This window comes from Capra hircus, chromosome 13, assembly GCF_001704415.2.
Source record: "Capra hircus breed San Clemente chromosome 13, ASM170441v1, whole genome shotgun sequence".
Classification (NCBI taxonomy): Eukaryota; Metazoa; Chordata; class Mammalia; order Artiodactyla; family Bovidae; genus Capra; species Capra hircus.
Window position 1 is genome coordinate 52,839,754 of NC_030820.1, and position 65,079 is coordinate 52,904,832.

A 65,079-nucleotide genomic window follows, 5' to 3' on the forward strand; every position below is an offset into this window, starting at 1 on the left:
GATTGGGGAGATCGCCTGGAATGGCATGGCAACCCACTCCAGTATTCTTGCCTGGAGAATCCTTATGGACAGAGGAACCTGGCGGGCTACAGTCGATAGGGTCACAAAGAACTGGACACAACTGAGTGACAAAGCACAGCACAGCACGGCAAAGACTACACAGGATGTTCATAGAAGCAGGTAGAACATATGAAGTCATAACATTCATTCAAAAAAAGTAAAAATGGCTTCCACTGAACAGTAGCTAGTAGAGATAAGAGAAAGAGGTCAGATACTGGATGCACACTATGTGTGAATGTGATGTATGAAGTCGCTTAGTCGTGTCCGACTCTTTGCGACCCCGTGGACTGTAGCCTCCAGGCTCCTCTCTCCATGGATTCTCCAGGCTAGAATACTGGAGTGGATTACCATTTCCTTCTCCAGGGGATCTTCCCAACCCAGGGGTTGAACCCAGGTTTCCTGCATTTCAGGCAGACGCTTTATCCTCTGAGCCACCAGGGAAGCTCACTAATGAGGAGGCAATAGGATTTTCTGATGCATGGGACTAGGGATGGGAGAGAAAAACTTCAAGGTTTTGATAACTGGGCATCTGAAAGAAGAACTGTGGCTCAGCTGAAATATAAAGAGTGTGGGGGAAATTCACCTCAGTGTTAGATGTGTTAACTGTGAGATGTTTATTTCTGTCCAAAAAGTATGACAAGTTGATAGTTGAATATACAAGTTCAGAGTTCTGGAAAAATGCCTGGACCAGAGACGTAATTGGAGAGTTACTGCTATATGGTTGGCAGAATTTTTGCAGTCTCCTGGCTCCTCTCACCCCTCTGATCCCTAGTCTCTTCTCCCTCTTCCTGTCCCTCCATTTCTTCCTCCAAAGTTTTCTCACATTTCTTCCCATTTTTGTCCTAGCAGTTCAACTTCCCCAACCTCACTTTTTCTCTCCAGACTTAACAATCTAAGCCATCTGAAGCTGTTGGCACATCATAAGGCCTGCCCTGTAATAGTATGTCCCCTCCTTGGGAGGTGTGACTGGTTACAAGTAGTGCTGAGTGCAGGGGTTTATTGGCTCACACTCGGCAAAGTTGAACTACAAAGGAGTAGGGAAGAAATAGAAAAGAACCCAGGGTTTGCTTGGGGGCCAAGCAGCCTGCTCCTCTTATTTACATCCCTGGAATGAAACCCATGCTTGTTTAACGGAACATTTCAGATAAGAAGGATTCTGTTTGTATTTCTCTGTAACTTCAGAAACTGAATTGTCAATGAGGCAGTGAAATCAAGTGGATAGCTTGAACCCGTAGTGAAATAATTGGCACAATGGTGACTCCTGGCTATTCAACTCATAACTTGCTGTCCAATCATAATCAATCACCCAGATTCTTTTTACAAATGTTTTGTTTTGTATTGGAATATACTCAATTAACAATACTAAGATAGTTTCAGGTAGACAGTATAGGGACTTAACCTAATGTACATTTATATCCATTCTCACCCTAATTCTCCTCCCATCCAGACTGCTACATAACATTGACCAGAGTTCCTTGTGCTATACACTTGCATATATACAATGCAATACATTGCATTAACTCCTTAGATTATTTTGGGTCAGTCAGTCAGTTCAGTTACTCAGTCATGTCCGACTCTCCAGCCCCAAAGATTGCAGCATGTGAGGCTTCCCTGTCCATCACCAATTCCCGGAGCTTGCACAAACTCATATCCATTGAGTTGGTGATGCCATCCATTTTATCCTCTGTCATCTCCTTCTCCTCCTGCTTTCAATCTTACCCAGCATCAGGGTCTTTCCAGTGAGTGAGTTCTTTGCATCAGGTGGCCAAAGTATTGAGTTTCAGCTTCAGTATCAGTCCTTCCAATGAATATTCAGGACTGATTTCCTTTAAGATTGACTGCTTGGATCTCCTTGCAGTCCAAGGGACTCTCAAGAGTCTTCTCTAACATCACAGTTCAAAAGCATCAATTCTTCGGCGCTCAGCTTTCTTTTTAGTCCAACTCTCACATCCATACATGACTACTGGAAAAACCATAGCTTTGACTAGACAGACCTTTGCTGGTAAAGTAATGTCTCTGCTTTTCAATATGCTGTCTAGGCTTGTCATAGCTTTTCTTCCAAGGAGCAAGCATCTTTTAATTTCATGGCTGCAGTCACCATCTGAAGTGATTTTGGAGCCCAAGAAAGTAAAGTCTGTCACTGTTTCCATTGTTTCCCTGTCTATCTGCCTAAAGTGATGGAACCAGTAGCCATGATCTTAGCTTTTTGAATATTAAGTTTTAAGCCAACTTTTTCACTGTCCACTTTCACTTTCATCAAGAGGTTCTTTAGCTCTTCTTCACTTCTTGCCATAAGTGTGGTGTCATCTGTGTATCTGAGGTTACTGATATTTCTCCCAGCCATTTTGACTTCAGCTTGTGCTTCATCCAGCCTGGCATTTGCATGATGTGCTCTACGCATAAGTTAAATAAGCAGGGTGACAATATACAGCCTTGACATACTCCTTTCTCAATTTGGAACCAGTCTGTCTTTCCATGTTCAGGTCTAACTGTTGCTTCTTGACCTGCACACAGATTTCTCAAGAGGCAGGGAAGATGGTCTGGTATTCCTATCTGTTTCAGAATTTTCCACAGTTTGTTGTGATCCACTCAGTCAAAAGGCTTGGCATAGTCAATAAAGCAGAAGTAGATGTTTTTCTGGAACTCTCTTCCTTTTTGATGATCCAACAGATGTTGGCAATTGGATCTCTGGTTCCACTGCCTTTTCTAAATCCAACTTGAACATCTATAAGTTCACAGTTCATGTACCATTGAAGCCTGGCTTGGAGAATTTTGCGTATTACTTTGCTAGCGTGTGAGATGAGTGCAACTGTGTAGTAGTTTGAACATTCTTTGGCATTGCCTTTCTTTGGGATTGGAATGAAAACTGTCCTTTTCCAGTCCTGTGGCCACTGCCAATTTTTCCAAATTTGCTGGCATATGGAGTGCAGCACTTTCACAGCATCATCTTTCAGGATTTGAAATAGCTCAACTGGAATTCCATCACCTCCACTAGCTTTGTTCGTAGTGATGCTTCCTAAGGCCTTCTTGACTTCACATTCCAAGATGTCTGGCTCTAGATGAGTGATCACACCATCGTGCTTATCTTGGTCATGAAGATCTTTTTTGTATAGTTCTTCTCTGTATTCTTGCCACCTCTTCTTAATATCTTCTGCTTCTGTTAGGTCCATACCATTTCTGTCCTTTATTGAGCCCATCTTTGCATGAAATGTTCCCTTGGTATCTCTAATGCTCTTGAAGAGATCTCTATAGTCTTTCCCATTTTATTCTTGTCCTCTATTTCTTTGCATTGATCACTAAGGAAGGTTTTCTTATCTCTCCTTGATATTCTTTGGAACTCTGCATTCAAATGGGTATATCTTTCCTGTTCTCCTTTGCCTTTAGCTTCTCTTCTTTTCTTCACTGCTTCCTGTACAATGTCATGAACCTCTGTCTGTAATTCTTCAGGCACTCTGCCTATCAGTTCTTTTCCTTGGAATCTATTTGCCACTTCCACTGTATAATTGTAAGGGATTTGATTTAGGTCATACCCGAGTGGTCTAGTGGTTTTCCCTATTTTCTTCCATTTAAGTCTGAATTTAAGCCACAGTCAGCTCCCAGTCTTATTTTTGCTGACTGTATAGAGCTTCTCCATCTTTGGCTGCAAAGAATATAATCAATCTGATTTTGATATTGACCATCTGGTGATGTCCATGTGTAGAGTCTTCTCTTGTGTTGTTGGAAGAGGGTATTTGCTATGACCAGTGCATTCTCTTGGGAAAATTTTGTTAGCCGTTGCCCTCTTCATTTTGTACTCCAAGCCAAATTTGCCTGTTACTCCAGGTATCTCTTGACTTCCTACTTTTGCATTCCAGTCTCCTATGATGAAAAGGACATCTTTTTTGGGTGTTAGTTCTAGAAAGTCTTGTATTCAGACCTTAGTGGTTTTGTACTCAGACCTTCAGCATTAGTGTTTGGGACATAGACTTGGATTACTGTGATACTGAATGGCTTGCCCTGAGAATGAACAGAGACCATTCTGTCATTTTTGAGATTACACCCAAGCACTGCGTTTATGACTCTTTTGTTTACTCCGAGGGCTACTCCATTTCTTCTAAGGGATTCTTGCCCACAGTAGTAGATATAATGGTCATCTGAATTAGATTCACTTATTCCAGTCCATTTTAGTTCACTGGTTCCTCAAATGTTAATGTTCACTCTTGCCATCTCCTGTTCGACCACTTCCAATTTACCTTGATCCATGGACCTAACATACCAGGTTCCTATGCAATATTGTTCAGTATAGCATCACGCTTTACTTCCATCACCAGTCATATCCACAACTGGTCATTGTTTTTGCTTTGGCTCTGTCCTTTCTTTCTGGAATTATTTCTCCACTCTTCTCTAGTAGCAATATTGGGCACCTACCAACTGGGGGAGTTCCAGCTTTCAGTGTCATACCTTTTTGCCTTTTCATACTGTTCATGGAGTTCTCAAGGGATGAATACTGAAGCGGTTTGTCATTCCCCTCTCCAGTGGACCACATTTTGTCAGAACTCTCCACTATGACTCAACCACCTTGGATGGCCCTACATGCCATGGCTCATAGTTTCATTGAGTTAGACAAAGCTGTGGTACATGTGATCAGTTTGATTAGTTTTCTGTGATTGTGGTTTTCATTCTGTCTTCCCTCTGAAGGATAAAGATAAGAAGCTTATGGAAGCTTCCTGATGGGAGAACTGACTGTGGGGAAAAACTGGGTCTTCTTCTGATGGGTGGGGCCATGCTCAGTAAATCTTTAATCAAATTTTCTATTGTTGTCCCTTCCCTGTTATTTGGCCTGAAACCAAACGATGGTGGGAGTAATGAAAATATTGGTGACCTCCTTCAAAAGGCCTTTTGCAGGCCCTGTTGTATTCAGTGCCCCTGACTCTGCAGCATGCCACTGTCAACCCACACCTCTGCTGGAAACTCTTCTACACTCACAGGCAAGTCTGCATCAGTCTCTTGTGGGGTCACTGCTCCTTTCTTCTGGGTTCTGGTGCACACAAGGCTTTGTTTGTGCCTTCCAAGAGTTTGTTTCCCCAGTCCTGTGGAAGTTCTGTAATCAAATCCCTCTGGCCTCCAAAGTCAAATTCCCTAGGGATTCTCTGTCCCTTTGCCAGATCCCCAGGTTGGGAAATCTGTTGTGTGTCCTAGAACTTAACAGTGTGAGAATTTATTTGGCATAATTGTTCTGCAGTTTGTGGTTTGTCTGCTCAATGGCTCTATGGTGGTGTTAAGAATAGTATAGTCACTTTAACAATATTCATTCTTCCAACCTGAGAATGTGGTATATCTTTCCTTATGTGAAGAACCAGAGATCAAATTGCTAGCATTCATTGGATCATAAAGAAAGCAAGGAAATTCCAGAAAAACATCTACTTCTGTTTCATTGACTAGCCTAAAGCCATTGACTGTGTGGATCACAACAAACTGTGGGAAATTCTTAAAGGGATGGGAATACCATAACAACTTATCTGTCTTCTGAGAAACCTGTATGTGTCTACAGAAGCAACAGTTAGAACAGAACATGGAACAACAGACTGGTTACAAATCGGTAAAGGAGTACATCAAGGCTGTATATTGTCACCCTGCTTATTTAACTTATATGCAGGGTACATCATGTGAAATGCCGGGCTGGATGAATCACAAGATGGAATCAAGATTGTTGCTAGAAATATCAACAACCTCAGATATGCAGTTAATAGCACTCTAACAGCAGAAAATGAAGAGGAAATAAAGAGCCTCTTGATGAGGGTAAAAGAGGAGAGTGAAAAAGCTGACTTGAAACTCTAAATTCAAAAAACTAAGATCATGACATCTGATCCCATCACTTCATGGCAAACACAATGGGAGAAAAGTGGAAGCAGCGATAGATTTTATTTTCTTGGGCTCCAAACTCACCATGGTTGGTGACAGCAACCATGAAATTAAAATATGCTCCTTGGAAGAAAAGACAGCATATTAAAAGCCAAAAGCATCATTTTGCTGACAAAGATCTGTATAGTCGAAGCTGTGACTTTTCCAGTAGTCATGCACAGATGTGAGAGTTGGATCATAAAGAAGGCTGAGCACTGAAGAACTGATGCTTTGAACTGTGGTGCTGGAGAAGACTCTTAAGAGTCCCTTGGACTACAAGGAGATCAAAGCAGTCAATCCTTAAGGAAATCAACTCTGAATGTTCATTAAAAAGACTGATGCTGAAGCTGAAACTCCAGTCCTAGATCCTGATGCTAGGAAAGATTGAAGGCAAAAGAAGAAGGGGGCAGCAGAGGATGAGATAGTTACCATCACCGACTCAATGGACATGAATTTGAGCAAAATCTGGGAGATAGTGAAGGACAGGGGAGCCTGGCATGCTGCAGTCCATGGGTTTGCAAAGAATTGGACACAAATTAGCAACTCAATGACATGTGCCTTCTTTGGTTTCTTTCAACAGCATCTTATAGTTTTCAGAGTACATGTCTTATATTTCCTTAAGAATGTTGATTTTTTGGTATTGTATTTTTTCTGGTGTGATGGTAAATGGGATGGTTTTTTCATTTTTCTTTCTGATCTTTTGTTGTTCTATAGAGATGTAACAGATTTCTATGTATTACTTTTATATCCTGCAACTTTACAAAATTCATTGATGAGTTCTATTAGTTTTCTGGTGGCATCTTTTTGTTTGTTTGTTTGTTATTTTTTCACTTTAATGAAGACAATTTATTACAGGGAGTTCATTAAAGAGTTATTGAATGACAAAGTGCAAACAAAACAAAGCAGTAATGGGTCAATCATGAGTGAGGAAAGAAGCTAGTACTCCAAGGGCTTGAGGAGTATAAATGGAACAGCTGAGCATTTAAAGCAAAGAGAATTTTACTGACCAGTATTGAGTCAGATGGACTACACATGGACATCACCAGATGGTCAACACCGAAATCAGATTGATTCTATTCTTTGCAGCCAAAGATGGAGAAGCTCTATACAGTCAACAAAAACAAGACCAGGAGCTGACTGTGGCTCAGATCATGAACTCCTTATTGCCAAATTCAGACTTAAATTGAAGAAAGTAGGGAAAACCGCTAGACCATTCAGGTATGACCTAAATCCAATCCCTTATGATTATACAGTGGAAGTGAGAAATAGATTTAAGAGCCTAGATCTGATAGATAGAGTGCCTGATGAACTATGGAATGAGGTTCATGACATTGTACAGGAGACAGAGATCAAGACCATCCCCACGGAAAAGAAAGCAAAAAAGCAAAATGGCTTTCTGAGGAGGCCTTACAAATAGCTGTGAAAAGAAGAGAAGCGAAAAGCAAAGGAGGAAAGGAAAGATATAGGCATCTGAATGCAGAGTTCCAAAGAAAAGCAAGAAGAGATAAGAAAGCCTTCCTCAGCGATCAATGCAAAGCAATAGAGGCAAACAACAGAATGGGAAAGACTAGAGATCTCTTCAAGAAAATTAGAGATACCAAGGGAACATTTCATGCAAAGATGGGCTCGATAAAGGACAGAAATGGTAAGGACCTAACAGAAGCAGAAGATATTAAGAAGAGGTGGCAAGAATACAGAGAAAAACTGTACAAAAAAATCTTCATGACCAAGAGAAGCACGATGGTGTGATCACTCATCTAGAGCCAGACATTCGGAAATGTGAAGTCAAGTGGGCCTTAGAAAACATCACTATGAACAAAGCTAGTGAAGGTGATGGAATTCCAGTGGAGCTATTTCAAATCCTGAAGTTGATGCTGTGAAAGTGCTGCACTCAATATGCCAGCAAATTTGGAAAACTCAGCAGTGGCCACAGGACTGGAAAAGGTCAGTTTTCATTCCAATCCCAAAGAAAGGCAATGCCAAAGAATGCTCAAACTACTGCACAATTGCACTCATCTCACATGCTAGTAAAGTAATGCTCAAAATTCTCCAAGCCAGGCTTCAGCAATACGTGAACCGTGAACTCCCTGATGTTCAAGCTGGTTTTAGAAAAGGCAGAGGAATCAGAGATCCAACTGCCAACATCTGCTGGATCATAGAAAAAGCAAGAGAGTTCCAGAAAAACATCTATTTCTGCTTTATTGACTATGCCAAAGCCTTTGACTGTGTGGATCACAAGAAACTGTGGAAAATTCTGAAAGAGATGGGAATACCAGACCACCTGACCTGCCTCTTGAGAAATCTGTATGCAGGTCAGGAAGCAACAGTTAGAATTGGACATGGAACAACAGACTGGTTCCAAATAGGAAAAGGAGTACATCAAGGCTGTATATTGTCACCCTGCTTATTTAACTTATATGCAGAGTACACCATGAGAAACGCTGGACTGGAAGAAACACAAGCTGGAATCAAGATTGCCGGAAGAAATCTCAATAACCTCAGATATGCAGCTGACACCACCCTTATGGCAGAAAGTGAAGAGGAGCTAAAAAGCCTCTTGATGAAAGTGAAAGTGGACAGTGAAAAAATTGGCTCAAAGCTCAACATTCAGAAAACGAAGATCATGGCATCTGGTCCAATCACTTCATGGGAAATAGATGGGGAAACAGTAGAAACAATGTCAGACTTTATTTTTTTGGGCTCCAAAACACTTCTGATGGTGAGTGCAGCCATGAAATTAAAAGACACTTACTCCTTGGAAGGAAAGTTATGACCAACCTAGATAGCATATTCAAAAGCAGAGCATTACTTTGCCAACAAATGTCCGTCTAGTCAAGGCTATGGTTTTTCCAGTGGTCATGTATGAATGTGAGAGTTGGACTGTGAAGAAAGCTGAGCACCGAAGAATTGAATCTTTTGATCTGTGGTGTTGGAGAAGACTCTTGAGAGTCCCTTGGACTGCAAGGAGATCCAACCAGTCCGTTCTGAAGGAGATCAGTCCTGGGATTTCTTTGGAAGGAATGATGCTAAAGCTGAAACTCCAGTACTTTGGCCACCTCATGCAAAGAGCTGACTTGGAAAAGACTCTGATGCTGGGAAGGATTGGGGGCAGGAGGAGAAGGGGACGACAGAGGATGAGATGGCTGGATGGCATCACTGACTCGATGGACGTGAGTCTGAGTGAACTCCAGAAGTTGAGACGGACAGGGAGGTCTGGCGTGCTGCGATTCATGAGGTTGCAAGGAGTCGGACATGACTGAGCGGCTGAACTGAACTGAATTGAGTCAGATGAGTATTGAATAAGATGAACAGAAGACAGAATATAGAGCAGTGATTTCACCCCAAAAGCAAAGTATACAAGTGTGAGTTTGGATCAGAAACAACATTTTAGTAGGCTAAGCTCTATAGTGAGGAGAGACTATATGTGAGGAATCATTATCAGAAATAATGGGGAAAACAAGTTGCCTATAGCTACAGTAGGCTTTTCATATCTTTACACCTCTGATCTCTTTAGGTTCTTTGGCATTTGTCCTTGATCATTTAGGGATCATGGCATACACACAGGTCACCTTTGAATGAAAGATCTGACTTAAATCAGAAGTTCTCAACCTTGCACACATCAGAACCAGCCTAAGTACTTTTAAAATCCTCATGCTGAGAATGAACATATCCAAATCTAATTAAATTGGAATCTTTGGTGGTGAGACTCAGTGGTCTATAAACCTTTTTTACTTAATTTATTTATTTTAATTGGAGGCTGATTACAATATTGTAGTGGGTTTTGCCATACATTGACATGAATCAGCCATGGGTATATATGTGTGGGTGTACATGTGTCCCCATCCTGTACCCCCTCCCACCTCCCTCCCCATCCCATCCCTAAGGGTTGGCCCAGTGCACTGGCTTTGAGTGCCCTGTTTCATGCATCGACCTTGGACTGGTCATCTATTTCACATATGGCAACATACATGTTTCAATGCTGTTCTCTCAAATCATCCCACCCTCACCTTCTCCCACAGAGTACAAAAGTGTGTTCTTTATGTCTCTGTCTTTTTTGCTGTCTCACCTAGGGTCATCATTACCATCTTTCTAAATTCCATATATATGTGCTAATATACTATATTGGTGTTTTTCTTTCTGACTTACTTTGTATAATAGTCTCCAGGTTCATCCTCTGGTGGCATCTTTAGGATTTCCTATGTACAATATCGTTTTTTGTACTTTGTGATGGGTAAGTCTTTCATTTCCATTATGAAATTGACTCCTAGGTATTTTATACTTAGCTAATATGTAGCTATTATAAGTGAAGTTGCTAGCTTAATTTCTTTTTTGGATTCATTGTCACTAGTATGTAGGAGAAGGCAATGGCAACCCACTCCAGTACTCTTGCCTGGAAAATCCCATGGACGGCAGAGCCTGGTAGGCTGTGGTCCATGGGGTCGCTAACAGTCGGAAACAGGACTGAGCGGCTTCACTTTCACTTTTCACTTTCATGCATTGGAGAAGGAAATGGCAACCCACTCCAGTATTCTTGCCTGGAGAATCCCAGGGACGGGGGAGCCTGGTGGGCTGCTGTCTATGGGGTCGCACAGAGTCGGACACGACTGAAGCGACTTAGCAGCAGTAGCAATAGCAGTATGTAGGAAAAAAAACTGATTTTTGTGTGTTGACTTTGTATCTCAAAACTTTGCCGAATTTATTTACTAGATTTACCAGTTTTTAATGTTGGAATCTTTAGAATTGCTACATGGAAATCATGTCACACACAAACAAGGTCATTTCACTTCTTACCAATTTGAATACCTTTTATACATATTACTTAATTAATCACTTTTCTCTGAACTTCCAGTATTGTGTTGACTAGAAGTGGCAAAAGTGGGCATGTCTTGTTCCTGATTTTAGGGGAAAAGCTTTCAGAATTTCACCATCAATGAGGCTGTTAATGTGGGTTTTTCATATACAACTTCATTTACTGGGCAATTTTCCACCTATTCCTAGTTTATTGATTTCTTATCACAGAAAATGTTAACTTTTGTTAAGTGCTTTTTCAGCATCAATGTTTTTTCTCTTATTATTCTATTAAAGTGGCAAAATATATGGTTTGATTTTCATATTGTTGTTTAGTTGCGTCATGCCCAATTCTTTGTGACTCCATGGACTACAAAACACCAGTACATATATTTTCATATGTTGAACTATTTTTATATTCCAACAATATATCCCAGTTTGTCCTGGTGCATAACTCTTTTAATATGTTATTGAATTGGATTTTCTAACATTTTATTGAGGATTGCTGCATCAACAGTTATGTGAGTTATTGGTCTGTGTCCATTCTTCTATCAATAGAGATTTAGATTACTTCCATGTCTTGGCTATTGTGGATAGTGCTACTATGAACTCTGGAGTGCATATATCCTTTTGGATTATGTTTTTCTGCAGATTTATGCCCAGAAGTGGATCATATGATAGCTCTATTTTTAGTTTTTCAAGGAACTTTCACACTATTCTCCACAGTGGCTGTACCAATTTACACTCCCACCAGCAGTATAGGAGAGTTCCCTTCTCTCCACAGCCTCTCCAGCATTTACTGTTTGTGGATTTTTTGATGATAGCCATTCTAACTGGTATGAGGTGATATTTAATTGTAGTTTTGATTTGCATTTCTCTAACATTTAGCAATGTTGAGCAGCCTTTTATGTGCTTTTCAGTCATCTGTATGTCTTCTTTGGAGAAATGTCCATTTTTTGTTTGGGTTGTTTGTTTGTTTTGGTTACTGAGTTGTATGACCTGTCTGTAAATTTTGGATTCTAATCCTTTACTGATCACATAACATGCCATTATTTTCTTCCAAAATGTGGTTATCTTTTCATTTGGTTTATTGTTTCTTTGCTGCACAAAAGCTTTTGAGGGTAATTATGTCTCATTTGTTTATCTTTGTTTTTACTTCTTGGAGATGGATGGGAAAAGATATTGCTGCTTTTAATTCAAGTAATGTTTTGTCTTTGTTTTGCTGTGTTTTATTGTGTCTGGTATTAAATTTATGTCTTTAAACTAGTTTGAGTTTATTTTTGTTTATGGTACTAGAGAATGTTCTAATTTCATTTTAACATGTAGCTATCCTGTTTTCCCTGCATCATTTACTGAAGAGACTGTCTATCCTCCATTGTACAGTCTTAGTACATATATCTAATGGATTATTTAGTTCAGTTCAGTTCAGTTCAGTTCAGTCGCTCAGTCGTGTCCGACTCTTTGCGACCCCATGAATCGCAGCACGCTAGGCCTCCCTGTCCATCACCATCTCCCGGAGTTCACTCAGACTCATGTCCATCGAGTCCGTGATGCCATCCAGCCATCTCATCCTCGGTCATCCCTTTCTCCTCCTGCCCCCAATCCCTCCCAGCATCAGAGTCTTTTCCAAAGAGTCAACTGTTCGCATGAGGTGGCCAAAGTACGTGAGTTTCAGCTTTAGCATCATTCCTTCCAAAGAAATCCCAGGGTTGATCTCCTTCAGAATGGACTGGTTGGATCTCCTTGCAGTCCAAGGGACTCTCAAGAGTCTTCTCCAACACCACAGTTCAAAAGCATCAATTACTCATCCATTAAAAAGAATGAAATAATGCCATTTGAAGCAATATGAGTGGCCCAAGAAATTGTCATACTGAATGAAGTGAGTCAGAGAGAGAAAGGGAAATAAAAGATAACACTAATACGTAGGATAAAATATGAGACAAATGAACTTATTTACAAAATATAAACCTTATGTTTCTTTCAGACTTAGAGAATAAATTTATGGTTATGAGGGCAGAATGGTTAGGGAGAGGGATAGATAGGGAGCTTGGGACTGACATATACAGACTGTTGTGTCTAAAATGGATAACTATCAAAGAACTACTGTATAGCACATGAAAGTCTGCTCAATATTATTTAGCAGCCTAAATGAGAAAAGAACTTGAAAAAGAGATATTGTCTGTATTTTCTTGTTATGCCTTTATGTCACTGTGATATCTGGATAATGCCAATAGAACTCTGAAAAAGTTGAGAAGTCCTCCCACCTCTTAAGACTTTTTTGAAGAGTTTGAAGAGGAATACTGCTATTTTTCTTTAAAAATTTGGAAGCATTCACTAGTGAAGACACGGAGAAGGCACTGGCACCCCACTCCAGTACTCTTGCCTGGAAAATCCCATGGACGGCAGAGCCTGGTAGGCTGCAGTCCATGGGGTCGTGAAGAGTCGGACATGACTGAGCGACTTCACTTTCACATTTCACTTTCATGCATTGGAGAAGGAAATGCAACCTACTCCAATCTTCTTGCCTGGAGAAGCCCAGGGATGGGGGAGCCTGGTGGGCTGCCGTCTATGGGGTCGCACAGAGTCGGACACGACTGAAGTGACTTAGCAGCAGTGAAGACAAGTAATTTTGGGCCTTTCTTTGTTGAGAGGTTTTTTATTATTAATTGAATCTGATTGCTAGTTACAGGTCTACTCTAATTTGTTATTTCTTCATAATTCAGCTTCAGTATTGTGTCCTTACAAGAATTTGTCCAATTTATCTATGTTATCCAACTTTTTTAGTGTTTAATCATTCATAGAACTGTTTTAAAATCCTTTTATTTCTTTGACATTATTAGTATGTTTTTTATTTCTGATTTAATTATTTGGGTTGCCACGCTCTGATTTTTTCCCTTAGGCAATCTAGCTAAATTTGCTTAATTCTGTTGATCTTTTTGAAGAACCCCTCCTGGCTTTGTTGATTTTCTCTGCTGTACTATTCACATTTTACTTTTCTCTTCAATAATCTCAGCTATTTCCTTTCATTTGCAAACTTTTGGTTTGGGGTTTATTTACTCTTCTTTCTCTAGTTTCTTGCAGTGTAAAGTTCTTCAATGTCTGCATTTTCAGCCATAAATTTCCCATTAGGGCTGCTTTCTGTTCATCTCATATATATTCGTAGTATGTGTTTATATTTTCATTTGTCTCCAAGTGTTTTTTAATTTCCCTTGTGATTTCTTCCTTGACATGTTGATTTTTGAAGAGCATGTTGTTTGATTTCTATGGACCTATGACTATTTTATTTCCTCTTTTGTCATTGATCTAGTTTAATTTTACAAACAGTGTGAAGAGCATTTCTTTCCATTTCAGTAAGTTGCCTTGTCATTCTTCGTGTATGACAATGACACATATGTAGATTTTTTGCTATGGCAACTGGTTTATGTAACTGTAGACACAAAATAGCCCCGTGACATAGGAGGAACATCAAAATTGCTGAGTGCTAGGATGTGAAGCTCACCTCCTCCCACAAATACGTCAAAAAAACATGTCTACATGTGGAATGATTCTCACAGAATGTCTACTGAATGCTGGCAGAGGATCTCAGACATCTGAAAGGGCAATAAAATCTCTTTGTATCTGAGTGAAACAAAAGAGAAGAAAAAAGAAAGAAAGGAATCAGGATGAGACCTGTACACTTGGGAGGGAGCTATGAGAGAAGAAAGTTTCCTGTAACCTGGGAAGTACCCCCAATGGCAAGGAGATCAGCTGGGATATAGGAACCTCAGAGACTTGAAGGAGAGTGTAGCAACCAGTTTGCAGCAGCTAGAACATAAAGAGATACGCACAGATGGTCAGTGCAACTGCCCTACACTTCCAACCTGTTTGTCTGCTGGTAAGCACAGGGGCAGGGTTTGAAGCTCACCCCCACTTTGGAGCATTTGTTTCGCCACTGTCATCCTGGACTCCAGGTGGAGTCATGAGCTGCTTCTACTCCCATTGAGTGCTCGGGGGGCACGCGTGAGCCACCACTGCCACCAAGAACTCCAAACTGGGTATCAGACACCACATGGGCACACCCCCATAAGGGAATAATGGCCAGCTCATGCTGAGGAAAGAGGTAACAGCCCTTGCACCAGAAATATTAAACCCACACAATCTACATGTGGATGCTCCCATGTATAAACAGCCCTCTAAGACCACAGGACATAATTGTTTCTCCTAAACTTCCAGAATAAGAGAAAGGTAAGTAAAATGAGAAGCAGAGGAACCATGCCCAGTTAAAAGACCAAGAAAATTCACCTGAGAAAGAAAATGAAATAGACCTCTTTAGTCTAATAGACAATAATTTGAAAAAGGAGATAATGAAAATGCTGAAGAAAACAAGAGAGAACCCAAATTTAAAAAATTAAGAAATGAAAAAGGAGACATAGACCAGTATTACACAAGTATAAGAGAAAATAAAGAAATCTATGAACAGTTAAATTTGAACAAATTCAACAACCTAAAAGAAATGGAAGTTTCTAGAAAAATGCAGTCCACAAGCTGCATGTTGTGGCCAAAGAGAGATAGAGAGACAGGTGTACCTACATATGAAACAGAAACAGATTCACAGACATAGAGAACAGAGTTTGAGTTGTCAAGGTAGGTGGGGTAGGGGTTAGGTAAGCTATTATACAAGGAAAGGATAAAAAACAAGATCCTGCTGTACAGCACAGAGAAGTATATTCAGTATCAGGTGATAAAAATAATGGAAGAGAATATATTAAAAATGTATATGTGTAACTGAGTCACTTTCTATACTGCAAAATTAACATAGCATTACAAATCTATACAATTAAATTAAACCAAGTTATAAATCAAGTAAACAAAACATAGACCACCAAAGAGATCTATGCCCTAATACTCACCAGTGAATGTTTTACTTTACGTGGCAAAAAAATTTTGTAAAAGTGGTTAAGAATCTTGCTATGGGAAGAATATTCTTGATTATCAATGTAAGCCTAATACAATCTTATAAGAAGGAGGCAGGAAAGCCACAGTTAGAGGACAAGTGACAAGGGAAGCCCAGTTGGAGTCATAAGAAGATAGAAACCTTGAGAAAAAGAATGCGGATAGTCTCAAGAATTTGGATAGGCAATGATCAGAGCCTCTAGCTGAAATGTAGCCCAACTGACTCCTTGACTTTAGTCCAGTAATTCTGTTTTTGACCCCTGAATATCCAGAATCATAAGATAATAAAACTGTCATTTTTAGCCACTAAATTTTCTATAATTTGTTACATCTCCCTTAGGTAACTAATATAACATGACTGTGTCATCAGAAAAAATCCCAGGGAGTTGAAACAAAGTTTTACTTTCTTCATAAAGTAAGTGTTCATTGTATGTTGGGAGCTCTGAACATCACTGTCACTCAAGTATCCAGGTTGTTGGAGCAATTCTATCGTGAGTATGTGGATCTCTGGGGAGGAGAGAGGCTGGCCCATAAAGGTACTTGCAGTTTAATGAATAACATACAAAATGCATGCATCACTTAGTCCTCACAACTCGGTGATCTAAGAGGTCTCGTGGTCCCACCTAACGCAAAGGATGGAATGCAGCACTCCCCGAGGACACACAGTGAACACTTAGGAATACTGGGTCGATCATGACACTTCCAGAGAGGGCTCACGTTCTCAGTCCCCGTCTCTACCACGTCACTGTCGTCTGTGCCTCGGTTCCTCTCCTGTATTAGCGTCTTACATTACAGGCTCGTTGTGCAAACTTCATGCAATGAACATGCAGTGGGCTGAGTGTAAGGCCCATTCATGGTGCAGTCAGACAATGAAAGCTGTTGTTGATTGTTGACAAACATGTGAGAAAACCTACAGGATCACATGAGGATGAACAAATAACTGCTTTGTGTCTTCCTCCAGGAGTGGCAGGTGAGGGGGAACTGCAGGTGATTCAGCCTGAGAGGTCAGTGTCAGTTGCAGCAGGAGAGACGGCCACTCTGCACTGCACCGTGACCTCCCTGAGCCCCGTGGGGCCCATCAATTGGTTCAGGGGAACTGGGCCAGATCGGGAGTTAATCCACAGTCAAAAAGGAAGTGTCTCCCCCCGAGTAACAAGAGTTACAGATTACACAAAGAGATACAACATGGACTTCTCCGTCCGCATCAGTAGCATCACCCCAGCAGACACTGGTGTTTACTACTGTGTGAAGTTCCGGAAAGGAGAACAGGGCGACGTGGAGTTTAAGTCTGGACCAGGCACTCATCTCACTGTGAGCGGTGAGTATGGCCTGGGTGTCCTTCATCCCCTGGTTTCTGACAAGTCAACAAGAATGCCCTTCACCCTTTGAGAAAAAAAGGAATCTGATACAACAGTGATCTGGACATGTTCTGATTTTACCCCCTTCTACAAATCAGAATATTTGAGGCCATGATGGTTGTGCTGTTTGCTCAGGGCCCCACAGCTGGTAAACGTGGGAAAAGTCTGGATCCCCGTCTATCTGGTTCCACAGTCCTTGTCTTTTCCATCTCATTCAGTTCTTTGATTCCAGGGATAAGGGAAATGAAAGTGAGTGACTTTCTCCTTGACAGGCCAGGCCTCACTTCTTACCTCTGGAGAGTGCACCCTCAGTGTGGCTGAGTCTTCTCTTTATTCAGCACTTATTGAGCACCTCCTGCGTGCCAGGCCCTGCCCTGGGCGCTGTGGAAGCAGCAGTGAGCAAAGCAGGCAAGGGCTCCTCTCCCGTGAAGCTTATGTCCTCTTCCTCCCAAAGAGAAGAAAGCCAGCCAGGGCAGGGAGGGGAGATGTGTTTCTTTATTTTCTACTCAGACTATCGCACTGAAAAGAGATTCTAAGAGACACAGTCTCAGTGTTATTCTGATGGCCCTGATTGGAGACTATGCCGAGAGGTTGGGTGTTTCCAGAGGATCTGTGGAAAAAATTCTTCGGACATTCATGCCTTGACTCATAATCACTGAAGTCTCCCAGCATCTTGGAATGTCCCTCCTCGGGGAACCTATTCTCCATGTGGGTGACTCAGGAGTTGGAGCAGCCCTACTGAGGCAGAAAAAGGTGTTTATTTAGATTTTTTCTGACAAAGACCCTGAATCCTGGACTCTCGGAACAGGATGGGTCTCTAGACACCATCCTCCCAAACCCCCATGTACAGATGGTGGCTGAGGCCAGATGACAGCGGTCCAGACCACAGTCACACAGACAATGAGAGGATCCATTAAGAACCCAAACTGACTCCAAGCCAGTCTATTTCCTGCACAGGCACTGGAACTCCTTTCATGAAAGAGACTTCACACACAAGTTGCAGAATAAAAGTTCCTCGAGTTACCCATGAAACAGGTTCTTTTCATTGCTTTCCCCAAGGTTCAGAAGGCCCCTCACATTCAGACCCTGAGCCTGAGATAACTGGAAAACTCTCCCTACTTTCACCCGCATGATCCCAAAACCCTCATTCCATATCAGCACCTAGAGCTGCCCTGTTTTTCAACAGCTACTTAACACTCAGCATATGGCAACACCATCATTCATCTTATAGTCTCTTGTTGATGGACATTAAGTTGTTCCTAACCTTGGGCTACTGAGACAGTGCTGAAGGGATAACCTTTCCATGTGTCACTCTCCTCAGAGGAGAAATAGCCACTGGAAATGGCACTGCTAATTTAGACAGTATGCGGGTTTTAATTTGTGTGACAGTATTGCCAAATTTCCCTTCTAGTCATGGTAGCAAATAAATCTCCCCAAACCTCCAGACATCAGCAGGGCAGGTGGCTCTATCGTGATTTTGCAGATATTACTAAACTTCCCAGTTGGTGGGTCCCCTGCTCAGTCTCAGTACAGCCAGTAAGTGGCTCCCCCACCCCTCAGATCTGCTGGCTCCCAGGGCTGCTCATCCTCTTCCGCAGGCCGCCCGCCCAGATGATTCCCTGGTGAGAAAGGAGGGATGGGAGGGGAGGAGGAGCCTGTCAGATGGTGAATCCTCCTTAGGCATTTCCTCATTATAAACAGTGTTCAGAAGGAAAGGTTGTCTGTTTTCCATTTTACAGATGAGGACCCTGAGGTTCAGAGAGGGGACTTGCTTTGTGAATAGCTAGAGGAGCCAAGATTGAACCCTAAACACTCACAGTAACATAGCACTGCTTTCTGCACACCCCACTGTGCTTGTCAAAGTATGGAGAAAGCTCCAACTCCAACCTCTTAAAATCTTACTTTGTCCTCTCCTTTAGAAATAAACACTTTAAAAAGTCCTGTAAGAGAGGCAAGTCCAGTTTTACAACCCAGATGACATGGATCATTCAGTGTTGTGTGATGTGCTGAAATGTTCTTCAATGACAGGGATCAACACTCTTAAAAGCATCAGGAGATTTTCTCCCCATTGTTGTGATGTTGCCCGTTCACTAGGCCTCCTGTGGTGCAGGTCTGGGAAGGGTGGTGTGGACAGAGTCCAGAGGGGCCACTGCAACCCCAGCAGCACCGGGCACGCCCATTCCTGGTTCTGCAGACTGAGGAAGAGGAGAGGGAGGTGTTTCCTAGAGGGAGTGGGGCCCCGTGTGAGCAAGAGTTCCTAGTCTAAACTCAGGTGTCAGGAGTCCATGTCTTCCCTTGTGGCTTCAGGGTCCCCAGCCTGGGCCCTCAGAGGCCTCCTCCCTGTAGTCTTTTGAAGTCATTGCTCTGTTAATGAACTTGAAGCATGATTCTGGTTCACTTTCATGGAAAGTGAAAGTGAAAGTCGCTCAGTTGTATCCAACTGTTGCGACTCCATGGACTACACAGTCCATGGAATTCAGGCCAGAATGCTGGAGTGGGTAGCCTTTCCCCTCTCCAGGTGATCTTTTCAACCCAAGGATGGAACCCAGGTGGATTCTTTAACCAGCGAGCCACAGGTGGAACATGAAGGTGACAGGAAATACTGGGACACGGTGGGGAGTGAGAGGAGACAGTCTCTCCATTTCTCTCAGCGTCAGTTTTCTCTTCGTAGAATGGTGGTCCTCATGGTCTCCTTTCAAGAGAATTGGAAGTATTTGAGGTGCTCTGTCCAAATCACCAGCACAGAGTAGGTTCTCCTAATTAAGGTGTTATTTCAAAGCTGAGACCCAGCTCCCTGTGCTTGCCCCCATTCCTCACCTGTAGAAAGAGGATAATTACACAACTTTTGCAGGGTGTCCTGAGGGCACAGTGACCTGGCGACTGCACCACCCCTCAGAGGGCGATGATGCGTCCATCCCAGGAGGGCAGTGGGATCCTGGGAAAGTCTCAGTTTCCCTATCTGTGAAATAGTTGTAATCACATTATGTTTCAAGAATCTGTGATGACTGGAGAGGGTCTAGAAAGACCTGGGCTTGGGACACTATGGTTGAGAGCCTGGGCCATACCCCTGCCTGGGCCCCCATCCCAGCTCTGCCCCGTCCCAGCTCTGGGACCTCTGATGAGTCCTTCACCACACCGCGTCAGTGTCCTTATCCCTCAGTGACAGCCCCATCTTAACAGAGTAGCTGCAGTGATTGAATGATGGATGCATGTCAAGTGATTAGAGCGGAGCCTGGCATGTCTTCCACCAACATGAGCTCTGATGTGTCCAAACCTGAAGATGTTCTTGGCCACTTTCCCTCTAAGACCAAGTACAACTAGGGTTGGTGTGGAACTAGGTGCCTTTCAACTTCAACCATTCGTGGCATCACCTGGGAGATGGTGAAAAGTTCCCCAGACCCTGGCTCCACCCTAGAAATTCTGATTTGAGTGCACAGACATGGCCTGAGCAGCTGAGTGTCTTAATTCCTGCAGAGGATGCTGGTGCCTAGTCAGGGCACAGGAGACCAGAGCTACGTGTTTTCTGGGGTCACAGAGAGAGAGCTGCAGTATTTCCCTGATAGACATGGACCCTTCTGGTGCCTGGATTGAAAGAACAGCTGTCCCAGGGGTGAGTGTTTCAGAATAGGCTATGATGTTGACAGATCTTAGGAGGCCCAAGAAAATCAGCCCAAGTGGAGTGGCAGGAACAAATCCCACCTCCAACCGAGCTCTCCTGATCTCAAAGGGTATTCTTCCCCACTCAGACCACCCTGTGCAGACCTGAGCTTCGTCCCTGGGGAAACCTTCCCAACTTTAAACACAGGAATCAAAACAGGTGCTGGAATCCCTGCGAATACTCTGCTCAACCAGGAGCCCTCCTGCCTCAAACACCAGAGGATCTGATGAAATCTGTCCTCCTTCCTTTCAACTTGCTTGCTGATTCTGTAATAAGCTGATCTGCAGGAAAAGCACCTGTGGTCTCTTGTGTGTTTTGAAAGCCTATTTCCCAAACTTACCTCTTAAGGGGATTATGTTTTATAAAGGGGTCAGATTCATAATTTGGTGTCCCTACTATTTCTTTACATGTTGATTTTTGCAAGGCAGCTGTATGGAGCAAGACTTGAGACTCTCCTTGGTGCTTCTATTGTGATTTTGTTTTGCTTTCTTTTGCCTAAAAATGTAGTTTCAGAACTAGAACTATCAGAGCGTAGGATAACAATCACAGGTGTTACTAATTAAGCACCCACTGTATGCCAGGCTCTATGTCTTATATACATCCTCACTCATCTTACAGATGGTGCTTGTACCCACTTTGTCCAGAAACAGTGAGGCTCCAGGATAAAAAACAGTGACACTGAAATCAGTATGTCCTCTGTACAGTGAGGTGAGCTCTGACCTTACCTGCTGGGTGCCCTAGGCCAGCTGCATCCTTCCTGAGCCTCATCCCATGTATAGGGCCACTCTCAGGCCCCTCCTCAGGGCTGGTGGGAAGATTAGAGAGCTGAGGGTGGTCAAGAGTTCAGCCCATCTTTAAGCTCTGAACAACTCTGGACGAGTGGTATCTAACCACAGTACTTTAAGGGGCATCCATGATGCTGGTGTTTGTTGGGTTTGACATATTAAGGTAACTCCTAACTATGTCCTCAAATGTTTGAGTTTTAGGAAGCAAGTTAAATGTTTAGAAATGAAAATGTTTGTTACATTTGCTGTTTGACAACTTATAAGGGGATGTTGCGTAATAATGAACAATTAGAGACACCCAACAGCACCAATCAACAGAGAGAAACCACCCTCACATTCGATTTGCTGATTTGTGTATCTACAGATTTAATAACAGTTTAAAAATTAACCAGGCTTCCCTGGTTGCTCAGACAGTAAAGAATTTGCCTGCAATGCAGGAGACCGGGCTTCAATCCCTGGGTCAGGAAAATCCCCTGCAAAGGAAATGGCTACCTACTCCAATATTCTTGCCTGGAGAATTACATGGACAGAGGAGCCGGGCACGCTACAGTCCATGGGGTCATAAAGAATCAGAGACAACTGAGCGACTAACACACACACACACACATATATAAGAAATTAACCACCTCTGGCTTCTCAGCACTCAGTAATCTTTTCAATCCAGTACTAACCCAAGAGAAAAATCCAGACTCAGAAAAACACCTTTTTGCACCATTCCTTTGAAATTCAGGGATTTATACGTTGGTCCTATTGGAATATTCATGGAAAGAAAGACAACTGTGAAGGAAATTCATAAATTCCTGAAAGGACAGTTCTGCATATAAATACATTCTGAGTTAAACAGAGGTCTGTGTTTTTTTAGTTTTGTGAAGCACCTGACATTTCTCTCCCTGAAAAAAATGCTGCCAGTGCATTTAAACTTCACTGCAACCATGAATTTAAAAATAATATATTTGCAATTTCTTAACATTGTCACGAGGTTTTCGTAATGATGATAATCACAATCATGTTCTTCGTTTATAAATGTTTCTTTTGTAGCCAAGCCCTCTCCGCCCATGGTATCCAGCCCTACAGTGAGGGCAACACCTGAGCAGACAGTGAGCTTCACCTGCACATCCCACGGCTTCTCCCCCAGAAACATCTCCCTGAAATGGTTCAAAAATGGCAATGAGCTCTCAGCCTCCCAGACCAGCGTGGACCCAGAGGACGACAACGTTTCCTACAGCATCACCAGCACAGCTAAAGTGCTGCTGGCTGCGGGAGATGTTCACTCCCAGGTCATCTGTGAGGTGGCCCACATCACCCTGAAGGGGGGCCCTGCTCTCCGTGGGACTGCCAACTTGTCCAAGACCATCCGAGGTAGATGCCCCTCATGTCAGCCCTAGCCCACACCTGCCTCCCAAGACCCCAGCCTACTCCTCCTCCACCCCCAGTCTGCTTCTCCTCCCTGCCTTGAATTGCCTGAAATCTACTTCCTGACAGTCCTGTCCAGTCTAGCCCTTCTAGAAAGGACTCCTAGAAGAGTTGGTCACTCTATTTTAATGAAAGTGCCAGATGTACAACTGCCATGTGCCAAGCACTGAGATAAGCAGTTTTCTTTATTAATGAAAGTGAAAGTGAAATCGCTCAGTTGTGTCCTATTCTTTGCAACCCCATGGACTGTAGCCTACCAGGCTCCTCTGTCCATAGAATTTTCCAGGCAAGAGTACTGGAGTGGGTTGCCATTTCCTTCTCCAGGATCTTCCTGACCCAGGGATCGAACCCGGGTCTCCTGCATGGCAACCAGATGTTTTACCATCTGAGTTTCTCCAATTACTGAGCACCCATGCTAAGCCCAGGGCCCTATGTGCTTGGTGATTTCATTTATTTTGCTGCAGTCTTGTATTCCAACTGCATGCCAGAGGCTGAGCTTGTTGATTTCACACATAACAACCCTAATAGGAGGTCCCTCCCTGTCCTTGAGCAGTGTGCTTTCACTGTGTTCAGTGACTTCAATCATATGCAAACAGACCCTCAGTGTTTGAGCACCTACTGCATGCCTGGCTCTGTCCTGGGTGACGCCCTTGCTGTGCTGGGAGCTGTTCTCCAGCCCCTCTCCCATGGTGATCTGTGTTATAAGGTCAGAGCTTCTTCCTGTGCTGTTTCAGTTCCACCCACCCTGGAGATTACCGGACACCCCTCAGCTGGGAACCAGGTGAACATCACCTGCCAGGTGAACAAGTTCTACCCCCAGCCTCTACAGCTGACCTGGCTGGAGAACGGAAACATGTCCCGAACAGAAGCGGCCTCAATCCTCGTAGAGAACAAGGACGGGACCTTTAACCAGACGAGCTGGCTCCTGGTGAACTCCTCTGCCCACAGGGAGGCTGTGGTGCTCACCTGCCAGGTGGAGCATGACGGGCAGCCGGTGGTCTCCAAAAACCATACCCTGGAGGTCTCTGCTCCCCAGAAGGACCAGGGCACCCATGAACTTCCTGGTGAGGCTTCCATTACATCTCACAGGGCTTTTCAAATTTTATCTTTTTTTAATTATTAAGAATAGTAATTCAAGTTTATTATAGAAGAGTGTAAAAGTCTATAAATAAAAAGTAGAATTTTGAAGCGAGCGCCTCTCCCCCAAATTTCATACTCCAACTGACACAATTTAAAATGGGTTGGTACATTGTTTATATGACTTTTGACATAAATATAATTAAAGAAGGAAATAAGATACGGAAGGAGACCATCTCATTCATACTGTCCTGCTTCTCGCTTTCTTCAGCTATTAGTAATTATGTTCACCATTCTATGTCTGCCCACCTCCCTCCTCCTTGTTCTTTCTAACCTCTGCCTAGTCTGTCTCCAGCCTAGACTTTCCATCCACATCAGGAACGTCATCCCAGTAGACGTCAGCATCTGCTACTCTGTGAAGTTCTGGAAGAGGAGCCCTGAGGACATGAAGTTTGAGTCTGGTTTTGGCACACAGTTGACCGTGAGTGGTCACTGCACAGGGCTCCTTTGTCCTTTGATTTCTGACAGTGGACCAGCAGTGATCACAGTCACTCACTGCACGTTTACTAAAGGTAGCTCTCAGTTCACTTGCTGCTTTAGCCACCCAAAGCGTTTGGACTTTACAGAAGGGACTCATGGAGAAGTAGGGAGGGGGTGATGTGGTTGAAAATGTGTCTCTTTTAGTTTCCAGATGACTGGGCTAAGATAATCAAGGTGAATCTGAGTCTCTGAGGACAGGGACCACCAGTCTATACAATAAATATGTGCTAATTAGAGACAGGTTTCCCCCTCAGCTGGGGCTTGTCCCAAGGATAGTCCCCCTTTCCATAAATAAAACATCTTGTAGGCTCTCATATAACATCAAGAGAGGGTCAGGTCAGGTTCCAGGAATCGTTACTCCAGAAGACCTATCAAAGGCCCACTTTTCTTCCGACATACTCTATGGTGTTGTCCTCATCTGCTGGGTCAATACTGGGTCACTGAGTGTCCATGGCCCTGCCTGCTGGAAGGATAAAGAGAGGTAGGGGAGAATAAACAAGTTCCCTTGAACAAGAAATATAGGACAGTTTCATAATAATGTCCACTTTAACTTAGTCCTGTGTGCACAACCAGTCAGTGGTGTCCACAATAGTGTGGTTATCTGGTTAAGTATATTGACTTTCTATAAAAATCATACAAGTGCACACTTAATATAATCAGTTCTAATTGACTAACACCATTTCAAATGGAGCATAAATTCAAATTTTCCAAAATACTATTATTGTTGTTTTCTGTGCACCAAAATTGTTTTTATTTGTAAGTTCTTGGCAAAATTTTCTCATGAAATCACCTAGCCTTGAGAATCTTTTGAAAATTAATTTGAATCAAATATTTAAGAGTATTCAGATTATTCATTTCCTATTGAATGAGCTGAGGTAGTTTTTTTTTCTTTTGAGGTATTTGTCCATCTCTGAGTTGTCAAATGTCTTTCTGTACATTTTTCATGACATTTCTTCATTATCCTTCTGTCTGCAGTATCCATAGTGACATCCTTGGTTTCATCCTAATACTGGAAATGTCTCATTCCTCCTTTTTTGTCAGTTATACTGGAAAATTTTCAACATTATTGGTCTTTTAAAAAGAACACACTCTTTCTTTCAGTAATTTTTCTCTCTTGCTTCTCTGTTTCCAATTTCATTGGTTTTTATTTATTTATTTATTATTTCCTTCTTTCTGCTTGCCTTGGGTGTATTTTGCTCCTCCTTTTCTCATTTCTTGAGGCATGAATTTAGGTAATTGATTTAGACTTTTTCTTTTTTCCAGTGCCACACCTGAGTCTCCTCTTGTACTGCGGAGTTAGGAGAGTGAACCTGGATGACTGACTACTGTGCTCTTCCTCCAGATCTCAGATCCCTAGACAGTCTGCCTCCTCTCCCACCTCAGAGTCCTCCTATGCCTGTCTCTTGTGCTCTTTCTAGGGTTCCATTTGTACTTAACAGGGAGCATAGGAGAGAAAAGCCCATGGCATTTTGTCTGTTGCTGCTGCTGCCGCTAAGTCGCTTCAGTCATGTCCAACTCTGTGCGACCCCAGAGACGGCAGCCCACCAGGCTCCCCCATCCCTGGGATTCTCCAGACAGGAACACTGGAGTGGGTTGCCATTTCCTTCTCCAATGCATGAAAGTGAAAAGTCAAAGTGAAGTCGCTCAGTCATGTCCGACTCCTAGCGACCCCATGGACTTTTGTCTGCAGTGGCTTGCAAATGCTTTTAGTCTTCAATCTCCTGATGGGCTCAACCAGGGCTGCTGTAGGGTGCCTGACTCAGCATGCCTGCTAGTGTGTTTTTTGGGGCGTCTGGGTTGTCAGGCTGAAGAGAAGTGTAAGATGCTGATGTGACTTTCCTGCTGCTGCTGCGTCGCTTCAGTCGTGTCCAACTCTGTGCGACCCCATAGATGGCAGCCCACCAGGCTCCCCGCTCCCGGGACTCTCCAGGCAAGAACACTGGAGTGGGTTGCCGTTGTCTTCTCCAATGCATGAAAGTGAAAAGTGAAAGTGAAGTCACTCACTTTCCTACTGAGACCCAAAACCTACCCTGGGCACCTGAGGACTCCAACCACTACAGTGCTGGGTGCAGTCAGTCTGGTGGGAGGAGGGACGTCTGATTGCTTGTTTTTATGGTATTGGGGTGTTTTACAATAAAGTCTTATCCTAATGGACTTCTCTTCCCACAGCATAGAGCAAACCAATACAGTAATGGAGTTTTTGGCTGGTTGGCTGGTTGGTTTGATAAAGGGAAAAAGGTTCTAAGTCTTCTAATTCTTTGGTTCTCTTTTATCTTTCAGGAACCAGTATCTGAAATCCCTTCTCCCTACCTTTTTCTTTTTCTCTTTACCACTCTATTGCCCCATAGCACTTCTCTTCTCTTTCTGCCTTTTCTGGACAGAGGGTATGCATTTTAAATCATGCCTGTCCATAGAGTCAAATCTGTCTTCCTTAAATTATGTTCCTATAGTCACTGTGAGTAATTAATATGTTTAGTGATTTGATACAAGATAAATATCTTATCATATAGTTGTAGCGGTCAGACATTATAACGGGTGACTAGGCTGTGTTCCTTCTGAAGATTCTAGAGGAGAATCCATTTCCTTCCCTTTCCCAGCTTCCAAGGGTGCCCACACTCCTTGGTAAAGGGCCCCACATTACTTTGACCTCTGCTTCTGATCACATCTGCTTCTCCAAATGACCTGCCTCCATCTTTTACTTATAAGAATCTTCATAACTACATTGGCTCCGCTTGGAAAATCTAATTTAATGTGCCCATGTCAAGATCCTCAACAAATCACTACTGCTAATCCTTCTTGACATGTAAGGTAACATATGCACAGAACCTGGGGATTTTGTACCAAGCCTTTAAAATCAGGCTTACCTTGAATCCCCTTCCTATAGTCTGTGCTCTTAGGAAATTTTCCCAATATTTTCAAAGTTTAGATATATATAATATCGATGATGATAATTCCAAATAACTCTAGGCACCTGTTCTAGCTGCCTTGCCTGTTTCTCCTGCATTTTCCTGATGACTTGCCAAGGATGGAATTACAGCCTAAAGAGACATTGTGCACGAGGATTTGCTGAATTTTTCTTGTCTCAGTTATTTTCAATCCTGGCATTTTCTCTTCAAATAATAGGACCATTGCAGCCTGAGAAAAGAAAGAGGGAAAATGAGGCGGTTCTGTACCCTAATTTCTGCCTTGAGCCTTAGCTCAGGTTGCAAGTCAAAGCCATAGCATGTTGATGGGCCTAGGCAGCCTCAGATGGAGTAAGTGGAGGCCCCTGGGAATGGCTCCTGTGTGGCGCATCTGATCACCCCTCTTGTCCCCTGATTTCCAGGTCCAGAGCTGTCTTCTCTTTGGGCAGTTGTCTTCCTAGTCCCCAAGGTGCTGCTGCTGCTCAGCATCTCTGTCACCTTTGTCCACAGGAAGTATCGAGCCTGACTGTAAGTTATGGATGAGGGAGGGCAGGACAAAATCCACAAGACACGCATTCGTTAGGGGGGCCACCCACAGGCCACACGGGGGCAGGGCTCACACGGAGTTAAGAGAAGGAGGCACACCTCCCTCGGTACCCTCAGGAGTATCATGTTTCCCTCAAAGAGGTGCCCAGCTCCCAGGAGATGGTGAGCTCCTGGAGGGGGTGGTCTGCATCAGGGATTTCAAAGGGTTTCTTTCCCCTGGTGTTTCTGTGGAGGAGGTAGGCAGAGTGTGCTGAACGAGGAGCAGCTGAGTGGGCGGCTCCCTTGGAGACCATTTCTAGATCACTGAACTCAGGGGCTCCCTGGGGCAACAGGTATCCACACTTAAGGTAATATTGGTTAGTCCCAGATCAGCTCCTCTGATGGCTGCTCCAACTGTGACCTCTGTGTGACAGAGTGGAAGGCCTGGGGAGGGAGCATGAGGACCTGGGGAGGAGGCTGAGGGGTCAGAGTCCTAACTCAGGGGCTGTCCATCCTTTCAGGACTGGCATTCCAGGAGGAGAACACCTGGGCATGTCGGAGGCATGCAGAGAACTTTTCCTGAATGATGAGCAGATAATTAAGTATGAGAATGTTTCCCACAGCCCCTTCCTTCCTCCCTGCTAGGTGCTGCCGTCAGCCTCTACTGTCTCCTTCCCTCACTGAGGGCCCAGCCCACAAGAAGGACCCAGCTGAAAGCTTCCACAACTCTGCTCCAGAAGTCTTCTGTCCATGGAGATCTGCCTGCCCACATGTTCACGAAACCCCCAGAGCTGAATCTTCATATGTGATCCTGAGCAGAGATCATGGGAAGTAGCTCTGAAGACTGACTACAACATCTCCCTTGGACGTGAGAATTCAGTTCAGTTCAGTCACTCAGTCATGTCTGATTCTTTGCGACCCCAGGAACCACAACACACCAAGCCTCCCTGTCCATCACCAACTCCTGGAGTCTACCCAAACCCGTGTCCATTGAGTCGGTGATGCCATCCAACCATCTCATCCTCTGTCATCCCCTTCTCCTCCTGCCCTCAAGCTTTCCCAGCATCAAGGTCTTTTCAAATGAGTCAGCTCTTCGCATCAGGTGGCCAAAGTATTGGAGTTTCAGCTTCAACATCAGTCCTACCATTGAACACCCAGGACTGATTTCCTTTAGGATGGACTGGTTGGATCTCCTTGAATCCAACTAATACAGATCAGAATTAAGCCCAACTAATACAGATCATCCATCATCTTGGACTTGGCTGTGGACTATACACTGATAAGCTGTGGAGAAGTTATTCTGTCTTCTGGATTCTTGCCTTCACTTAACTCCCCACCATTGAAGTGCCTCTTTAGTTTTAAACCAAGTGCCATCTTGGTTTTAAGAAAAAATTTTCTCCTTCCCCATTTGTCTAGATAGCCTGCTTCTCAAACCCAGAAATTAGTGTTTTGTTCTCTTTCTGCAATGGAAAGAGTAGTTTTCCATCAACTTGAATCTTTCACAATCCTTATGAATTGCTCATGGGAATTATGCTGTGTCCAGAAGCTTTGAATTCATCCTTGATTTCTCTTTCTTTTATGCTGTTGCTGTCGTTCAATCATTCAGTCATATCTGACTCTTTCCAAACCCATGTACTGCAGCATGCCAGGCATCCCTGTCCTTCACTGTCTCCCAGAGTTTGCTCAAACTCAGGTCCATTGATTTGATGATGTCAACCAACTCATCCTCTGTCACCCCCTTCTCCTGCTGCCCTTAATCTTTTCCAGCATCAGGGTCTTTTCCAATGAGTCAGCTCCCCCGATTGGGTAGTCAAAGTTTTGGAGCTTCAGCAACAGCACAATCCTTCCAATTAATAATTGGGGTTGATTTCTTTTAGGAATGACTGGTTTGATCTCTTTGCTGTCCAAGGGACTCTCAAGAGTCTTCTCCAGCACCACAGCTCAAAAGCATCAATTCTTCAGTGCTCAGCCTTCTTTACAGTCCAGCTCTCACATTGGTACATGACTACTGGAAAAGCCATAGGTTTGACTAGTAGGATCTTTGCTGGAAAAGAGATGTCTCTGCTTCTTTATATGCTGTCTAGGTTGGTTATAGCTTTTCCTCCAAGGAGCAAGAATCTTTTAATTTCCTGATTGCAGTCTCTGTCCACATTGATTTTGGAGCCCCCAAAAATAAAGTCTGTCACTGTTTCCATTTTTATCCCCATCTATTTGCCATGCAGTGATGTGACCGGATGCCATGATCTTCGTTTTTTGAATGTTGAGTTTTAAGTCAGAGCTTTCACTTTCCTCTTTCACCTTCATCAAGAGGCTCCCTAGTTCCTCTTTACTTTCTGCCATCAGGGTGGTGTCATCTGTATATCTGAGGTTGTTGATATTTCTCTCGGCGATCTTGATTCCAGCTAGTGCTTCATCCATTTCACATGATTTTTCTCTGCATATATGTTAAATAAGCAAAGTGACAATATACAGCCTTGATGTACCCTTTCCCAATTTGGAACCAGTCTGTTGTTCCATGTCCAGTTTTAACTGTTGCTTCTTGACCTGCATACAGATTTCTTAGGAGGTAGGTAATATGGTCTGGTATTTACATCTTGTTAAGAATTTTCCACAGTTTATAACTCATATTCAATTCTGCCTTCAAAACGGTAAAGTCCAGTGGTGAGATAGAAACCTTTAACAACTGATTCTTTTTTTTTTAATAGGAGGCTAATTACTTTACAATATTGTAGTGTTTTTTGCCATACATTGACATGAATCAGCCATGGGTGTACATGTGTTCCCCATCCTGAACCCCCTCCCACTTCCCTTCCCATCCCATCCCTCAGGGTCATCCCAGTTTTCCTGCCCTGAGCACCCTGTCTCATGCATCGAATCTGGACTGGCAATCTATTTCACATATGATAATATACATGTTTCAATGCTATTCTCTCAAATCATCCTGCCCAACAACTGACTTTTAAAAAAAAGAAAAGCCTGATTGGTAGTACATGCCAATTCTTTCTGTAAATACCCAAAATGTGGTCAATTTTAGGTTAGCATCAGTTTAACAACTTGCTTGCACAGTTCCTCAAAATGCAAATATCAAGTCTCATGAGCCAGTCCAAACCTCTTCCAGCACACCACTGGACTCTTTCCATAATGTCCACTTTCTCATCCCCACCACCACTCCCTCGTCTCAGCCACCGTCATCTCTTCCTGTACCATTGCTATGATCTCTAACTGGCTTTCCTGTTTCAGGCACAGTGAATTTTGGGGAATATCACTCAAATCCTACCACTCCTCTGCTCCCCACCCCCACACAGACGCACCTCTCTCTCTCTTCTTTCCAACATCTGCTCAAATGTCACTTTATCCAAGGCACCTTTCATACACTACCCTGTATAAAATGTCAGTTCCGCTCTTACCCTAACATCCATGAGCTCTTAACCTCGTTAATTTGTTTCCTGAGTACTTATTGTCTTGATGGTCTGTACACAAGTTGGAAAAGAATTTCTAAACACAGAGAGTGTTTCAGAAAGGACTGAGTTAACTAAAAATAAAGGTCAGAGATAATGAGGACACTGGAAGCAAAGGGGCCAACTTCCCGACAGACCACAGAGAGATAACTGCTAAAACAGCGGGACGGCTCAAGGGAGAGCCATGCCTTTCCTGGGTTAGTAGTCAACTTTAACTGCCTCAGGAAAAATAAAATTCCTGCTGAAAGGGTGGCAGTAGGTGATTGGTTAGGATAGGTATTTTTACCTAATGTGGGGTCAGGGAGGAGGCCAGTGTAGATCAGGAGTGGGGATGGGAGTCATGGTAAAGGTTGGCGAGAGGGTCAGTTGGTTCTGGAGATGACTTTTGCGCTGGGTTCTGCATCTGTGGCGCTGGAACAAGGCCTCCCACCTGCAATACTGGTATATGGCTCCCTACATATTACCATCTGACATACAAAGCACATGCAGTCCTCACTTTGCAAGATAGAAAAGGACCATAAAAATTACTGAATAAACTCACAGTGAACTCAGTAATCGATAGGAAAGATAATGTTCATTCTATGATGTTTTAAATTTTGTTTTGAAATCATTATAAACTCTGTCAGCTACTACTACTTGTACTTTGACAAATTAGAAACATTGAGAATTTAAGTAATTTATTAATATTTCTTTGTAAAAACATATAAAAAATGCTTGCACCCTACTTACATTCTTCTTGTATAATTTACAACATTGTTGCTGTTGTTCAGTTGCTATTTGTGTCCAGCTCTTTTCGACCCAACAATACACAACCTTAACTTACTGCCTTCCCAATTTTGAATCAGTCTGTTGTTCCACGTCCAGTTTTAAATATTGCTTCTAGCCCTGCATACAGGATTCTTAGGAGACAGGTAACATGGTTCAATATTCCCATCTCTTTAAGAAGTTTCCACAGTTTTTTGTGATCCACACAGTCAAAGGCTTTAGCATATTCCAGGAAGCAGAAGTAGATGTGTGGGTTTGTTTTTTTTTTTCAGTTCCCTTGGTTTTTCTATGATCCAGTGTATGTTGGCAATTTAAAATTTAAGAAGGTAAAATGGTTGTCTGAGGAGGCCTTACAAATAACTGAGAAAAGAAGAGAAGTGAAAGGCAAAGGAGAAAGGGAAAGATATACCCAACTGAATGCAGAGTTGCAGAGAATAGGATGGAGAGATAAAACAGCTTTCTTAAATGAACAGTGCAAAGAAACAGAGGGAAACAATAGAATGGGAAAGACTAGAGATCTCTTCAAGAAAATTAGAGATACCAAGGGAACATTTCATGCAAAGATAGGCACAATCAAGGACAAAAATGGCAAGGACCTAACAGAAGCAGAAGAGATTAAGAAGTGGCAAGAATACACAGGAAAACTGTACAAAAAAGCTCTTAAAGATCCAGATGACCATGATGGTGTGGTCACTCACCTAGATCCAGATATCCTGCATTGTGAAGTCAAGAAGGCCTTACGAAGCATTACTATGAACAAAGCTAGAGGAGGTGATGGAATTCCAGCTGAGCTATTTCAAATCCTAAGAGATGACAGTGTTAAAGTGCTGCACTCAATATGCCAGCAAATTTGGAAAACTCCGCAGTGGCCACAGGCCTGGAAAAGTTCAGTTTTCATTCCAGTCTCAAAGAAAGGCAATGTCAAAGAATGTTCAAATTACCATGCAATTGCTCTCATTTCACATGCTAGCAAGATTATGCTCATAATCCCTCAAGCTAGGCTTCAGCAGTATGTGAACCGAGCACTTCCAGGTGTACAAGCTGTATGTTAAAAAGGCAGATTATTTACAATATAAGAGTATCTTTTTTATAACCTGGTGAATGATGCTCCTTTGGATCAGTTTCCAACATTTTATGCCTTGTACTCTCAACGTTGTGACATCTTTTCAAAACTTTCTTTAATTTGAAGTATTTGCTGCTCTCACTTCTTTTGAGAAAACTTCACCCTTTTCCTCACCATCACGTTCCTCATTTATGTTATAAGTTTGCCTTCCCTAAGTTCTCCTGACTGTGTATCTGGAATCTTTCCAACAGGATCAAGTTACCACTCCGTGGTCAGCTATTTCCTCTGTGATCCATTTATTTTCATCTTGAATATAACGTCCAGTCCCATCATTGTTTCCCAGCGCACGTTCCTCCTCGATGCCGGCTCCCTATTACAATTGCTCATTTTGTAAATGTCATGTGGGCTCATCACCGGAAGAGAGGAGACAACACAACTACACATCCCGCTGTTTCTGCCTAAACTGAGTGAGAGTCACAGTGACCACACTATAGACTTTCAGAGACTTGATATCAATGTTTATTGGTCGTGATGAGCATCTGTTATTACATAGTGATGTGCGGGCTGAAGGAGAGTAAGCAGCTTTAGGCAATTATTAGTCATACGTTATGCAATTATTCAGTTTCCTATGGTAACTGAAACCTGAACTATGTGTTGCAAGACGGATGTTATTTAACTAGACTGAAAGTCTTGCATCATGAAAAATGAACCCCGATGTGTGTGTTGTCTCTTTCTCAAACAAGATGTAAATTCTATCAGTTCTATGAAGAAGAGGCTGAATCCTCAGTTGCCAGATCACTTACTGCCACATGTCAGGCCATTAATGTTTAATTTAATAAATGAGTGAATCTGTCTTTACTAAATGATTTATTTCAAAATAAAAAAGATTTAATTCAATCCCCTGGCCCTTCTGTTCTAAAGGCCTTTCATTAAAGTCTAATCTCTTTTCTTTGTGTTTAGAGATCCTATCGAAAATTCAATATCCTTCAGAAAATATGGAATTGAAGAACCAAAAGAAAACAAAATGAAAAAGCAAAAACCATTGATAGGAGTTTGTCAGAGAGGCTCAGGAACCAACAGAAGGATCTCCCAGTGGAGAAAGCTGAAACAATTTGAGCAACAGATATATCAAATGTTAGAGATATATTTTTATGTACATATGTATATATATTTCTGAATGTTTTTGTCCCTTCAAAATTCATATTTCAGAATATTAATGTTCAAGGTGACCATGTTAGAAATTGGAGCATTTGGAACATTACTAGTTCATGAGGAATTCTCTGTTATGAATGGGATTAGTACCCTTGCGAAAGAGAACCCCAAGATCTTCCTAGTTCCTTCTGCCATGTGAGATTACAATAAGAAATCTGCAGTCCAAAACAAGACCCTCACACCATCATGCTGCCAGAGTCATAGTGGAATTCAAGCCTCCAGAACTGTGAGCAATAAATTTCTAAGTCACCCAGTCTGTGATATTTTGTTATAGCATCCCAAATAGACCAAGACAGATTATAACCTCAAATAAAATAAATATCTATGACCCCCTATTGATATAAATAAATAACTGAATACATTAATAAATGGACGAGAATATGTAAATATCTTTTGTACAGGAAAGTTCCAAATAATTTGCATAGACAGTTCACTCTAAGGAAGGGGAAACCCAGTTCAACACTCCTGAACTCTGGGCTGCGCATTGTGACTCCCTTCCAGAGAGGACAAAATGGAAGAAGGAAAAGAGAGTAACTTTACAGTGGAGAAACCTGACAAATACAAGTGAGCCACTTCCTCAATAACCATAAATCAACATTATTAGGCATAAATTATTTTGTTGATTTGATGAACACGGAACTTTCCCTCTAAGACCATTTTCCCCAAAATAACCATAAATTCAGTTTAGTTACTGGAAGAGCATCAGAAAAACTGTAATCTAGGGACATACTAAAATATACTAGTATTCATCAAATTTGTCAAAATCATCAAAAGCAAGGAAAGTCAGAGAGGATTCACAGCTGAGAGGAGCCTTAGGAGACAGGACAAGTAAATGTGTGCAGTGTCCTGCGTGGGATTTTGGAAAGGACAAGAACTTTGTATAAAACTTAAGGAAGTCTGTCGTGGAATGAAAGTTTGCATCCCTCCAAACTTCATCTGTTCAAGTTTAATCTCCAAAGTGATGATATTTGGAGGTGGGTCTTTGGGAAGAAATCAGGTCATGAGGGTAGAGCCTTTTCCCAGAATGTCACATAGTTGGAATTATGCAGCATGTAGATTTTTGCTTTCAATTATTGGCAGCATTTAAGATTCCTCCACATTTTCTCAGGGCTTGAGAGCTCTTTTCATTTTAGTTTCGAACAGTATTTGACTATCTGGATCTAGCAACTTCTTTTCCAGTTCACCTACTGAAGGTCATTGTGGTTGTTTTCAAGTTTTTGCGAGAATAAATAAAGCTGCTATGAACTTCAGGGAGAATCTTTTCCAGCCCTCTCTCCCAGCTCCTGATACCTCAAATATTCCTTGGATTGTAGATGGCATTCCCTTGTGTCTTCACACCATCTTCTTTCTGTGAATGACAGCTAAATTAAGCTGTGCCTTAACTCCTGATTCATGCATCAAGTTTGAAATAACAGACTTGGGTGCTTTTTTAATCCCCTATATTTGTGGAAATACATTATTTAGCAATAGAATACAAATGCACCAAGTTTGAGAAATCTGTCAGGAGAAATTCCTCTATAGATTTTTTTTTAAGTCCTGCCCCAAGGCCACAAATGTGAGGTCTAGTACAAAGGTCACAGAAGTAGAGCCCAGAACCAAGGTCACCTCTGAAGCTGACTGAAATCCTTTGTAACCATTACCAAAATCCTCCAGATAATCACCAGCAGGCTTCTTGAGCCAAATTAGGCAAAAATGTTCCCTCAGTAGTCACTCAATAGTGCCCTAACCAATCATCTAGTGGCAACATTCCAGCAGGAATTTTCTTGAGACTATAAAAATTGGCTGCTGCTGCTGCTAAGTCGCTTCAGTCGTGTCTGACTCTGTGCAACCCCATAGACAGCAGCCCACCAGGCTCCCCCATCCCTGGGATTCTCCAGGCAAGAACACTGGAGTGGGTTTCCATTTCCTTCTTCAACGCATGAAAGTAAAAAGTGAAATTGAAGTAGCTCAGTCATGTCTGACTCTTAGCAACCCCATGGACTGCAGCCTACCAGGATCCTCTGTCCATGGGATTTTCCAGGCAAGAGTACTGGAGTGGGGTTCCATTCCACAAAAACAGTTGACTCTCCCTGATCAAGAGGTTGGCCCTGCTAAAACTCACAGTGCCTACATTATCTCTGCTTTTTGCTCTTACTAAATTCACTCCCATCTGAAAAGCTCTGTGTTTGGCAATTCTTCTCCAGCTGGCACTTGAACTGCTTCAACATTTGGTGGCCCATTCAGGGACTCTGTGTGGCTCTCCCTCTCTCTCTTTTCCTCTCTTGTTTCTTCCTCAAACTCTCTGTGAACAGGCAAGGGATTATGGAACCAACTGAGCAACTCTGGCCAGGGTTACTCTCTGGCATGTTCCAAAGGCCCCACATCACACTGCACCCCAATAACTGGTGCCCAAGTGGATGAGGGTGCCTTTCCTCCTTGTCCTTTAAGCTGAGGACCAGACCAATTAAAACTGCACGTGCATTGTGCTCTGCTTCATTGCTCAGTCATGTCTAACTCTCTGCAACTTCATGGACTGTAGCCCACCAGGCTCCTCTGTCCATGTGGATTCTCCAGGCAAAAATACTGGGGTGGGTTGCCAGGCCCTCCTCCATGGGATCTTCCCAACCCAGGGACTGAAACCAGTTCTCCCACATTGCAGGTGGATTCTTTACCGGCTGAGCCACCAAAGAAGTTGTCAGGAACTTAAAAACCACTAGGGTGACCACAACTTATCCCATGACAGCATAAGTGGATTATGGAATGGGCCAGGCTATTAGAGGGTCTGTTACTAGCAAGAAAACTTCTGTGCAATGTCAGGCGCATATTGGCTCAAGCAAACACTGAGCCCACTTCCCTTGGCCACTGCCTTCCAGGTAGGACTACAAGGCAGATTCCTCAGCCTGTCTTCCCTGCTGCTTTCACTTTTCCTTCCTCATTCCAAATTTAGCCTAGAGTGGTTTCTGAGTCATCGCAAAGAGTGTCTTCCACATTTCAGGAAATCACCATACACCAAGTCACACTGGTCTGCGAACCTCTTTTGTCCTTTCCTGCCCTACCCACCAGATGCATTTTCACGCTGTTTGTACCGAGGCGTGTGCCTAGTCTAGTTTGCGCCACTCTGTCGTATGCTCAGGCAGCACCTCTCGCTGTTGGGATTGTTGTGCCATTAGATGTACAGTGTCTCAGTTGCACACAGAGGGTATATTGGAACAGTTGGGATGTCTTCTGTGGCCAGTGAACTCTCGGTACCCCCATCCTAAGAATGGGCTTAGGTACATCTCAAGAACCTCCCTCAGGCTCACCTCTAGGCTGTATTCCAGGAATTGGAAAAAATTTGACCCTGAAAGTCTTAAAAAGAAGAGACTTGTAGTCTTTCGCAATGAAACTTGCAGTCTGTACGAATTGGGGAACCAAGAAAAATGCACTCTTAATTGCACAATAAATCACAACACAATCCTCCAACTTGATCTCTTTCGTCATTCCTTATGCTTAAACCCTATGATACTCAGTCAGAATCCAAATCTGAGGGACTTGTGATGCATGTATCTTTCTATTGCCACCCTATCCCCTCAACCCTCCTTCTTTCTTCCTCTCTGTCATCCCTTTGGCCCAGGACTTTTTCCTATAATCAAAAGCCTGAAAACACTCTCCTAAACATTCTAAAGAATCTCCTTCTAACTCCCCTATCTCTCAGGGAGGTAGACGGATAGAAAATGGGGAAGAAAACAAGCTTCCCCAACTTTTGCAAGTTCCCTTATTCCTTCAGAGTCTTCTGATCAGACCAAGACCTCAGTTCCCGCAAGGGACAATCTCTGCTGGGACAACATCTTATCAGTCGGTCTGTCCTTGTCATCAAAGCCTATTTGAGCACTATTTGGTCTATATTTTAGCTATGGAACTATGAATATAAAAAAGGGAGATGAATTGTTTGACACTGGATGGCCATGACGCTCTTTAGACTCAGGAGAAAACTGGTTAAAATGAAATCCTTCTAAAATTGCAAAGCCTGTTCTTTTTGCATGTGCAGTTAGAAAAAGCTGACTTGTTAAATTCTTTTCTTGACTAGGAAATAGCCTGAAATTGGCTCATCGTAACCTTAAGAGACACAACCCACTCTGCCTGAGACTTCAGCCTTGGGCAAATTGGGAGAACTTCAAGCCAAGAAACAAAAAAACAAAGGGACACTTTAAATCTCAAGTGGAAAACTATGTGATATCTGTCTATCTGGATTTATGTATGTCTCAGTGTGTGTCTTTGTCTTTGGATACTATTGCTAAGGTTAATTTGTAGACAATCTCTAATTTAATTGACCGAAAAAAAAGTTAACACATGCAAATCAAACAATTCTAAATTCAAGAGAAATTAAACTAAATGAATTTCAGGTTCACATGAACTGGGAAATAATCAGTATTAAATTAACCTGGTATTAATGCTTGTCTGTTAATCTAATTAATATAGACATGTCTTAAGGTTCATCAACATTGAGTAATACTTTTATTGTACTTAGGTTTATTGTAGACTAAATATGATCTTATTATATCTGTTACAAGTTTGTCAGCAAAGGAAGTCACTCAGTGTGAAGCAACTTTTAAAGAAAAAAAATGTAAATGAGACAAGAACTTTGGGTAATTTTTGTTTACAAATCTACAGAGTGCTGGCATAAAGGACAGTTCACATTTGCTTAAGGAAAGTAAGATGTATGTTTTTAATAAAGAGGTATAAGAAATGGAGTTACATTTTATTAAGGGAAAAGGAAGTAAGTCTCATGGGTGGCTGTTTCTGAATGGACACAGTGATGGATACAGAAAGTGAAAAAAAAAGCTTGTGGAAAGTGGACCCTGAGAAAAGTTTTCTAAGACATTGAACTGCCTTTGAAAATTTTTATTGCAAATAACTACTATTTCACTGTGAATATAAGCTTGTAACAGACTGGAATTTGGTTTTCTCTCTTTGTTAAGAGAAAAAAATTTTCTTGGAATGCAGCTTTTGATAACAGACTATGTGAATTTCTTTGCCTTTAAGTGGTTTCTATTTGGTTTTTAAAATCTTTCGTTAGTTTGGTAAAATAAATATCATTTCATAATGATCTATGAATACTATGGCACAGATAAAACTCATTCTGCTTCTACAAACATTAACCCCTCTTTGTCAGTCTTTTGCTATCCTGATGTCCTTGAAACATGGCCACAGCCTGTTCCTTAATCAGGGAATTTAGAATCAATAAAAAATGGCTGTGATTAAATAGTCAGGGCTATAGGAAATCCAAGAAAGTTGTTTGGCTTTTCCTAGCTCCCTGACAAACTTCATTTTTTTATTTGATGAAATAAAGCCTTTCCTGACTTCAGGATGTCATAAAAAGAAAGCATGTTAATAACTATTTGTGATAGATCAGCAGAGTGAAGGCATTTTTGCCTTTAAGCCATTAAGTTATTCTTTAGAGCTGACACCCATGGGGGAGTTTACTCTGTGTCCTGCTGGGTGGAAAAACCACACGCTTAGGTTGCAGATCGATCCAGATTCAAATCTTGTCTCCAAGCTACTGTGTGGCCCTGGGAAACTTACCTAAGCTCTCTGAGCCTCAGTTTTCTTAACTACTGAGTGTCAGAAGTAACAACTATCATGCAGAATTATGAGGCTTTGCTGAGATATGTTACTGTGTCCAAGTTCATATCACTCACTGCATGTTGTTCAGTCACTAAGTTGTGTCTGACTCTTTTGTGACCCCATGGACTGCAGCCTACCCAGGCTCCTCTGTCCTCCACTATCTCCCAGAGTTATCTCAAGTTCATATCTATTGAACTGGTGATGCTATCCAACCATCTCATTTCTCATCCTTCCCTGTCTGCACAGCAAGCCAATAAATTGAGAGATGAGTGTTGGGGCAAGGAACAGCAACTTTATTCAGAAAGCCAGCAGATCCAGGAGAGGGCAGACTCCTGTCCCAAAGAACTCTCTTGTCTGAATTAGAATTCAGGCTTCTTTTATACTCAGAGGGGGAGTAAAGTTGAAAATTTCCTGGTTCCAGTCACCTCCTGTGTGTGTGTGTGTGTTAGGTGCTCAGTTGTATCCGACTCTTTGCAACCCCGTGGACTATAGCCTGCCAGGCTCCTCTGTCCGTGGAGTTCTCCACGCAAGAATACTGCAGTGGGTAGCCATTTGGGCTGTGTTAATTTCTTCCTTCCTGCAGTTATTCACAGGCAGGCCTGGTCAAGAAGTTTCCTGTGAGTTAAACAAAGATATTTTAGCTTAATGCTCATTCCTTCGGAGGCAGGGTTCCCAGAGATGTGCCATTATACGTAATTTAAGCTTATAAACCACATCCCTTTAATGATTAACTTGTAATAGAACACAAAGATTCTTCCTGTTCTAGGTATTACACTTCAAGCTTCCAGTCCAGTGCCCCCAGCTTTCCTTTCACCTTTCCCTCTTTTCTTTAAGGTCATCAGCTCTTGCTGAATTCCTAGTCTTTTGCTCTGTTATTGTCTAGTAACAGGAAATGTATGTTACAAAAGCATCTCCTTCCTATGAGTCCCAGGGGCCTTGGAAAAGATGGTCAGGCAGAGGAGTTCTGAGTTTTCTCCTGCTGAATAAGAGTCTGCCTTTGTTCCACTGGTCCTTTATTAATTTCAACAATTTCTATCGAATGTCTATTCTGGACCAGGCTCTTTACCAGACTCCGGGCTACAGTGGGATCAGGGCACCCAGGTTGATTCTTGGAGGTTTGTCAGCTAGGGTTCCTGTTCACTGAGCTGGGTATCTTCCATTTGCCCTCCAGATCCATCTTTATCTCTCTGTTCTGAAAGGCTGACCACATCACAGGCTCCCTTGCTGTCTGGCACCTTGTTGGACTCAGCCGCTGGCCCACTGGGGAGAGCTCAGAGACAGAGAGATGAGTGAGGTTGGAGGTTTGGATTCTTCTGGACTGCCTCCCACCCCCCAGAAAGCCACAGATCCTTCTAAATCATCTTTCTCTAAGTTCTGCAGTTTTAACCATTTGAGGCACATTGCCTCTTGGGTTTAGGGTCTTGAGTTACTGCACCATCCCTTCTGCCTTCCTCACATCTACACTTTTGAATAAAACCTTTTAAAGTACCTCCTATTGATATTTGGGTTCAGTTCAGTCGCTTAGTCATGTCTGTCTCTTTGCAACCCCATGAATCACAGCACACCAGGCCTCCCTGTCCCTCACCAACTCCCGGAGTTCACTCAGACTCACGTCCATCGAGTCAGTGATGCCATCCAGCCAACTCATCCTCTGTCGTCCCCTTCTCCTCCTGCCCCCAATCCCTCCCAGCAACAGAGTCTTTTCCAATGAATCAACTCTTCACATGAGGTGGCCAAAGTACTAGAGTTTCAGCTTCAGCATCATTCCCTCCAAAGAAATCCCAGGGCTGATCTCCTTCAGAATGGACTGGTTGGATCTCCTTGCAGTCCAAGGGACTCTCAAGAGTCTTCTTCAACACCACAGTTCAAAAGCATCAATTCTTTGGCGCTAAGTCATCTTGATTTGAGAAGTGCCTCTGTTTTCTGCTGGAGTCTGACTCAGTTGCAAATAATAAACATCCACGCTGGCTCAGATGTACATTAAGAAAGGAGAATTGCCCACATTCAAAACATTCATTGCATTTCTATTCTGTATGAAATTCATGGTGGTGTCTATTGAGGGTTGAATTGTAGTTAAAGGTTTCTCCATGTTGTATACATTGAAAAGAATTTTTTCCAGTACAAAATCTCTGATATACCATGAGGTGTACAACTTTTTTTTGAAAAAGTTTTTCCACAGTGATTACATTCATAAGGTTTCTGCCCTGTATGAATGCTATGACGCTCATGAAATGCGACTTCTGGCTCTAGGCTTCTCACTTTGATGGTGTTCACATGACTTCTCATTCTGTATGGATCCTTGTTTAGTTAAGAGGTGAGCTGTCATTGATTCCTCCCCAACCCCAGATTCATTACTTTCAGAGCAGATGTCTTCACAGGGAATTCCAAGGTGTATGATGAAGTTTGAATTTTGACTAGAAGCTCTCACTCAGGGGTTATATTCAGGGTTTTAATCCAACATGAATGAACCAGGACAGAACCATCTTTCATCAAGCAAATGACTTCATCCACGTATAATTTGCCTCGTGATCCGCCACATCTAGATCATGACTCAGATTCACTCTAAGTGCTCACATTGATGGGGGATTTATTTTTTGGAGAAGTAAGTATGGAGGTTGAACCAACAGGTGTATGTGTATGTGCTCTGTCACTTCAGTCGTGTCTGACTCTTTGCAACCCAGTGGACTGTAACCTTCCAGGCTCCTCAGTCCATGGGATTCTCCAGGCGAGAGTACTGGAGTGGACTACCATGCCCTTCTTCAGGGGATCTTCCCGGCCCAGGAATCGAACCTGCATCTCTTGCATTGCAGGCAGATTCTTCACTGACTGGGCCACCAGGGAAGCCCTCACACCAACATGTTTTCCAACATCCTCACCTTGGTCTGGATTTTCCTGTAAGAGAACATCTCCAGGGTGGAAAGCTCACCTGTTCTATTATCAGTTTGTCAGGTCATCATCTTTTCAGAAAAAGTCACAGGCTGTTCTTTATGAGTCTTTCAGTGTTATGAAGGAATAGACACAGCTTCACAACTGTTTTACCCTAAGGTGGGCTCCTTAATTTTGCCATAAGGTGAGCTCTCAGGTTCTGGGAGGGAACCTGCCATTTAGCACCTACCTCACATTTCTCCCTCCTTGGTCCATAGCTTTCCTCCTTGTTTCAACTTACAGATCACGTCTGGTTTGCCGTCTTTTTGTTTGTTTGTGTTTTGGATGAGCCACTTGACTTGCAGGATGTTAGTTCCCCCAACCAGGGATCGAACCTGTGCCCCTGCATGGAGTTCTAACCACTGGATCGCCAGGAAAGTCCTTGGTTTGCTGTCTTGGTGCTCAGTGGAGAGTAGGGTCTGTAAGTCCCCAGCATCATGTCCCTGTGGTCAGCCATCTGTGCAGTCCCTGCTGCCCCAGGTAAAATTCATGGCCACTTCTGTAAATGTTGCCAGTGCCTTCTATTTGGTCCTTGCAAAGTCTTCTTGGGAAAAATCAGAGAAGGTGGATTATTTTGCAATTTATTTATTTTTGCTTATATTCTAGTTCTTTGTGTGTTAGTTCACATTTCTTATTAATGGCTATGGGCATTTCATAGCATTGATATGTCATTATTTATTCAAGCACTTGCTTGTGGCATCTCAATCACTTCATAATGAAAAAACAATCATTTTATAATAAAAATAAGCTGTTAAGGATTTAAAAGTTTAAGCCATTTCAAAAGGAAAAGCTAGCATTTGTTTAAACAAAGAAAATTACCAATCCTCAAAGTCTAAAACGTTTAAGAGTAGGTTTTGATGAGATGGGCATACCTCTTAAATGGAAAAATCCAAACTTCTTTTTCTGAAAAGAAAAAGACCAAAGTCTGTCTGAGTGTACATTTCTATGACTGGATAATAACTAACTAATTATTATAAACTTAACTAATGAAATTAAATGGGACAAAACATGATTGTTGATGTCGGGGGAAAAAAAATTCAGGTAATTATACATTCTCCACCCAAACAAAAGGTCAGGCTGTCCTACACTGTGAAGCCATTACATGGGCCATTAGCTTAACATTAAGCCAGAGAAGTCCTGCCTTCAGTGTTTTGATCCATTTCAAAAGCTACTCTGAGCACCTGGCACCTTCTTCTGCCACATCCTGTACACACTATGCAGGGAATGGACCCCAGGAGCATACAAACCAATGGAGCAAGTGAGCCCTTTATGAGTAAAGATGCTAAATCTGAAACACATGGTCCTTTTATCACTTGGAATCTGCAGCTTCTGCCTCTTGTCAGGTGCCCGAAAAGCTGCCAGAAGCAAAACTTGCCAACTGAAAGCGTTCTTAGAGATGGGTTTAAGTGAAACTGGTCTTCTGTCCCTGACACCAGTAAAAGTGTAGGTGCTCCAGTATCTTCTAGGGGTGGTTTAGACTCTTGCTCATCCAGGTAGCTGGGTCCTTGAGCAGTGCACCTAGGACAGTGTGCATCACATCTCATTTACACGTCTATTCTTTTTGCAGGTTTCCCTTTTTTAACAACTTTGTTGTTGTTTAGTCACTAAGTCGTATCCGACTCTTTGCAACCCCACTGGCCTGTAGCTCACCAGGCTTCTCTGTCCATGGAATTTCCCAGGCAAGAACACTGGAGTGGGTTGCCATTTCCTTCTCCAATGCATGAAAGTGAAAAGTGAAAGAGAAGTCGCTCAGTCGCGCCCTACTCTTAGCGACCCCACGGACTGCAGCCTACCAGGCTCCTCCATCCATGGGATTTTCCAGTGGGTTGCCATTGCCTTCTCCTTCATAGATCACAGCAAATAGAAAACCTGTGCTAGAGACTCAGTTCTTATGAACAAAAGAGCTTCCAAGAAAACCACAGGCAGCTCAGAGTCTAACTCCCTAAAACTACAGTCCAGAAGTTTGTTGAAACACATGTCCTCCCACCCACAATTCCCTCTCTTGTTTAAAGACAGAAAAGGAATCATAGGAAAAATCACCTTTTTAAAATAAGGAAATGTATGCCTTAAAATAGCAAGATATCAAAATATTTTGTACACGGGTATGTTCTGATTCTCCAAAGCACTTTACTTCTCTCTCATTAGTCTTGCAAGCTGCCCTGTGTTGAATGCTTACAAACCCAACAACAAAAACAATATCAATAACACAAAAATAGAAGTGGGTTCCATTCCCATGCTAGTTTGGTGATGGGGGGGATGGAATCAAGAAAAGGGGCAAACAGCATAGTATTACTTCTCCCACAAAGAGGTTGCTGTTTTTAGGAAGTTGTTTTACTGTAAATAGAGTAATCACAATGGTGTAATCACTCACTTAGAGCCAGGCATCCTGGAATGTGAAGTCAAGTGGGCCTTAGGAAGCATCACTACGAACAAAGCTAGTGGAGGTGATGGAATTCCAGTTGAGCTATTTCAAATGCTGAAAGATGATGCTGTGAAAGTGCTGCACTCAATATGCCAGCAAATTTGGAAAACTCAGCAGTGGCCACAGGACTGGAAAAGGTCAGTTTTCATTCCAATCCCAAAGAAAGGCAATGCCAAAGAATGCTCAAACTACTGCACAACTGCATTCATCTCACATGCTAGCAAAGTGATGCTCAAAATTCTCCAAGCCAGGCTTCAGCAATATTTGAACCATGAAATTCCAGAAGTTCAAGCTGGATTTAGAAAAGGCAGAGGAACCAGAGATCAAATTGCCAACATCCGCTGGATCATGGAAAAAGCAAGAGAGTTCCAGAAAAACATCTATTTCTGCTTTATTGACTCTTCCAAAGCCTTTGACTATGTGGATCACAAGAAACTGTGGAAAATTCTGAAAGAGATGGGAATACCAGACCACCTGACCTGCCTCTTGAGAAATCTGTATGCAGGTCAGGAAGCAACAGTTAGAACTGGACATGGAACAGCAGACTGGTTCCAAATAGGAAAAGGAGTACATCAAGGCTGTATATTGTCACCCTGCTTATTTAACTTATATACAGAGTACATCATGAGAAATGCTGGGCTGGAAGAAGCACAAGCTGGAATCAAGATTGCCAGGAGAAATCTCAATAACCTCAGATATGCAGATGACACCACCCTTATGGCAGAAAGTGAAGAGGAGCTAAAAAGCCTCTTGATGAAAGTGAAAGAGGAGAGTGAAAAAGTTGGCCTAAAGCTCAACATTCAGAAAACGAAGATCATGGCATCTGGTCCCATCACTTCATGGGAAATAGATGGGGAAACAGTGGAAACAGCGTCAGACTTTATTTTTGGGGGCTCCAAAGTCACTGCAGATGGTGACTGCAGCCATGAAATTAAAAGACGCTTACTCTTTGGAAGAAAAGTTATGACCAACCTAGATAGCATCTTCAAAAGCAGAGACATTATTTTGCCAACAAAGGTCTGTTTAGTCAAGGCTATGGTTTTTCCTGTGGTCATGTATGGGTGTGAGAGTTGGACTGTGAAGAAGGCTGAGTGCTGAAGAATTGATGCTTTTGAACTGTGGTGTTGGAGAAGACTCTTGAGAGTCCCTTGGACTGCAAGGAGATCCAACCAGGCCATTCTGAAGGAGATCAGCCCTGGGATTTCTTTGGAAGGAATGATGCTAAAGCTGAAGCTCTAGTACTTTGGCCACCTCATGGGAAGAGTTGACTCATTGGAAAAGACTGTGATGCTGGGAGGGATTAGGGGCAGGAGGAGAAGGGGATGACAGAGGATAAGATGGCTGAATGGCATCACCGACTCAATGGACGTAAGTCTGAGTGAACTCCGGGAGTTGGTGATGGACAGGGAGGCCTGGAGTGCTGCAATTCATGGCGTTGCAAAGAGTCAGACACGACTGAGCAACTGAACTGAACTGACTGAACTGAAATAGAGTAATAGATGAGAAACTCAACCTCTTATGAGATGAAGGCAAAGCCATTTGCGCAGCGGCAGCCAGGTGCTGGCAGCTGTAACAGGTTTGCTTGAAGGAGATTCCAGCCACCCTTACTGTTACTGCAGATCCTTCGGTCTGTCTGACCTGAAACTTGAGGGAGTGAGTGGGAAGCATCACAGACCCTGCGTGCGTGAAAATGAATGCAGACAGCACCAGAGCGGCCCCCACAGGTCCTCCCCCCGCCACCAGTGACTGTTCAAGAAATCAGTTTGCGACTTACCCATGGGTAAGCTGGTAAAGAATTCACCTGCAATGCAGGAGACACATTAGACACAGGTTTGATCCCTGGATCAGGAAGATCCCCTGGAGGAGGAAATGGCAACCCATTCCAGTATTCTTGCCTGGAAAATCCCATGGACAGCAAAGCAAGGTGGGCTATAGTCCACAGGGTCACAAAAGAGTCAGACATGACTGAAGCGACTTAACACAATTGCACAGCACGTGGGCATCCTTTCAGAGAGCCTGTTATATCCGTTTTCCCATTTCAAAGTGCTCTCTGCAAGCTTAAAAACAAGAGACACATAGGATCATGGCTAATAACACATTTTTTTATGTCTTTTAAGTAGTTTTCTCCCTTCCTGCTAAACACCTGGGCTGGCTGGAGGGTCGAAGGTGACCAGACTGAGTACCCTTCCCATGCCCCACGTCTTACCCACATTCATGGTGTTGCAGCTGCAGAGGATCTCCTTGAAGGTGTTGCACAGCTCCAGGCTCCAGGAACGCATAGATCAGCAGGTTGATGATGGTGGCGCACATGATGAGGACCAGGTGGGTGTTGGAGTGGGCAGTGTAGCAGACGCAGTGGGGTTGGTGGGGCAGGTTATGATGAGGACGAGCTGGAGGAAGAAGGGGGCCCAGCAGAAGATGGGGACCCCCAGCAGGCTGGTGATGGTGACTGACCGCTTCATACACAGGTGCTGCTGGCCAATGGGCCACCCCCTCGGCGGGCAGCTGTGCAGCGATGTGCTCGATGTGAAGCAGGGTGAAGAGGAGCAGGTGCACATAGAGGGTGCCCATGAGCAGCAGCATGGCAAGGAACATGCTCATCAGGCACACGATGACCATCTTGCTCTCAGAGTAGACAATGAGCTCCACACTGCAGACCCTGCAGCCCAGCCAGATGGCTGCAATCAGGGCCAGCACCTTCCACACGGTCATGATGCTGTGGTAGCAAGTGTGTAGAAGATGGTGGTGTACCTGTCGACCGCAATGGCCAGGAGGTTGCAGATGGGGCCACCAGGGAGAGGCAGATCATGGAGTCAAAGACATTGTCCATGTGCCGGATGAACTGGTCCTTGAAGGTCCGGTAGTCGCTGTTGACCACGGGGATCATGAGAGTCTCCAGGGCACTGGACACGCTCACCAGCATGTCAGGCATGGCCAGGCTGCAGAGGAAGATGTACATGAGGGAGTGCAGGTTTCCAGGATGACCAGGATGTTTTCCAGAAGGCTGATGATGCCCAGGGCCAGGAAGACCTCAGGCTTGATGAAGACCTGCTCGCAGAAGCTGCTGCTGCTCTGATTGCTGAAGTTAGGGGCTGCAAGATGCTCTGAGCTGGTAGGCAGCGATGGTTGAGCAGAGTGCAGATAGCACGAAGCATTCATTGCTCACAGTCGGCTGGCTGATCAGAGGAGGGGCTCCAGCAGGGTCCCAAGGCTGCAGTTGCTGCTGATTCTAGGAAAGAAAAAAATTCCTTCTGTATCCTTCTTTTAGATGCTTTTCCATGCACTCTTAGATTTTGTTCTTCCCCAGAATAAAAGGATGGAGAGAGGGAGAGAGAGAAAAAGAACAATAGGGAGAGGGAGGAAAAAGTCAGATTGGAGACGTACAGAGTACTTTCCTCTGCTTCTCCAGGATGAGCAGTTTTAATAGAAACTCTTTCTCTCTCTTTCTCTCTTTCTCTCTCTCTCTCTCTCTCTCTCTCTCTCTCTCTCTCTCTCTCTCTCTCTCTCTCTCTCTCTCTCTCTCTCTCTCTCTCTCTCTCCCTTCTTACCTTCCTTCCATCTCTCCCTCTTTTCCCCTCTCACATCCCCATCTGGGAACAGAAACTCAGCCATGGCTGGTACAGTTACGGCAGTTTTCATGGTAAGTCACGGGATGTGGTACCTGTTGTTAGGAGTGAGGGGTGGACACTCAGTTTATATACATTGGCTGGAGGCAAACACCTCCTTCTTAATCTTCAGTGCAGCGAAATGACCAGTGAGCATTGGGCGCCTCTCTGACTGACAGTGCCAACTCCCAGGGCTTGGACTTGGAGATTCAAACGCAGCCTGGTGCCCTCTACAGGCCGGACTGCTCATCTCTCCATTGATTGGGCTCAGTTTCTGTCTAGAAAACGGCCACAGCCATCCTTTCATCCATTTATTTGCTCATTCTTTTTTTTTGATAGCAAACATTTACTAAATGCCTACCATGTGTCAAGTTTCTGCCCCGTGCAGGAACATCCTTATTTCTTCCAAACTCAGAGTCTGGGGTGGAAGACGAGGAATCCAGCGTTTTTATTATAGGAGGATACATACTTGAATCAGGGAATGCCAGGTGCTGAGGGAGTTCAGAGGGGACCCCCTCACCTGAGAGGTCAAGGGACGTTCCTGGAGGAAGAAGCCTCTCAGCTATGACTTCAAAGAACAGAGGGGATGCCCAGTGGTGAGGCGGGCGCTGGGGTTGAAGGAGGTAGAAGAGGATTCCTGGCAGAGGGAATAGCATGCTTACAGCCTACAGGCTAAAAGCAGTGTTTCTGCACCCTGGACATAGGAGTCATCTCTAGGATGTGGTCACAGGGATCACATCTGACCTCCTGAATCAGAATCACCTAGGGGCAGGAGGTGGGTAGGTGTGTTTTCACTCTTTAATGGGTGAGGGAGGACATAGCCAAGGTTGAGAGCTATGGAAAAGAAAGCTTGGTGCTTCTGAAGGACTTCAGTTTTCTCTGGCCAGAGTGTGGAGCCAGGAGACATAATTTGAGAAGTGAGCCTGCAGTTTTTTTCTTTTCCTAAGTGGAGAAAGGCCAGGATCCTGAAGGGCAGTCTCAGCCAAGTGTGGGAGTTATCGACTGTATCCAGAAGCCAACAGGGGGCTGTGGAAGAGAGGAGGTGGGGTTTGCAATTTAGAAGGATTCCTCATTGCCTGGTGGAGACTGCCTCAGGAGAGGATGAGTCAGGAGCCTGTGGGGCCAGGGCTGCAGAGATTCACAGTGAGATGATGGTGGCCTGAAGCAAGGAGGTGGCCACAGGGCCATGCAAAGAGTGGACAGAGATGCTTGGGGTGGTGGGTTCTGGAGATGTGAGCGTGATGATTAGGACAGCGCAGGGAACACCTCTGCTTCCTTCTTAAGTAACAGGAAGAACAGAGATGGAAAATGTATTGGTTGGTCAAAAAGTTCATTCAGGTTTTCTGTACTATCTAATGGAAAAACCCGAATGAACTTTTCAGCCAGCCCAATAGAAGGCAAGATTTAGCAGCTGACTTTGATACTTAGTTCATGTCAGATGTGATGCTGGACAGGAGGATGATGTAAACTCTGGACACAAAGAGTCTGCTTCCCCAGCCCTCCTCGCCCAGTACCTGCATATCAATTACAGGTAGACTGATGCTCTGATTATCCAATTATCAGCTAACTATGTATGTGAGTGTTACTGTGTGTGTATTAGATAGAAGAAATGTGCATATGAAATAGAAGATAACTTAGAATACTTATGAAACTGTGGGGGTGGAGAGGTCTTAACAAGATAGGCAACCAGATGGGAGAAGGGATAGTTAGGGAATTTGGGATGGACAGGTACCCACTGCTATATTTTAAGTGGATAACCAACAAGGACCAACTATAAAGCACAAGGAACTCTGCTCAGTCACATGTGGCAAACTCGATGGGAGAGGAGTTTGGAGGAGAATGGCTACATATACATAGATGACTGCATCCCTTTGCTGTCCACCTGAAAATATCACAATATTGTTAATCAGCTATATCTGAACACAAAATAAAAAGTGGGGTTTCTTTAAAGAAAAAAAAAAAAGGCAACCAGAAATTAAGTGTGAAAATCTCACCAAAGTCAGAAGACAAACAGGAAGAAAAGACTTTCCATAGGAAAAGATTACTGTCTTTTCAATACAAAGAATACTCTCACATTAATAAGAAAGAGATGATTTACCTCTTAGAACACAGGGCAACAAAACAGGGATAGGAATTCACTGAAGAGGAAATGCAAGTGGCTAATAAACTTATGAAAAGATATTCAGTCTTCTGGGGAATCCAAGAAATGCAAATCAAACTTCAGATGCACCAGGGTGAAAAGGCTATCAAATTCAGCAGAGAGTGTTGGGAGAACACCCTCATGCATTTCCAGGGTTTGTGGATAGTCTCATCATTTTCAGTGTCTACTAAAATAAAAAGAAATGCACCTGAGTTGTGGATCTCAGTCTGTGAACTGAGGGGCATGAGAAATACTTCTACTGATTTTCAGCAAAGTGACTTCATTTCTGATGCTAAACCTCTCATGTTCCAGGTTGCAGAAAACACAGTCCTAATCCTTGTGGAGGTTTCTCTGGGTCACATCCAGAGGTGTATTTATACTGTCCTGTCTGTGGTTTTGGGGGCCCTTACCTGTAAAGATCAGACTACTAGGTTTTTGCCCTGCTCTGTGTTTGGCCTGGGCTGAGCACCGACCATCTTTCTCTGCTTCTGTTCTCTGTTTATGAGCATCGTTGAGAGTGAGCAGGAGGGACCCGGCACCCTCATGCCTAAAGAGTGTTGAGTTGGTTTCCTCTAAGCTCTACTGTCCGCTTTCCTGGGGGAGTAGCACAGACACAGCTACTTTTAAACTGAAAGTGTAGTTTGTTGTCTACTTCTGTGACCCTACTTCTGTTTTGTAAATAAGTTCATTTGCCCTCATTATTTTAGATTCCACATATAAGCAATATCATATATTTATCCAAATATTTGAACTCCATGACTCAAAGAAACTTTTATTACACAACTGCTTTTAAGATTTACTTATTTATTTTATTTTTATTTGGTTTCTGTCCATACCACGCAGTATATGGGACCTTAGTTCCCGCATCAGGGATTGAACCCACAGCCCCTGAAGTGGAAGTGCAGTATCTCAACCATTGGAATGTCAGGGAATTCCCTAAAATTTATTTTTACTTATACTCAAGGTTCCTAATATTTTTATGCCTGTAAATTTTGCTTTACCTTTTTAAAATTGAGCTATAGGTACCAGAAAATTCATGATTTTGAAATATACAATTCAGTGGGGTTTTGTTTGTTTTTTTAGCATCTTCGAGAACATGCCCAGCCAACACCACTATCTAATTCCAGGACATTTTCATCACTTCATCCCCATTAGCAGTCACTCCTCATTTACTGCTTCCCTCAGTCTCTAACAGCTGCTAATCTACTTTCTATCTCTATGTGACAGTAAAAAATATGCTCATCGAGGCTGTGTTTAACTTTTGGGTCACAAAACCCTCCATTTCCTGACTTTCTCATTTTTCAAACTCAAAAACAAACAAACAATACCAATAGCTGTAGGTGAAAATGTAAACTGAACCAGCCAACTCTATGGAAAACAAAGCAGAGGATCCTTAAAAAACTAAAAATAGAGTTACTGTATGATCCGGCAATCTCACTCCCACCTGGGCATATATCTGGAAAAGATGAAAATTCTGATTTGAAAATATACACTCACTCTAGTGTTCATAGCAACACTATTTACAATAGTAAAAACATGGAAACAATCCAAGAGCCCAACAACAGATGACTGGCTTAAGAAGATGTTTATATACAACGGAATATCACTCAGCCATCAAAAGGAACAAAGTATTATCATTTGCAGAATGTGACTAGACCTAGAGATCATACTGCTAAGTGAAGTCGGTCAGTAAGAGACGAATATGATAAGATATTCCGTAAATGTGGAATCTAAAAAATAATACAAATGATTCTACAAAACAGAAACAGACTCACAAATATAAAAAATAAACTTATGGTTACCAAAGCATAAAGGGAGCAGGGAGGGATAAATTAGGAGTATGAGATTAATAGATACAGATACTGTATACAGATACTGATATTGTATATAGATACAGATACAGATACAGATTAACAGATACTATTATACCTAAAATGGATAAGCTACAAGGATTTACTATGTAGCACATGGAACAATCTTCAATATCTTATAATAACCTATACTAGAAAATAATCTGAAAAAATACATAATTGAATCACTTTGCTGTACACCTGAAACTAATACAATATTACAAACCAACTATACTTCAAAAAACAAACAAAAAGCAACAACAAAAACTCAACAACTATAAATTCTTCTGTATTAAAATTCAGTATAAAAGTGGTAAAGTAAGAACAATCAAAACAACAAAACACAAATCTCTTCCTCTTACTCTCTTGAATTTCAAGATCTTATGAATAGAGAATGAGTTATTTTGCTTTCTGAACACTTCAGTGTAAGGAACAGATCAAGATACTGGTTTTGTGCCTGGTTTTTAAAAAGACCTTGGAGAAGGAAATGGCAACCCACTCCGGTACTCTTGTCTGGAAAATCCCATGGACAGAGAAGCCTGGTAGGCTACAGCCAATGGGGTCGCAAAGAGTCGGACACGACTGCGTGACTTCACTTTCACTCACTTTTTTAAAAAGAACATTCTTTGCTCTCTGCTGAAACCTCTTTTGGAAACTTAGGGTAACATTTTGCTTCTCCAAGTCCATTTTCCTATGGTTAGTTGACAATTGTAGCAACTGAGTCAAATTAAGCATAAAAAGCAGTTTTCTGAGGGTAGAAAAACAAAAGATCCATGTTGTTCCCAGTTCTTCTGGTTAAAGGACCAGATACAAGGAATTAAAGCCCTCCAGGGTATACAGTGACTTAGCAGCAAGCAGCATGGTATACAGACAAAATCTCTCTGTATTTTTGGTTGAAAAAAATCAGTCTTAGCACTTTGTAGTTATACTATTTTCTTCACTCATAGAATTAAGTGCCCTTAACTTTCCTCACCTCCTCTTGTTACCTTTGCCTGTTTAGCACCTAAGTCCTATGTTCTGCGGAGAAGGCAATGGCACCCTACTCCAGTACTCTTGCCTGGAAAATCCCATGGACGGAGGAGCCTGGTAGACTGCAGTCCATGGGGTCGCTAAGAGTCGGACATGACTGAGCGACTTGACTTTCACTTTTCACTTTCATGCATTGGAGAAGGAAATGGCAACCCACTCCAGTGTTCTTGCCTGGAGAGTCCCAGGGACGGGGGAGCCTGGTGGGCTGCCGTCTATGGGGTCGCACAGAGTCGGACACGACTGAAGCGATGCAGCAGCAGCAGCTGCAGCCTATGTTCTGAGTGTTGTGTTTCTTGGTGAGGAGGGACATTACTCTGATGACATTACAGGGCTGGGGACTATGCCACTGAGTTGTCTCACACCAGGACAGATGATCTCAGACTAGAGCTTCTCAGCCTTTGCTGTGCATCTGAATCACCCAGGCAATGCTGATGCTGCTGGCCCACGGACTGTATTGTGAGTAGGGAGGAAAGTGATCTAATCATTTGCAGACATAGATGGAGAAGCTGTGCTAGGAGAGCCAGCCATGTGTGGAGTTCACTCTGTTGATGTGGAAAAAGAGCACCGCATTCTCAAAGGCCCAGTGGATAGGATGCCCCAGTTGCTGGACTCGGTATGTGACCAGTGTCGGTCACACAGGGGGTTGCCCAGAGCATAACTCAGGCATCGTTCCTGTTGTGTGGCCTCTAAGCTCAATGTTCTGACCTCCCCAGAGAGGTTGTGAGCCACCCAATATCATTTAGTAAATTTCTCTTCTGTTTAAATTAGCCAGAGTGGGTTTTGTTACTTATAACCAAGAATCTGACCCACTCTTGCATTCCAATCTGGATCAATAGGTATTGACTACCTGGAGGGCTGGGTAGTGAAGAATCCACGGCTTCATCCCACTTGGAAAAAGAGTTCTGTGATGAAGACCCTGATGCTGGGAAAGACTGAAGGCAAAAGGAGAAGAGGGTGGCAGAGGATGAGATGGTTAAATAGCATCACTGACTCAGAGGACATGAGTTTGAACAAATTCCAGGAGATGGTGAAGACAGAGAAGCCTGGCATGGTGCAGTCCATGGGGTCGCAAGGAGTCGGACACGACTCGGCAACTGAACAGCAAGAGCTAACGCAGGAACGGAAGCCTGCACACTGTGCCTCTGACATCCCTGTATCGCAGTCTGTATGAGCTCCTTTTCCTGCTCTAACAAGTCACCTCAAACGTAGCAGCTTAAAATATCAGAAATGTATTCTCTCCCAGTTCTGGATCAAAAATCCAAAAGAGGTTATCAGGGCTGCATTCCTTCTGGGGGTGACAGGAGAGAAGCAGTTTTCTTGCATGCCTCAGCTTCTAGAGGCCACCTGCATGTCCTGGCTCATCGCCCCTTCCCCCTGTTTCAAAGCCCGCCTTGTCATGTCTTAAATCTCCCTCTGACTCTGGCCCCTGTCGTTACATCTCCTTTTGTAACTCCTGACCCGGCTGCTTCCCGCACTGCAGGAACCCTTGTGATCACACCGGGCCCGCTAGGGTCATAATCTAGGACCACCTCCCATCTCTAGACCCATAACCTTTTTTTCGTTTAAGTTTTTTATTTTATTTACTATCTTATTTTATTAAAACATTTTTATTGGAGTATAGTTGATTTAAAATGTTGTTAGTTTCTGCTGTATAGCAAAGTGAATCAGTTATACAAATACATATAGCTACTCTTTTTTTTAAGATTATTTTCCCAGGTAGGTCATTACAGAGTATTGAGTAGAGTTCCCTGTGCTATACAATAGGTCCTTATTAGTTATTTATTTAAATATAGTAGTGTGTATATGTCAATCCCAACTCTTCAATTTATCCCTCCCTGCCTTTCCCTCTTGGTAACCATCTGTTGTTCAGTTGCTAAGTCGTGACCCGGTCTCTAACCTCATCCCCGCATTTCTCAACCAGAAGTCCAGACATGGTGCCAGATCACCCGCTGTGGTAGCTCCTTGCAGCTTCCCATGGGGACAGGTGCCAGGCCCTTGTGCCCGGAGCCTCTGAAAGATAACCCTCTTTGAGGTGGGGGGTGGCGTGAACTTCCTCCCTTGCATCTGGCCAGAATCCTCCAGAGACTGTACATCCACCCTCCTGGGGTTAAACTGAGAGTCAGGGCTTCAGGTATCTGTGGGTGGAGTCGGGGGGCACCTAAGGAGGGGGAGGACACTCTGGAGGTGTCAGATCATCAGTCCTTCAGCTGCCACACAGACACTCCCAGACTAGACTGTGCTTGTCTCCCACTTTAAGGAAGATCCTCACTGAGGATGGTGTCCAGCTCTGAGTGAATTCCGCTCGAGGCTGTGGTCTGACTGCCTTCATCAGCTTCTACCCCGTTCTGCAGGGTTGCAGGGGGAGATGAGAGGAACATCCTATTCTCTCTTCTCTAGAATCGGGGTTTCCTACAGAACCTGGTGGCAGGCTGGGTTCTCCAGGGTGGAGGTGGGCAGGAGGGAACTTTTCTGGAGGAGTGCTTGACTGTGTGGGGAGGAGGAAGCAGGATGGCGCAGAGGGGAGAGTTGAACTTGCCATCACAATGTGCTCCTCAGCCAGTCCTGCAGCAGCCCGGAGCTGGAAGGGCTGGCAGAGCTGGACTGACCTGGGAGTTTGCACCCCAACATCCAATGATCCTCTGTGTGGGATTCCCCTGCCCACACAGCTTCATGCAGACATCCCTCTTCAGCTAATGGCCAGCAAGTCCCCAAGAAGGATTCAGCTGCTTGCTATCGGCCCCCAGCTCTCCCCACGGATGAGGAAGGCTCTTTCGACCCTGGAGGGAGAGGGGGACTGTGTATCGCACCTGCCCATCCATCACAACCCCGTCTGGGTCTATACAGTGCAAGTGCCTAAGAGCACACCATAATCTGCCTCCTTCAGTCAGGTCCACCTAAGGAGGATTCAAGTTCTAAAACCAGACATGAAGACAAACCCCAGAGAGATACTCCCGCCAGAAGAGGACAGAAACCAACAGAAGGAAGGGAAGATCCATGTCTTTCAGCTCATGGGCATCTGGCTTACACTTACTGAGAGCTGTGCAGGCTAGAATCTCCATCACTATTGGATGGCTTCTCTTTCTCTCTGTAGAACATTCCAGAACACATGGAGGTGTGTTTGCATGTGTCAAATGTGCTTGCTCTGTGACTCCAACACAATAGCAATAACTCTTTTAAACATTTATTTGGCCACTCTGCATGGCATGTGGGACCTTAGTTCCCTGATTGGGGATCAAACCCATTCCCCCTGTACTGGGAACATGATCTTAACCACTGGACCTCCAGAGAAGTCCCCAACAATACTTCTTGGTAATATCACCCTGCCCCGGACACACTTCTTGTCAATATTCCTTGCGTGCTCTGCTCTTGAGGAGCCTAGACGTGGTGTATGTGGCAGAACATATAATATACAAAACAGAGTGTGCCAAGGGCTGTAAAAATGTAATAGTTGAGACCAGGTTGCTGTGCTGTGCTCAGCTGTGTCTGACCCCGTGACCTGGTGGACTGTAGCCCACCAGGCTCTTCTGTCCATGAAAGTTTTCAGGCAAGAATACTGGAGCGGGTTGCCATTTCCTCCTCCCAGGGCTCTTCCCCACCCAGAGATCAAACTCCCATCTCCAGCACTGGGAGGCAGATTCTTTACCGCGGTGCCACCTGGTGAGCCCCTGAGACTGGGTTAGAGGAATTAATTTTGACCATCTGACCTGGTTCCTCTGTGGCTTTGGTCGGTTTTCCTCTGAGAAAAGATTTTGTAATTGTCAGGCACACCCATGGAAGTTTTACTGAGTAAGGTACAAGAGTCACAACAGGTAGAATCCTTCAGAGTCCTACGGGGTTGACCATGAAGGTTTTCCTGTTTCGCTGAACTCATAATTTCAAGGAACATTTGTTGACAAAAATACATGTTGATCTCATATAAAATGGAATGAGAAAGAGGAGCTTAAGAGCTTGAAGGACAGCTAGGGTGACTGTTCTGCCGCCAGAACCTTTCTCCCTAAAGCAGAGGGAGAATAATAGCTCTCTGATGCGATCTAAACAATGGCAAACATGAGTGTTTTCTTTGCTACAAATGGCTTTTTTTTTTTAAGTCAAGGCTTTTATGGAAACATTCTTTTCAAAGGAAAAAAAAAAAAAGACTGGGTTCCTGTCGTTGATGAATAGTCTAGGTTTTGCCTCAGATGTGCCCACGCTTCTCTGAGAATTGAGATTTGCCCAGTGGGGAGCACTCAGGTGACAGCTATAACGTGACAGGCTTGACTTCATGTCCAAGTGGGTGCGTTCCACCTGAGCACGTGATGCCCAAGAGCAACTGTGAAGGCCGCATGCATGCAGGTCTGGCAGGCAGTCCTGTCCTTGAGATGTTGTCTCCGGTTAGCACCTGCAGAATGTTAGCTCCCAACCTCTGCTTTCTCGGTGCTTCTCCAATCATCTACTTTCATTGGCTTTCTTCCTTTTGGGGATCAGTGGTGTGCTTTGCTGGGTAACACAGCACAAGTGGATGATAAAATGCCCAGTGCTATGCATTCAATCACATTCCTAAAGGGAGAAAGTACATTTCTGGCAGGTTTTCCAGAAGTCGAAGCGTTACAAGACTATGCAGTTTGCCTCCAGAAGGACCTTTTATCGTAGATAAATTTATGGTTGAGTTTAAGGACATCTGACCTCTTCATAATATTGAGATTTCCATTCTGAAAGAATATGCTTCACCATCCTAATATTTCTTAATAAAACTGACACTTTCTACATATTCCTTAAATTTTTCTCTACATATTATATATTTGCTGCTGATGCTGCTGGGGTAAATGGGGGTATTTTCCTCCATTTATTTCCTGTACTAAGTTAATTCCACCTCAGTTTCTCTGAAAATGCAGCCAAACTGTTGAAAGTCAGAATCCTGAAATGACCTAAACCCCAGACTCCAAGCTGGTTTGAGTAGAGCTACTTTGCTGCAACCGGATTCCAGGGACTTCTTACCATAAAGTGGCTCCGATTCTCACAGCAGCCTGTCACTCAGAGAGGCAGACAAGGAGCCAGGATTCTTTATCATGAAATGGGACCCATAACCCCTCCCTCTCAGGTTGTTAGAGATAATGTTAAGCACCAAGCGCAATGCTTGACATGTTGTTGATAATAAATCAATGGTTAAAAGTGCACATTCTGGGTTCAGGTCACATAGGTTCAAATTCCTGCAATCAGATGTTTCTTAGCTGTGTGTCCTTAGGTAAGTGACTCGACCTTGCTGAACCTCAAGCTATTTGATCTGTGAAATGAAGATGGCAATAGTATGGACTTGTGGGCAGCTGTGGAAGTGACATGAGAATCCTTGCACAGGACTTATTGAGGCTCCTGTGTGTGCTGAGTGCCAGGTGAATAGCTTCCCTTCCTTGGCCATTCCTGAGCCCCAAGGGCGCTGAATGAGTGACCTTGAATGAATGAAAGAACAAGGGGGTGAAAACATTAAACTGGAGGAATACAACGGTTTCTGCATAAAACCTGAATCCATAGTTACCAGTTTTGAGTCTCTGTTACAAAATTCTAAAAGAAAATCGAGACCAGTGGTTCTTAACTGGAGTCTCTTTTTCATCCAGGGGACATTTATCAGTGACTGGAGATATTTTCATTGTCACACTACAAGAGTGTGTTATTGGCATTGAGGGGGCAGAGTCCAGGGATGCTGCTAAACATCCCACAGTATGAAGGACAGCCCCCACCGCAGAGAATCATCCAGCTCCAGATTCCAGTCATGCTCAGGTTGACAAACTCAGGTCTAGGCATGCATATATTTCTGGTCCCTTATGGTTTATTAGATCGTCAGATCATCTGGTTTTGGATAAGATCATCTGATCCAGAAATTCCTGGGAATAACTAGCAACTTCTCAAGCTATAAAGCAGGTGCCTGATTAGTTGTTCAATCACGTCTGACTCTGTGCGACTTCATAGACTGCAGACCTTCATTCCCCTCTGTCCGTGGGATTCTCCAGGCAAGAATATTGGAGTGGGTTGGCATTTCCTCCTCCAGGGGGTCTTCCTGACCCACCAATCAAACCTGTGCCTCCTGCATCTCCTGCCCTGGCAGGCAGATTCCTTACCACTGAACCACCTGGTGTGGATGTTCAGTCACTAAGTCATGCCCAACTCCTTGCAACCCCGTGGACTGCAGCAAGCCACGCTTCCCTTCACCATCTACTGGAGCTTGCTGAAACTCATGTCCATTGAGTTGGTGATGACATCCAACCATCGCATCCTCTGTCGCCCCCTTCTCCTCCTGCCCCCAATCTTTTCCCAATATCAGGGTCTTTTCCAATGAGCTGTCTCTTCGCATCACATGGCCAGAGTACCACCCGGGAATTCCTATAAAGCAGGTAACAGATGCCTCATAGGACCCCAAAGATGCCATGTTTCCTCTTTGACTTGCTAATTTTCTAGATACCCTGGTGGTAATGTTCTGATTCAACTTCTTGGATCAAATATTCCTCAGGTCTAGGATTTGCTGTAATTAAACCTTGAGGAAATTGAAGCTTTTCCCTTTGAGAAAAAGCTCATGAGATGAGTGGTTCACACTTTCCTGTTAACCGTGGCCTCCCTGTGATTTTTCTTGCTGCTTCTGCTGACTTTGCTATTCCCTCTTATTCACTGATTCTTGTGTTTCCCAGTCTCCACTGATAGCTAAACTGTTGAAGAGCAGCAGGCAAGGCTCCTTGCAGCCCTGAGAATCTTTCCAACTGGGGAACTTCAAGAGGACTTGGCTGCTGAAGTAGCCAGTGAGTGACACCATGAACAAAGCTTCTTATACCCATGGGTTGGGGAGGGAATGGAATGTGAGAAGTCACCATTAAGTTTTAAATGATTCTCAGAATGCAGGGACTAAAGTGATGAGCATGTTTTAATTCATCAAATACTTTATTGACAATCATCTAAGTTCAAAGAGACACACAATTGCAGAGACTGCTCGTTTGCTTTCCTCAATATCTACTCTCTACCATGCCATAATAATAAAAGGATTACACATGGCGACCCAGAGCAAATACTCTGTTTTCAGTTCTCCTTGCAGCTAGGTATGTCCTGTGGCTAAATTCTGGCCAGTAGGATGGGAATGGAAGCTTTGTGTGGTAGCTTCCAACAACACTCCCTGGTGAATGCCCTTTGTTTTTTGCTTCCATCCTACTTTCTGAAGATAACTGTGATGGCTGGAGCTCCAGCCAACATCTTGGACCATGAGTACTAGTGCTGTAGTTCAGGGATAAGAATCGGAAAAGAAATTGGATTGCTAAGGACTTATTGGCACAGAGCCACCTTACCTGGCCACCTCTGGACTTTTACCTGACAGCAAGAACTGTTCTATTTGTTCAAAGCCATCATTAATCAGCCTCAATGTCACCTTGATACCAAGAGCAGAAACTGAAGCTATAGCTCTTGTCTTGATTTCTGTGCCCAAGAATGTGTTTTCATTCATGAAAAGTCTTCTGACTTTATGAAGTGGGTTTCAGAGGCTTAGGAATGTTGTCCTTGGAAAGTTCCTGTGAGATGGTGTAAAATGGAGAGGTTTTACACTCCACAGTAGATGCTCAAAAGATACATTAATTCAGTGAATGATGTAGGATGATGAAGCTAAACATTTGTGAGCTGGAAATCTGCTAGGCTCAGGCAGGGCCAGAATCTGAAAAGCTCTTCTTCTTCTCAGTTTATTAACAATGACTTGAACAAAGGACGGATGAGTTGGCCCAATGTGCCATGACTTGCTTTGGCATTCGTCAAGTTTTCCTTGAAATAAACACCCCCATACATTTGCCTGCCTGCTTGAAGGATATTTAATTTTTTCTCTTTGTTGATTTAATTATATTCATTGTAGAAAACAATACAGAAAAGTTTAAGAAAGAAATAAAATAAGTGATAGTACTGCTACCTTCTTTATATTTTCATTTTAGTCTTGATTTTATGAAAAACAAGATATGTTTGTGACTAGAATTTACACCCCCTCCCTAAGTTTTTCTCCTGCTTTCCCTACATTAAAGCACGTACAGGGCCTTGATCTTCTGTGACTGGGGAGGGGCCCTGTGCTGGGGCAGGGAGGCTGGCTAAGCTGCCTATGAGCCCCTTCCTTTGCTGTCTTTGTTTCCACATCAGTGCTCACTGAAGGAAGAAAAGAGGGGCTTCTTCAGACTAGTGATGATTAGCCTGGGGCTCCCAGAATGACCCCAACCTGAGCTCCACCTGGGCTGAACCAGGCGGGTATGATAAGGCCTCTTGTTAGTCGCTCAGTTGTTTTTGACTCTTTGTGACCCCATGGCCTATAGCCCACCAGGCTCCCCTGTCCATGGGATTCTCCAGGCCAGAATAAGAATATCGGAATGGGTTACCATTCCCTTCTCCAGGGAATCTTCCCCACCCAGGGATCGAACCTGCATCTCCTGCATTACAGGCAGATTCTTTACCATCTGAGCCATAGGGAAGCCCTAAGGCCCGAAACATAATATGCACACGAATCACTTAAGGATCTGGTTGAAATGCAGACTCTGATCCCGTGGGATCCAACTGATGCTCATGCTGCTGGTTCAGACCACATCTGGAGTGGTGGGCCCTACGGGGTGTCAAGGTTACTTTCAAGAATTTTGGCATAAGTGTCACCCAGACTTGTAACTTTTCTGGTCAGAAAGACCAGAGCACCTGACCTGGCAGAAAAACAGAGCCTTGGTAATGGGCATTTTGGGATAATGCTCTGCACGCACAAGCAGAGACCATGGGGTTCTGGGTGAAAACCTTGACTAAACCCTAGATGGTAGGTGGAGGAAGGGCTGAGCCCAACCAAAGCCAAATTTCTTAAGATCTTTGCAGGACTAGGGCTTAGAGGTAAAATTAAGTTGATTTATGAAAAATAAGACCTTTGAGAACTAACACCCATAAAAGATGTCCTTTTCATTTTAGGGGACTGGAATACAAAACTAGGACGTCAAGAAACACCTGGAGTATCAGGCAAATTCAACCTTGGAGTAAAGAAGAAGCAGGGCAAAGGCTAATAGACTTTTGCCAAGAAAACGCACTGGTCATAGCAAACACCCTCTTCCAACAACACGAGAGAAGACTCTACAGATGGACATCACCAGATGGTCAACACTGAAATCAGATTGATTATATTCTTTGCAGCCAAAGATGGAGAAGCTCTATATAGTCAGCAAAACAAGACTGGAAGCTGACTGTGGCTCAGATCATGAATTCTTTATTGCCAAATTCAGACTTAAATTGAAGAAAGTAGGGAAAATCACTAGACCATTCAGTTATGACCTAAATCAAATCCCTTACGATTGTATAGTGGAAATGAGAAATAGATTTAAAGGACTAGATCTGATAGACAGAGTGTCTGAAGAACTATGGACAGAGGTTCGAAACGTTGTTCAGGAGGACAGGGATCAAGACCATCGCCAAGAAAGAGAAATGCAATGAAGCAAAATGGCTTCCTGGGGAGGCCTTACAAGTAGCTGTGAAAAGAAGAGAAGCGAAAAGCAAAGGAGAAAAGGAAAGATATTCCTATTTGAATGCAGAGTTCCAAAGAATAGCAAGGAGAGATAAGAAAGCCTTCCTTAGTGATCAGTGCAAAGAAATAGAGGAAAACAATAGAATGGGAAAGACTATCGAGATCTCTTCAAGAAAATTAGAGATACCAAGGGAATATTTCATGCAAAATGGACACAACGAAAGACAGAAATGGTCTGGACCTAACAGAAGCAGAAGATATTAAGAAGAGGTGGCAAGAAAACACGAAGAACTATGCAAAAGAGATCTTCATGATGCAGATAACCACGATGGTGTGATCACTCACCTAGAGCCAGACATCCTGGAGTGCAAAGTCAAGTGGGCCTTAGGAAGCATCACTACAAAGCTAGTGGAGATGACGGAATTCTAGTTGAGCTATTTAAAATGCTAAAAGATGATGCTGTGAAAGTGCTGCACTCAATACGCCAGCAAATCTGGAAAGCTCAGCAGTGGCCACAGGACTGGAAAAGGTCAGTTTTCATTCCAATCCCAAAGAAAGGCAATGCCAAAGAATGCTCAAACTACTGCACAATTTCACTCATTTCACATGTTAGTAAAGTAATGCTCAAAATTCTCCAAGCCAGGCTTCAACAGTACGTGAACCATGAACTTCCAGATGTTCAAGTTGGATTTAGAAAAGGCAGAGGAACCAGAGATCAAACTGCCAACATGCATTGGATCATTAAAAAAGCAAGAGACTGGAGCAACATCTATTTCTGCTTTGTTGACTATGCCAAAGCCTTTGACTATGTGGATCACCACAAACTGTGGAAAATTCTGAAAGAGATGGGAATACCAGACCACCTGACCTGCCTTTTGAGAAATCTGTATGCAGGTCAAGAAGCAACAGTTAGAACTGCACATGGAACAACCAACTGGTTCCAAATAGAGAGAGGAGTACGTCAAGACTGCATATTGTCACCCCGCTTATTTAACTTATATGCAGAGTACATCATGAGAAACGCTGTGCTGGATAAAGCACAAGCTGGAACCAAGACAGCCAGGAGAAATATCAATAATCTCAGATATGCAGATGACACCACCCTTATGACAGAAAGCAAAGAAAAACTAAGGAGCCTCTTGATGAAACTGAAAGTGGACAGTGAAAAAGTTGGCTTAAAACTCAACATTCAGAAAACTAAGATCATGGCATCCGGTCCTGTCACTTCATGGGAAATAGATGGGGAAACAGTGGAAACAGTGACAGACTTTATTTTGGGGGGCTTCAAAATCACTGCAGGTGGTGACTGCAGCCATGAAATTAAAAGATGCTTACTCCTTGGAAGGAAAGTTATGACCAACCTAGACAGCATATTAAAAAGTAGAGACATTATTTTGCCAACAAAGGTCCATCTAGTCAAAATTACCATTTTTCCTGCAATCATGTATGGATGTGAGAAAGCTGAGCGCCGAAGTATTGAAGCTTTTGAACTGTGGCATTGGAGAAGACTCTTAAGAATCCCTTGGACTGCAAGGAGATCCAACCAGACAATCCTAAAGGAAATCAGTCCTGAATATTCATTGGAAGGACTGATGCTGAAGCTGAAACTCCAATACTTTTGCCACGTGATGGGAAGAAC

The 65,079-nt window shown here is 43.3% G+C and overlaps 1 protein-coding gene and 1 pseudogene across 1 annotated transcript; one reads left to right on the forward strand and one right to left on the reverse strand.

Moving 5' to 3' along the window:
* LOC102190036 (tyrosine-protein phosphatase non-receptor type substrate 1) lies at window positions 16,091-23,997 on the forward strand. The gene is made up of 4 exons (XM_018056862.1): window positions 16,091-16,196; window positions 16,622-16,978; window positions 22,500-22,820; window positions 23,609-23,997. The coding sequence occupies exons 1-4, from the start codon at window positions 16,091-16,093 to the stop codon at window positions 23,995-23,997; spliced, it is 1,173 nt and encodes a 390-aa protein (XP_017912351.1).
* LOC102191251 lies at window positions 47,483-48,614 on the reverse strand (annotated as a pseudogene).

Bases quoted from the DNA above. Each gene is read 5' to 3' on its own strand.
- LOC102190036 (XM_018056862.1), top strand. From the start codon at position 16,091: ATGTTGGGAGCTCTGAACATCACTGTCACTCAAGTATCCAGGTTGTTG. The intron at 16,197-16,621 runs GTACTTGCAGTT...GTCTTCCTCCAG, and splicing joins AGAGAGGCTGGCCCATAAAG to GAGTGGCAGGTGAGGGGGAA. The intron at 16,979-22,499 runs GTGAGTATGGCC...TTTCTTTTGTAG, and splicing joins CACTCATCTCACTGTGAGCG to CCAAGCCCTCTCCGCCCATG.